General features: G+C 36.4%; 4 protein-coding genes and 2 pseudogenes across 6 annotated transcripts in view; 2 read left to right on the top strand and 4 right to left on the bottom strand.

Moving 5' to 3' along the window:
- Window positions 1–35707: 35707 nt before the first annotated feature.
- LOC143590053 (clavaminate synthase-like protein At3g21360) lies at window positions 35708–38163 on the bottom strand (annotated as a pseudogene). The gene is made up of 3 exons (XR_013145397.1): window positions 37512–38163; window positions 36379–36632; window positions 35708–36109 (listed from the first exon to the last, which is right to left on the bottom strand). The product of XR_013145397.1 is annotated as a clavaminate synthase-like protein At3g21360 (transcript).
- Window positions 38164–47301: 9138 nt separating this feature from the next.
- On the bottom strand, window positions 47302–49426 carry LOC143590054 (clavaminate synthase-like protein At3g21360). Its single transcript, XM_077070648.1, has 3 exons — window positions 48978–49426; window positions 48615–48868; window positions 47302–47751 (listed from the first exon to the last, which is right to left on the bottom strand). Exons 1-3 carry the CDS (start codon window positions 49347–49349, stop codon window positions 47388–47390), a joined length of 990 nt encoding a protein of 329 aa, XP_076926763.1. The 5' UTR covers window positions 49350–49426; the 3' UTR covers window positions 47302–47387.
- Window positions 49427–50960: 1534 nt separating this feature from the next.
- Window positions 50961–53515, bottom strand: LOC143590060 (transcription factor MYBS3-like). The gene is made up of 3 exons (XM_077070652.1): window positions 53124–53515; window positions 51767–51975; window positions 50961–51626 (listed from the first exon to the last, which is right to left on the bottom strand). Exons 1-3 carry the CDS (start codon window positions 53380–53382, stop codon window positions 51057–51059), a joined length of 1038 nt encoding a protein of 345 aa, XP_076926767.1. The 5' UTR covers window positions 53383–53515; the 3' UTR covers window positions 50961–51056.
- A 4162-nt stretch (window positions 53516–57677) lies between these two features.
- Window positions 57678–62342, top strand: LOC143590052 (uncharacterized; annotated as a pseudogene). The gene is made up of 12 exons (XR_013145396.1): window positions 57678–57695; window positions 57775–57868; window positions 58455–58530; window positions 58726–58822; window positions 58909–59011; window positions 59094–59227; window positions 59382–59559; window positions 59649–59803; window positions 59897–60106; window positions 60832–61180; window positions 61836–61962; window positions 62065–62342. The product of XR_013145396.1 is annotated as an uncharacterized LOC143590052 (transcript).
- Window positions 62343–64935: 2593 nt separating this feature from the next.
- Window positions 64936–68993, bottom strand: LOC143590050 (uncharacterized). Its single transcript, XM_077070647.1, has 16 exons — window positions 68990–68993; window positions 68013–68526; window positions 67871–67926; window positions 67319–67377; window positions 67148–67219; window positions 66968–67051; window positions 66781–66888; window positions 66626–66688; window positions 66457–66537; window positions 66301–66366; window positions 66065–66220; window positions 65807–65884; window positions 65691–65729; window positions 65489–65571; window positions 65335–65407; window positions 64936–65270 (listed from the first exon to the last, which is right to left on the bottom strand). The coding sequence occupies exons 1-16, from the start codon at window positions 68991–68993 to the stop codon at window positions 65100–65102; spliced, it is 1707 nt and encodes a 568-aa protein (XP_076926762.1). The 3' UTR covers window positions 64936–65099.
- A 1639-nt stretch (window positions 68994–70632) lies between these two features.
- Window positions 70633–72089, top strand: part of LOC143590059 (protein CHUP1, chloroplastic-like) — a 2117-nt gene continuing 660 nt past the window's right edge. The window contains exons 1-2 of the mRNA XM_077070651.1: window positions 70633–71370; window positions 71945–72089. The exon at window positions 71945–72089 is cut by the window's right edge and continues 660 nt beyond it. Coding sequence (XP_076926766.1) covers window positions 70939–71370; window positions 71945–72089 — 577 coding nt within the window. The 5' untranslated portion in view covers window positions 70633–70938. The remainder of the gene's footprint in view (window positions 71371–71944) is intronic.

The raw sequence follows: 72089 nt of genomic DNA, 5'->3' as shown, positions 1-72089 counted from the left end.
ATGCTTTTTACTGTTCCCTGTCAGCTTTATCTTGCCCCCTGCAGCTGCCATATCTTTTGATATCTTTACTTTTCAGAACTTTTTACCGTTGATATCTTTTCTTTTACTTTTTGAGATCTTTTCCCCTTTTTCTAGGGTTTATGTCTCCTAGGGTTTCTCTATAAGTAATAATAATATTTTCCTAACACTTCACACACAAAACACTTAATCTCTCTTATTATCTCTTCCTCCCTTTTTGCTCTCTGCCGTTGTCCTGCCGTCTTCCTCCTTGTTCCTCCCTGCTTTTCCGGTAATATATATATTATATATAATAATTTACTTATTAATTATGCTAACTTATAATCAAGACTTAAAACAGATCATTAAAACAATAATCTTATTTATAGGTTAACTTGTGCTTGTTTAAAGTTGGTTCTTGCTTTATCTTACACCGCATCGTTTATCAAGTGAGTTATCTCGTATCTAATCCCTTTTTATTTTAAATGCTTTGGGATGTTCATGTGTTCATACAAAACTTGAGTCTTAAACTGTTTATGAACTTTAGTCGCGCAGTATCCCATGTGTTGAGGACGTAGACTTGGCTGTTTATTTGTATGTGTGGATCATTAACCGTATTGACGGTCTATTCCGCAGTTTTCATGGTACCATTAGATGAACACGGGAGAACTATCGTTTATGATTTTCTCTTTTGTATACACATGCACAGTTAGTCTTGTTTGTGAGCTCAATTGTGAGCACTGGCAGTCTTGTCTCTTAGAGTTGGTCCCGATCAGATTACACCCTTGTTGAAAACCAGACATACACATGTTGCGCGCAGATTTATTATTATCTATGTATTGTATTAAACTTGATTTCTCACCAACACGCAAGTGTTTGACGTTTATTTTAACACATGTTCAGGTTTGCAGTAGCTGTTTTGGAGCTTGTGGACACGTAGGACGTTTTTACTTTTGGACCTAGAATTAAAATGTATCAAGACAAGTTAATGTTGTTTGAATGTTATAATTTATAATATATTGATTTATGTTTGATTTATGTTCTTTATTTTCCCCGCTGCGCGTGCGCGATAAAATGTGTATTAATAAATATTGACACCAATAGTGTCGCGAGTAATGAAGCAATATGTGGCGCCCCGATGTATAATCCGCCTTTGGTCGGGGTGTTACAGATTGGTATCAGAGCTCGTTGACTTTAGGATAGGTGGTTAGACGTAACGGCCTAGAATACCTAAGAGTCCCTTCTCGCGCATGAGAGAAATCTCATGTTTGCGCGCTTATTGTTAATTACTCGTTATTTATGAATATGCTCGCACTTGCGCAGTATATGATTTTATGTTCTATTTCGCGATATTTCGATTTTTGTTGAATTTCGATTTTTATTGATTTTTCTTACATATTCGTTTGTTGGGATTGAAAATCCGAAAAGTCATGGTGATACATGAATAGTTGATTTTCAATTTCCATTTACGATTATGTTCTGAGGTTGGAGACTTGAAAAGTCATGGTGATACATGAATTGTCAACCTCCAATACTCATTTTCTTGTATATTTTATATTGAAGATTGGAAAGTCATGGTGATACATGAATCGTCAATCTCCAATACTCGTTTACTCGTATATTTTAAATTGGGAATTCGGAAAGTCATGGTGATACATGAATTGTCGATTTCTGATTCGAATTTGTTACCTTTATTAAGTCTGCATTTTGGGTCATTTATTTTACTTTAACTTTTGATAGCATCTAACTCCGTGAAACCAAGCTTTATAAAGTTATGCTTTGCGATAAAACCAAGATATTAACTAAAATTAAAACTTTTATAGAATGCCTCCGCTATCTCGCCGATTTCAGAGAAGAGAAGCCTCGCGCATGCGTAGACAGCAACGTTCCCAGGAAATGGCCGCCGCAATAGCCCAAGCTTTGAGCCAAAACAATACCAACACCTCGAGTTATAACATTAAATCCTTTAACGCGGGTAACCCTCCAAAGTTCACAGGTCTTGAAGGAGCCACTGTGATGCTCCAGTGGCTTGAGAAAATAGAAAACACTTTCCTCCACACCCAATGCCCCTCAGACAGACGAACCCTGTATGCTTCCAGTGTCCTGGAATCCAGAGCGCTTACATGGTGGAATGGAGTAGCTCATGCGCGTGGCGCAGAGGCTGCTTCTAGCATGACATGGGAGGAATTCAAGGAAATTCTTACGCGAGAATTCTGCCCTCCCAACGAAGTTAAGCGCCTGGAGGAGGAATTTTGGAATCTTAAGCAGTACAGTGGTGAAGCGCGAGAGTACGCGACGCGCTTCCACGAACTAAGTTTGCTTGTCCCTCACCTTGTTACCCCTTCCCGCCGAGCCATAGAGAAATTCCTTGGGGGTCTCCCCATGGAAATTCAAGATTCTGTATGGGCCAGAAACCCAGTTACCCTCTCTGACGCCATCGAGTTGGCCGCTGTGCTCAGCGACAACCATGTCAGAGCAGGAACCCTGTTCCTGCGGGGATCTGAGAAGACCAAACCCACCAAAACTGCCCCTGAACCCGCAGAAACCAAACCTGAACCCTCAAACCATAACCAGAAACGTAGGCGCAGACAAGCTTACGCGCTTACCAACCCGCCCATAGTCCAGCAACCCGCTTACCAGCCTCTAGCATACGCCCCTCAACCTCTGTCAGCCTACCCAACACCTCCTATAGGCCACAACTATGCCATAACCACTCCCGCACTCCCTGCCCCGCCTCCTAAGAAACCTTACACAGGAAACCATCCCTTTTGCCCAACCTGTAGATTTCACCACCCAACCCAGACCCCGTGTCGACTTTGTACCCGATGTGGCCGCACTGGTCACCTTGTAGAAAACTGTAGAGTCCCTCTCGCCAATCCAATTGCGCCAACACCACCAGTCTACCCGCAGAACCCACAACCAACCTACCAAAGCCCACGACCCAGGTCGTGCTATAACTGCGGTGATCCCAGTCATTTCCGGAACGCGTGCCCGAGACTACAAGTTCAGATTACACAAGCGAATCCGGTAAACCAGATTTCAAACCAAGTGACGCGTGGACGAGCTTTTAACATAACCGCGCACCAAGCGCAAGCGAATAATGAAGTAGTTAATGGTACATTTTTGCTTAACGGATTTTATGCTTCTATACTTTTTGATACTGGCGCCGATCGAAGTTTTATCTCTCGCGCCTTCGAGCAGAAGCTTGCGCGACCGCGCAGCGATTTAAAAGAGGATTTTTCAGTTGAATTGGCTAACGGTGAAACTATATTAATTAACTCTGTGATTAAAGATTGCACGCTTAACCTTAACGAAAACGATTTTCTGATTGACCTCATCCCTATGCCTCTTGGAAGCTTTGATGTTATTATTGGTATGGACTGGCTTTCGAATAATCGCGCCGAAGTTATTTGCGCCAAGAAATTGATTCGCATACCTCGAGAAAATGGTGATCTTCATATTTACGGCGAAAAACCCTCCCGCAGTCTTAAACTTATGTCTTGCGCCGAAGCCCAAAGACTCATGCGGAAGAAGTGTGTTGCATTTCTAGCCCATGTGGTTAAACCTGCTGAAGAAAAGAAGCTTCGCGATATCCCTGTTGTGCGTGATTTTCCTGAAGTTTTTCCTGATGATCTTCCTGGTATCCCTCCCGCTCGTGAAGTCGAGTTTCGTGTTGATCTTGTCCCTGGTGCTTCCCCCGTAGCTAAATCTCCTTATCGTCTTGCACCCGCTGAGATGCAAGAATTGGCAAGCCAACTTCAAGAGTTGATTGCTAAAGGATTCATTCGCCCTAGCTCTTCGCCCTGGGGTGCTCCGGTGTTGTTCGTTAAAAAGAAAGATGGATCGTTTCGCATGTGTATTGATTACCGCGAGTTGAACAAACTCACCATTAAAAACCGGTATCCCTTACCGCGTATTGACGACCTTTTTGATCAACTCCAAGGTGCCTCTTGTTTCTCGAAGATCGATCTCCGTTCTGGTTATCATCAGTTGCGTATCCGCGATGAAGATGTTCCGAAGACTGCTTTCCGAACTCGTTATGGCCATTTTGAATTCTTGGTCATGTCCTTCGGTCTAACCAACGCACCCGCCGTTTTCATGGATCTAATGAATCGGGTGTGTAGGCCTTTCTTGGATAAATTCGTGATCGTGTTTATCGATGATGTTCTGGTGTATTCTAAGACCAAGGCCGAGCATGAGCAACATCTTCGGTTGGTGTTGCAGAAGCTTCGAACCGAGCAGCTCTATGCTAAACTTTCCAAGTGTGAATTCTGGTCTGATGAAGTACAGTTTCTTGGTCATGTTGTAAACAAGATGGGTATTCATGTCGACCCATCCAAGATTGAAGCAATCAAGAACTGGATTACGCCATCCTCTCCTTCTGAGATCCGTTCCTTTCTGGGCTTAGCTGGTTATTACCGGCGTTTCATTTCGAACTTCTCAAAGATCGCTTTGCCTTTAACAGCTCTTACGCACAAAGGTAAACCATATATTTGGGGCTCGAAGCAAGAAGAAGCCTTTCTGACGCTCAAGCGTTTGTTGTGTGAAGCTCCTGTTCTTGCACTACCTGAGGGTAATGATGATTTTGTCGTGTATTGCGATGCCTCCAACCAAGGTCTCGGTTGTGTTCTTATGCAACGAGTCAAGGTTATCGCTTACGCATCAAGGCAACTCAAGGTTCATGAAAAGAATTATACAACTCACGACCTCGAGCTTGGTGCAGTTGTTTTTGCCTTGAAGATCTGGAGACACTACCTTTATGGTACTAAGTGTATCCTCTACACTGACCATAAAAGCCTTCAGCATATCTTTGATCAAAAGGAACTTAACATGAGGCAACGCCGATGGAACGAACTCATCAGCGATTACGATTGTGAGATCCGGTATCATCCTGGTAAGGCTAATGTGGTAGCCGATGCGCTCAGCCGAAAACCCTGCCAACTTAACTGTATCTCGCCGCGCACCCAGCTTCACTTCGCGCCGATTCAAAGCAACCTTGAATCGCGTATTCGTGACGCGCAGCGCGCATCCATCAGTAATTGCAACCTTCGCGCCGAGTTAGCGTGTGGCGCGGAAGCACTCTTTGTCCCTAATCTGAGTGGAATTCTCTGCTATCTCAATCGCATCTGGATTCCCTTTGATGAGAATCTTCGCGCTGATATCCTGTGTGAAGCGCACAAATCTCGGTATTCTATTCATCCCGGCGCTGATAAGATGTACAAGGATTTGCGCATAACTTATTGGTGGCCCGGTATGAAAAAGGATATTGCTGTGTTCGTAGCTAAGTGCCTGACTTGTTCTAAAGTTAAAGCTGAACACCAACGCCCGTCTGGTTTGCTCGAACAACCAGAAATTCCTACGTGGAAATGGGAATGTGTAGCGATGGACTTTATTACCAAGTTACCTTTGACAGCAAGCAAACATGATAGCATTTGGGTAATAGTGGATCGATTGACTAAGTCTGCTCACTTTCTGCCCATTCGTGAAAACTACCGTGTTGAGCAGCTCGCGCAGCTTTATGTCAAGGAAATTGTCTGCCGCCATGGTACTCCTTTGAGCATCATATCCGATCGTGATGGCCGTTTTATATCTCGCTTTTGGAAATCTCTCCAATCTGCGTTAGGAACTCGCTTGGACATGAGTACGGCATATCATCCTCAGACTGACGGTCAGTCTGAGCGAACTATTCAAACTCTTGAGGATATGCTCCGATCTTGTGTTCTTGATTTTGGAGGTAATTGGGATTCACACCTGCCTTTGATCGAGTTCTCTTATAACAACAGCTATCATTCCAGTATCGGTATGGCCCCATTTGAAGCACTTTACGGTCGTAAGTGCCGCTCCCCGATCTGTTGGAGCGAAGTGGGTGAAACTCAAATCACAGGACCCGAACTTGTTCAAGAGACAACCGATAAAATCGCCAAGATCCGTGATCATCTGCTGACTGCCAGAAGCCGACAGAAGAGTTACGCAGATCGTAGGCGGAAGCCTCTCGAGTTTCAAGTTGGTGATCTTGTTCTCCTCAAAGTGTCGCCTTGGAAAGGTGTTGTCCGCTTTGGGAAGAAGGGTAAGCTTGCTCCTCGTTATGTTGGTCCATTCAAGATTCTCGCGCGTGTGGGAAAAGTTGCCTACAGACTTGACCTGCCGCCCGCGCTCAGTAATGTGCATCCAACGTTCCATGTATCCAATCTCAAGAAGTGTTTAGCTGACGAGAACCTTCACATTCCACTTGATGAAGTTCAAATTGATGAATCTATGCATTTCGTTGAGAAGCCTGTTGAGATTATGGATCGCGAGGTTAAGCAAACCAAGCGCAGTCGTATCCCTATCGTGAAGGTTCGTTGGGAGTCCAAGCGCGGAGCCGAGTTTACATGGGAAAGGGAAGATCAAATGAAGATCAAGTACCCGCACCTGTTCTCTGCGCAACCTACTTCGAGATAAATTTCGGGACGAAATTTCTTAAAGTAGGGGAGACTGTGACATCTGCCCCGATCCGACCCGACCCAGGTGCCCGTTTCTCTGACCCGATCTCTCTCTTTTATGATTTAATATTTATTTATACTTATATTTTACTTTTAATAATAAAAATATATATATTTCCTTCCCGCCTCTTTCTCTCTCTTTCTTTCCGCCGTCCCCTCCCTCTTCCTTCTCTCATTCCGCCTTCTTTTCCCTCTTGTCGCCGTCCCGCCCTTAAGCCTTGTTTCCCTCAACTCTATGCTTGTCCTTTGGTTCTTTCCGCCTAAGGATGTCTGCAGCTCCACGCGCCAGACTCCTTACATGGAAGCCTGCGTGAAGACATCTTGTTCCTGCGATGCGTGAAGAGAACTCTTCTCGCAGCGCGCTAAGAATGCATGTTCTTCCCGCAATGCGCTAAGAATGTATGTTCTTCCCGCGATGCGCTTAGAATTCTAGTTCACGCAGCACGCTAAGGATGTGATTCTTCCCGCAGTGCGCTAAGGATTGTTGTGCCAGCCTTCGCGCTCGCGCACTCAGCCTTCCCGCGCTTAACCCTTGTATCTTCTGTTTAAATCTAGCCGTTTGCTTTTGTGTTGTCTTATCTTTTGAGCCGTTGACCTAACCCATCTAATGTCTGAATAGTTACTTTCGGCGCAGCATGCGCGCCAACCCCATTGGTTGACAGATAAAGTGACTGACACAATCTTTTGAGATCTGCTTTTGCCATGCTTGACCAGTACCTTTATCTGATCCGCCCATGCTTTTTACTGTTCCCTGTCAGCTTTATCTTGCCCCCTGCAGCTGCCATATCTTTTGATATCTTTACTTTTCAGAACTTTTTACCGTTGATATCTTTTCTTTTACTTTTTGAGATCTTTTCCCCTTTTTCTAGGGTTTATGTCTCCTAGGGTTTCTCTATAAGTAATAATAATATTTTCCTAACACTTCACACACAAAACACTTAATCTCTCTTATTATCTCTTCCTCCCTTTTTGCTCTCTGCCGTTGTCCTGCCGTCTTCCTCCTTGTTCCTCCCTGCTTTTCCGGTAATATATATATTATATATAATAATTTACTTATTAATTATGCTAACTTATAATCAAGACTTAAAACAGATCATTAAAACAATAATCTTATTTATAGGTTAACTTGTGCTTGTTTAAAGTTGGTTCTTGCTTTATCTTACACCGCATCGTTTATCAAGTGAGTTATCTCGTATCTAATCCCTTTTTATTTTAAATGCTTTGGGATGTTCATGTGTTCATACAAAACTTGAGTCTTAAACTGTTTATGAACTTTAGTCGCGCAGTATCCCATGTGTTGAGGACGTAGACTTGGCTGTTTATTTGTATGTGTGGATCATTAACCGTATTGACGGTCTATTCCGCAGTTTTCATGGTACCATTAGATGAACACGGGAGAACTATCGTTTATGATTTTCTCTTTTGTATACACATGCACAGTTAGTCTTGTTTGTGAGCTCAATTGTGAGCACTGGCAGTCTTGTCTCTTAGAGTTGGTCCCGATCAGATTACACCCTTGTTGAAAACCAGACATACACATGTTGCGCGCAGATTTATTATTATCTATGTATTGTATTAAACTTGATTTCTCACCAACACGCAAGTGTTTGACGTTTATTTTAACACATGTTCAGGTTTGCAGTAGCTGTTTTGGAGCTTGTGGACACGTAGGACGTTTTTACTTTTGGACCTAGAATTAAAATGTATCAAGACAAGTTAATGTTGTTTGAATGTTATAATTTATAATATATTGATTTATGTTTGATTTATGTTCTTTATTTTCCCCGCTGCGCGTGCGCGATAAAATGTGTATTAATAAATATTGACACCAATAGTGTCGCGAGTAATGAAGCAATATGTGGCGCCCCGATGTATAATCCGCCTTTGGTCGGGGTGTTACACAGCGCCCCTAGCAGCAGGGTTCTAGCGAACTACTGCTAATTCGTTAATTCTCCTTAACAAATGGTCATAACCAATTACCGCTAATTCGGTATTTCTACGCTAACGAATTAGGGTTAGGTCAAAGAATGTCAGAATATTACCTGACATTCCCTTAACCTCGTACACACATCTCCGGCGCCGTCATCGTCGGAAAACCGGGATCTCGCTGGAAAAGCGAGATCTCGCTTGTTTCACTACTGTTTTCACCGTTTTTCGTCTCGTTCGATCCAGATCTGAGCTAGGGTGATCCCAAAGCTCATCTTTTGATCGGTTTATACCCGATTCTATCCGGATCTCGTGACTTCAACGGTTTGGGGGTGTCGGCTCGTTGTTTCGCGACTAGATCTAGAGGGTTTGGATCCATACAATATAATACTATCATTACCTCGGGTCGGAATCGAGTTTCCTTCTTGGTTTCAGTTTAGAGAAAGAGATATGAGAGAGAGAGCTTAAGTGTTTGTTTTTATGGTATATGAAATGGATGAGAATGAATGAATTAATGGTTAATTATAGTATTTATATTATGGGTCATGGGCTTAAGCCCGTGGTCTTTTCTTCCTTCCATTTTAATCCAAGTCCATAACCCATATCTATCTTACCCAACACTAGCCCGACTCATAATAACTCATATTTTATTTTATTAACCGAAACAAGAAAACAGGATGTTACATCGGTAGCCGGCCTCGCTTTAACGAAACCAGTTCTTATTGTTTAGGTTCAATGAAATTGTGTCAAGCAGAGGTGAAAATGAGAGCGACGACACAGACACCATTGATTGAATCGGAGGTGAAGGTAGGCTCGAGATCAGGTAATCGTTTTTTACCTAACTGTAAGCTTTATGTTCGATTCTATTATTGTTATACTTTTTTTGGTGTTAAACGATTGACTCAATTGTTTTTAACCTAATCTCTCTAGTTGTAACTTGTTTGTTCCTCATTCTTTCAATTTTGTAGGGTTACTGAGTCGATGAATTGAAGATTTTGGTCTGTAATCGCTTCAACTAAATGCCATCACAAAGTCAGGTGCTCCCCAACTCAATGGCAAGGTATCGAATTTCATAGGGCTTCCAATAATGCTTTGTTACACATAAGATTTGAATATATATTTATAATGTTATTTTATTTATTCATGTTATGTATGTTCAAGAACACGCTGATTTTGCTACTGGCGAACTTAAAGACGAACTTCTTTGGATCAGATTTGCATTAGATAATGGGAAATGATTAGAATTTGGAAGAAACCATACTAAAGTTTCACTGCTTCAAGAACAGGTTTGTTTTTAAATGTGTTGGGTTACCTTAGATTGTTTGCACAAGCATATATATATATATATATATATATATAAAGTTACTAGTTTGAGGCTCGTGTATTACACGGATAGTTCTTGAAAATACAATATTTAATAAATAATCGGTATACAAGAAACTATAAACCCGTTAAACACTATTAATACATTCGTTGTACAATAGTCTTTAAAACAATTTTAAAGTAAAAAATAATTATAAAAATCAAATGTTTGAAAAAATAGGAAGTAAATTTTAAATTAACAAATTTTGAAGCATAAATTTTAAAAATGATAACCATTATTTTACTATTATAAATTTATTAAAAATAATGAATTTTAATGTAGAAGTGACAAGTGACAAAACTTGTAACCTTTTATAAGAAAATATAAATAAATATGTTTCTTAAGCAATCTTCATTATCGTCAACTATCAAGAGTGCAAGTTAAAGGAGGTTGGTGTAAATGCCAAAAGTTTAGTTATTATGATTCCAACTTTAGAATTAAATATTATATATATATTAAAAACCAAAACTTTCACCACTCACCAAAGTAACCATTCATGAAACCAACAAATTTCAGCCACTCATTTTTCTATTCACCACTCACCAAAATAATTTCAGCCACTCATTTTTCTAAGAACAAGTCACCAAGTACTCAAGTAGTCTTCAACATTTTCTATACACGTGTTATCCCATTTGTGCTTTATCATCTTCAGTTGAAGGTTTCCCCTCTCCACTTTTCCACCACTGCTTACCACCTCTTTGCCGTTCATGGAATATGGTAATTACTTCCGTCCAGACGTGAGTTTGTCATATATTGACGGAGGCAGACCATCGTTTCTGTTGTTTTACTTGCGTCTTTGTTTACAGTTTCTAATATTATTTTGATTATGTGTTTTCTGAACAGAATCGGAGTTAGTCAACGCAACAACATCTTCCGTAAGTAATGTTATGTATTTGTTAATGTTTTAATTTTTAGGGCTTTATACTTCACTTAAAAGGTCTAAAGGTGTTGTTTGTGCTCATGTTTTTTAGATTTTTGCAGCTCTATCGTCTCTGTATTTTGTGGTTTTCCTTTGTCGACGGCGGGTTTTTCCGTTGCCGGCAGTCACGACACCTATTGTAGCGGGGTCGGCGGTCGTTAGATGACGCCTACGGTAGTGGCGGCTTTAGATTCACTTTATTGCATGTCTTTGTGGCCCGTGGATTCGATTATTCGATATTTTGGGATTTTCGTTATACGTTGTCCATGATTGCTACAGTTTCGTAATATGAGACTGTTACGAACAAAGATATTCGTAAGTTGTTTACCTACGGTTTCGTTTAGCATCATTTTGGAGTTTTATGGTATATTAATGGATGATGATGTGGAGTTCTCATCTGAGATGTATTGTCAAAGCTTTGTATTCTTTTAAGTCTTCATATTGTCAAACCTTTGCATAGGCTGTGATGACTGATTGTTATTTAACTTATAATCGGGTCTCGATATGAGATTCTTTGCACCTTGGCATGGCAGTCACGAGACAGCAGGTGTAAGACTAGCCTTGGTTTTGCACTTGCAATGCCCATTGCAGCCATGGCGGTTAAATAGCGTTGCTCCGACTGTAAAACATTCTGAACCTTATCAAGTGATAACTCGATTAGCATTTTCTGTTCATGTGGGTACTGTTTAATTGTCTACATCTTTATTTATGTAAAGCATAGACGGCATGTAGGAATAGTTACTGAAATGGTTGTCCAGAGGTATGCTGGTGTAAGTTTTGTGTGCATTGTTGGGTATATTTTGTGACTTAATTCATTTGTAGGCAATTAAAAAAGTTATTTCGCCATAATTGCGTATAGTTGTTTGTTGTGGTTGCAACTGCATTTTCGTGTATGCTTACTGTTATGTGTAATGTTTGATACTTTACCCTTTTAATTTAGTGTTATTTACTTATTGTTATGTAGTCTAATGCCATTTTAATATGTGATTATTGTGTTTGGTTCACTTTGTTTGGGTATATAATTCCTTTGGTGTATGCTTATGTGTGTTGACTAATGCATGCAGCTTATATTTTGAGTTTCATGATTTGTGAATGTAATTTGGGTGGAAATCCAATGGTTATGTTAGAGCATTGCCATGTGTATTAACTGTATTGTAGCTTTCCTATATTCTTTTTTGGGTTCCTTAAACTGCTATGGTCCGCATAACATTATAATACACACTCCTGAATTGATAAGTTTTTCATTAACACACTTTGTATATATACAGACACGACACAATGTACATACCAAACCACAGCTTCCATCATGCGACATTTTCTAAGACATGTATGTTTGGCCATCGTTAGTTGCGGATTTTCTTTATTTCAGAGTTGGCTGGTTGGATGTATGAGAGTATTGCAAAACTAGATACTTAACTTATTGTCAAAGACCAAAACCAGCTTGCAGTTGGATACAAGTATGTGATTGGAGCAAGGTGGGCACCATGATATTCAAAGGAAATGAATGCAAGGTTACTCTACTCTAATTAAGTCTTATTGCAAACCAACCTGAAGATGAGCTTGCCAAAATTTGCAGACACATTTTTAAAATTATAGATAGGCATCTCATACCAAACGTCAAAATGGGATGAATCATCACCTTCGTCCCCTTATTTGTCGTTTGTTTGCCGCGAAACATTATTCTTGATTTGTAGTTTGAATGCTTTTAATTAGTGACACAAATGCCCGCACGCTGCAACGCGCGGGCATAAAAGCTTGTATAACCTTTAAAAGTAAATGATCAATTGTTATGTAAATTATTTTACCTTTTTTCATTAGTCAGTTTCCAACTTTTCATACTTTATATTATATTAAACACTAGGGACAGACACTAATCAAAGTCACTGATACAAAGATGGATCTTTTGGTTCAAGTGCATTTTAACTTTCAAGTCAACGAAAGTCATGAAGTTTGGGGTCAAAATTGGTCATTAAAAAATTAGTTCAGTTCGTGTCAAAACAGAATTTAACAAAAATAGAGTGGGTTGAAAATAGTGGTTTTAGAAAAAAAATTTAATCATATGACAACTTATTAAAATCACAAGCATTAAAAGATGTGTTTTGATGAGAAGGGAAGCCATGGGCAAAATGGCCAACTTGCTAAAAAGGGAGTTAAATGATTCCAGCATTATTTTGGGTGTATTAAAAAGTATGATGATAATTCGGTTGTCTAGCCATGAAGGACCTTATTGCCGAGTTTGACTTTTTTTTGTCGAGTTTGACTTTTCTAGGATACAAATTTAAATTAGTCAGAGTTGAGTTTTTGATTGATTGACTTTTTCTTTGGTCACCATTGATGCTTGGTGGGCTGTTGTTGTTAAACCTTTGTTGTTTGTATTCTTAAGTAACCGGATTCAACATGTAAAGAGTTGCTTCCATGAATTTGAGCTTACTATTTTATAAAAATATATGTTAAATTAGTCGAAGTAGTTTGTTTTCTATCTTGGTGAACAGTTGTTACTCTTTTTCTTCACGATTCCAGTCACTGTAAGTAATTATATACTTTTAACTCCTGCCATTTCCTAAGATCACACACCAATGCATCCCTAATACTTTAATAATTAGCAACAAACTGTCACTAACTATTTGATTCAGTACCTACATTTCAAAATTTATTACTAAAGGAATTAATTATTTTGGTCATCTTCAACCAAAACTTGTTTAAAACTTGCATTAGTACATGAGATTTTAGAGTGTAAGGTATCGGCTTGGTTTGGGTCAAAACTGGCTATGTTATAATGTTATCACTTTTGCTCAAGTCATTTAAAAAGTGTATCAATTTGGTTCCGATGAAAACAATTCATATAAAATGGGCACTTTTAAAAAGGTACCTGTTTGGTTCGGGTCAAAATGAGTTGTTTTAAAAAGGTATCGGCTTGGTTGTCAAAATGGGCCATTTATTTTAAAAAGTTATATGTTGGTTCGGGTAAAAACAGGTCATTTTAAAAAGGTATCAGTTTCATTCAGGTCAAAACGGGTCATTTTATAATAACATTCCTTTTGTTCGGGTTATTTTAAAAAGGTATCAATTTGGTTCTGATAAAAACGGTTCATTTAGGTATTGATCTAGTTTGGGTCACAACATGTTATATTAAAAATGTATTGTTTTGGTTCGGGTCAAAACCGTCCATTTTAAAAAGGCATCTGTAGCAGGTTGTTGATTAAAGATAACTGGATTTTGTATGATACTTTGTTGTGTAAATATGGACATGGCGAGCCGACTGGTAATGCTGCAAGATTTTATATTTGGTTTGGTAAATTATAAAAGATGTTTGCATTGTAGATTGAAATTATCAAGGTAAGATCTAGGGCTTGATTTAGACTTTGTTGCTGCTTGGGTAAGGAGATGAGAAATGAGTTTGGCTTGAAAAACTTAACTATGGTGTATTTGTCTCGGTGTCGCCAACAGTGCATTCTTCATCGATTTGGATGGAGTTTGTTCCATATTACACATATTTCCGCTTAATCTTATGATTAAGTTTGTTATATTTAATCGGCTATTGACTCAGGTTCTGTTAACTAAACTTGAATTTAACTAAACTTGGTGTTTTCGCTTAATATTATGTTTGTTAGTAGGCGTTACAATCTGTACAAGAGAGCTCCGATGAGGTATGCCCAACTGGATGGAAACTTGTGGAAAGTTCCATGAAGCCCAACCCGAATCCCGAAGGGCAGCAGAGAGTACTTTGCAGCCATATAGTTAGATATCGGTTCTTACTTTATTTTCAAGATTTATGTGTTGTTTGTTTTTTAAGACAAAAAATGTCGGTAATCTGATTTCATGTCTGCAACTGAAGATGTGGTCTGAAGATCTACAATCTGAAAATATAATATTTTTTGTTTTAATAACAGGATATTGTCTGCATAATCTGAAAAATTAGTTACCTATTATACATATCACAGTAGATATAAGTCATTTAACGTCAGTAGACTGCTAAAATAATTGGTGGTGGTACACGAACTATGGAAGTGGGTGGTAGTGGATGAATGGTAATAGATGATTGTGTTATGCGGTGAACGGTGGGTGGTGGTGATGGACAGTTATGGTGGGTGGTGGACGGTGGTAGTGGACGGTTGTGATGGCCGTCGGTGGGTGGTGGTGGTGATGGATGGTTGACTGTAGTGGCAGCGGACAATGGATGGTGGTGGTGGACGGTGTGTGGTGGTGGTGATGGACGGTGGAGGTGGTGGGTAGTGGACAGTGGTGGTGGCGGACGGTGGGTGGTGGTAGTGGACGATGGTTGTGGCGGACGGTGGGGTGGTGGTGGTGGCGGACGATGGGTGTGGTGGTGAACGGTGGTTGTGGCCGACGGTGGGTGGTGGTGATGGACGGTGGTGGGGCTGGTGGTTGACGATGGTGGTGGCGGACGGTTGGTGGTGGCGGGTGGTGGTGGTGGCGGACGGTGGGTGGTGGATGGTGGTAGTGGATGTAACATCCCCAAAATTTCGATTCAATTTTGACAATTAATAAAGTTGAAGGATCAAAAATATACTCTTAAAGACAAGTAATGGGAAAAATATTTTCAAGATAAATAATAAGAAAATAAAATAAGGAAATAAATATATAAGGTAAGTCATCCCATATGAAGGAAATAAGAAAAGAGAATCCATCCCACATGGAAGGATGAAAGAAATTGGAAGCAGTCCACCTAGATAAAAATAAGGAAGATAAAACTCATCCCATATGGAAAGTAGGATAAATTTGGATGCTCTTTATAAGAGATGAAGTTTCCATAGTAATATTCTGTTATGCCAAGCATGCACCTAGTGTTCCTAACAGAGGGTGCGTAGCACCCGACGCGCACGGCAAGGGCTCGGACTCGGGCGAAGACTACGGCGACGGCGAAGGGCGTTGGGCGCAATGTGGAGCTTTGATGGCGTACTTTGAACTTCGCACGCTCGTATCGCCGCGAGCCGCTTGAGAGCCGCCTTATTGTTTTTGGAAAGTAGAAGCGAGACCAAGAAATAACAAGATATGAAAGTGCACGGACTTAAAATGAAAATTCTGGAAATTGAACCTCATCGCGATACGCGATGGAGGTAAGGCTAGGGATCGCGTATCGCGATCTAATTTCGGCAATGCAAGACACGTGTCGAGCCGCGTGGCAGTGTGACAGACCACGTGTCACCACGTGGCATGAACTCATAAAAGGAGGTGTCGCGATACGCGACGTAGTTAAAGTAGAACCCATTGCGTATCGCGATGGGACCCAGTTTTGCCTATAAAAGGGTGGGTCATGGCTCATTTCTCCATCACACCTTCCACTCTCTCTAAAATACTTTCTCTGTCTACATCGTTTTGCATGACAGTCTCGTAGTACGTGCCAAGCTCCGAAGTTTTTACGGTTTAAGCCTTGATATGCGATATAGAGTAGAAGTGCTGCTCGATAGGTGATAAATATCTAACTCCAAATACCCGTGTGAGGTAGAGATTCTGTCTAAGTTATTATTTTATTATTATAAATGTTTTAGACCATAGTCGTGGGTATAGCCCGAAACTTGATTACAATTAAGCATAATATAACTTTTCTTAAGTAAAGGTTATAGTCAAAATATTGTTTATTCTTGATTTAGAAACGTAACCATGTAGATACAAAGGGTATAGTCAAATTAGTATTTCTTTAAGATTAAGAAATACAATATTATGCAAAAGGTTATAGTTAAAATTAACGTTTATTCTTAAAGAAGAAACTCAGTATAGATGTTTATTCCTGAAGAATAAACGTAGCATATAATTGGTAAATAAAGAAAAGGACTAAATGTCCAAATGTTTTACATAAACAAATAATTTTATCAAGGTTAAAGCTATACAAAACAGACTAAAGGTATCAAGCTAGATCAATGATCTAGTTATTTATACAAAGGTTATTCTTGTACTACAGGTTCGAGGTAACAAATCAAGAAGCAGAATCATAAAACAGGAATCAGTATCAGAAACTGATTATAAACCGAAAAGGTGAATACGTCCTAAACCTTTACAAACGCTTTTAGAGTCACAATGTTTGCATAGGATCTACGAATCCTTAAAACTTTGTGTTACAATGATAAGAAACGGGCACCTTGATTAAAAGTATACATGTGTCTGGATCCATTCATACATGGTGACTCGGAGTTCCTCGAGGCCATGCATATCATCAACATGCCTCTGGAAGTCTACAGGACTATTTAGAGAAATGATATTGTGTATATGTTTTAATTGTACATGTGGTAATTTTATCTCAATTAAGTTGGGTGCCTAATGAGTAGTCATAAATGTATTATTGTTGGTTACACAAAGGTATTGAAAATATTTTACAACAGAGTCAGCGTCATTCACCAGATGTGTGCTGACGTATTTTATAACCATTTTACAGGAAAACAGAAAGGTTAGAACAAACAAGCAAGCCAGAATAGAAAATTGGAGATATAGTCTTTAGATGCTATCTGGTGGCTCAGATATTTATTTCAAAATATTATAAAGAATTATGTTTTCTAAAGAAAGGTATTTGAAATATCAAACGAGTATTTAAACCCGGGTTTTTAGTATAATAATATTTTATTCAAAGACTTCCGCTGAAAAGAACATATTTTCTCAAACATGTTTTGTAAACACTAATTGGGTATTTTTAACCCGGTATTTTATAAATGAACAAATTATATTAAAGACTTCCACTAAAACAAACACGCAACTTTGATATATTTACAAAACAGGTACCAACTATTGGTCACACGCCTAGGTCCTAAGTCGGGGTGTGATAGGTTGGTATTAGAGCCATTAATCTTAGCGAATTAGGTATTTAATTATACATAGGATTTGATTCAGGATAAGTTTCAAAAACTTATTATACAAATACTAGTTCAAGTAAAATTAGATACTTAGTTAAAAAGTATCAAAATTTTAGTCAAAACTTATACAGATAAGATCAAACAAATCCGGATAAGATAGGAGCGTCTTCCTACCCCTAATCTAACTTCGTACAGATGTCTGATCATCAATCTAGTCAAGGATCATTTCAACCTTTATCAGGTAAAGGAAAATGATTCATAGGGATAGCTTTACTCCCAATAGCTATATCTAGTGACGAAAATTCATACCAAACATCAATGGAGGGAGATTCATATTCGTTTGATTCTAATATCCCACTAGCACATATCATTCCAAACCAAAATACGCATGGAACTGGATCAAGTAAATCCAAGAAACCACTTATATCAAAAGAAAATAAAATAATGACCTATCCAGAAGAATATCCTTAGGGACAGGAATATTTTAATTTTTCGACGACTCAAGATCCTTACTTTGCTCACACTCAAAATAAAGATCTGCAAACATATTACAATTCCATAGTAGGAATGTATCACATTAAGGATAATTCAACTCATTATGAGATCAATGTTACCAAATTAGCAGAAACAATGCTCCAAAAGGAAATAGAGATGGAAGAAAAGGAAAAAGAAAAGGAGACCGGCAAAAACATCAAGAAAGACAACAATATTAAGAAATTAGTCATTTGTTGTAAGAAATAGATAATAAGAACTTTAAGGAATATAGTTGTAATAAATATTGTGCACTCTTGTAACTACAAATATGATGAATAAAAGATATGTTTTAAATTCCTTGAATATTGAACTTATCTTTTAAATTTTTTTATTGTAGTATGTCAAAAGAAGAAAGTGCAAACTCTCAAAACAGTTCTCCCAAGAAAACTGGAAATGAGGAAAACGTTAACAATGAAAATAATGTTAATGAAATTCCCGTCCGATATATGGATGGAATCCAAAAGATGATTAAGGAAGCTATGAATCCAGTTCTTGACGCAATCAAGGACATCTCTACAAGTCCAAGTCAACCAAAAACTAACAAGAAAATTCGAAGTAAGTCTGTTCATTCAAGAAAGGAAGAGGCTCATGATAGCTTTACATCTGATAATAATTCGAGGAATGAAAACCGAAAGAAATTAAAAGTCCAAAAAGGATGTAGTTTTAAGAACTTTAATGCCTACAATCCAAAAGAATTTTATGGAGACACGAATGATATAGCCGCCATGAGATGGCTAGAAGAACAAGAATCAATTATCATCATAAGCAAATGCACTGGTGAGGAAGCTATCCAGTATTCTTCACAAATGTTCAAGAGAGAAGCTCTTGAATGGTGGAACACCCTGATTCAAAACAAGGGTCGAGGAACAATGTTTAATCTAAGCTGGGAGACATTCAAAAGTTTCATATTAAATAAATTATGTCCAATTCATGAAATGGATCGAATTCAAACTCAATCACAAGGTTGTTGGTACAAATCTTAAGGAATATAACACTAAATTCCTAGAATACTGTAGACTGGTTCCACATCTAGTAACTCCAGAATATAATAAAGTAACTCGTTATATATATGGGTTACCAAGAGAAATAAGAGACATGGTACGATCCAATATGCCACAAACAGTTGATTCAGCTATGGAATTGGCCGAATACTTAATCTGAAGTATGATAAGAAATCAAGAAGAGGAAAAGAAGAAAGACAAAGAAACCTAAAGATTACGAGAAGTTAGAAAAAGAAGAAAATACTCCCAATTCAGCCTGTAAGACTTGTGGAAGAAAACATATTGGAAAATGTCGATTAGAAAATACAAATAATTGTGCATACTGCAAGAGAGCAGGACGCACAATAGAAGAATGCCGTAAAAAGTTAGGAGTATGTTTTACATGTGGAGAAACGAGCCACTTTAAGACTGAATGCCCGAAAATAAAAGCTAGTCAAGACTAATAAGTGACAGGATCATATCAAAGAAATGTCAGATAGATTAGTTAACTTTTGTACATTAATTATAACTCGTTATCAAACGAGAAGTTTTGTAAATTAAAGAAGGGTATTTAACTCCCTATGTTATAAAAGCATATAGATCGTGTTAATACAAAGTAATGCTTATATTCATTGCCTCTAAAGGATAATTAGAGGTTCAAACATTGAAAAGTTTTTCCGAGACTTAGAATAAAAAACACAAACCTTATCATCTAGAAGGATGATACATCAAACATCAGAAAATGTCAAATATATAAGGACATTATATTATCAAAAGGAATTTCTGATCAACCACAAGACATTCAAAGAATACAACTGATAGAATATCATATTATCTACCAACTAGGGTTGATCAAAAAGTCAAAGAAACAGGGTTCGAGAATGTTCAAGAAATACAGTTGTTAAGTATAGCAAATGTGATTAAGCCAAAGTACAAAGGTACTGTCAGAATAAAAAAGAACATTAATGAGCAGGATCAAAGATGGAATAGATTCGATAGACTGAATCCAAACAACAATTTAGTTAACATCAGTAAATGTTTAGAATACAAAATGGTAATGTCAATAGTTAAAAACAACTGATAACTGTGTTTATCAATTTGTAATTACTAACGATATTCTAAATATTAACTGGATACATCATTTAAGGATGTAAGTTAACAACAAAACAAAAACCTCAGTCACTCTGCATACAGTTGTAACAACAGGAATCCGATTAGATAGAATCTAATCATCAATCAAAGGGAATAACAACCACTTACACTTAAGACAACGAATCTCGAGGACAAGATTCATTTCAAGGTGGGGAGGATTTAACATCCCCAAAATTTCGATTAAATTGTGACAATTAATAAAGGTGAAGGATCAAAAATATACTCTTAAAGACAAGTAATGGGACAAATATTTTCAAGATAAATAATAAGAAAATAAGATAAGGAAATAAATATATAAGGTAAGTCATCCCATATGAAGGAAATACGAAAAGAGAATCCATCCCACATGGAAGGATGAAAGAAAGTGGAATCATTCCACCTAGATATAAATAAGGAAGATAAAGCTTATCCCACATGGAAAGTAGGACAAATTTGGAAGCTATTTATAAGAGATGGAGTTTCCATATTAATATTTTTTTATGCCAAGCATGCACCTATTGGTCCTAGCGGAGGGTGCAGAGCACCCGACGCGCACGCGCACTGGCTTGGGCAAAGGGGACAACGACGACGACGGGCGCAATGTGGTGCTTTGATGGCACACTTTCCGCCTTATTATTTTTGGAAAGTAGAAGCGAGACTAAGAAATAACTAGATATGAAAGTGCAGGGACTTAAAATTGTAACATCCTATTTTCGGTTATAATAATAAATGAAATTTCGCGTATACAAATAATGTGTCGTGCATCGGTTTAGATAATAAACTATAAGAGGGCAGGCATGGACCGTAGAAGATGGAATAAGAGATAGAATGGGCCTTTGGTCCATGGGCTTAAAGGAGTATAAATACCCCTTAAACCCTAAACCTTTCCATTTTTATCCATCTCTACACTATAGCCTACACCTTGAAAAACACACACAAACACCCTCCTATATCCCGAGCCGAGATCCAAAGTTGAAAACCCGAGCTTGTTGGTGCTAGAACGTGGTGATGAACCAAACCTATATCAATACTAGATCGTGTTCGTAGATCGACTCGTTAAATGTACGTTTTATAGAGAAACACGTGTTCGTCTTGTTTAGAATCCAAAGATCTGTAGATATGATAAAAACTAATCAAACGAAACGACTCCCAGTAAAGTCCGTTAAAGTTTGATAGATTAATCGGGGGTAAATGAGCCGTATGTATATATATGTTCAAATCGCGCAGTGCAGAACGCAATATTGGGTGATAATGGATTGGGGTTTGTAGGCAAGGTGAATACGAGTTCAAGGATACCAAAATCATGTTGTTTCGTCATGATTTGAGGGATTAATCGCATATCTAATAGGGTTGACTGCGTCTGTTCTTACCAATTTTGACCTTGACCCCTTAGTCAAAGTTTGGATAAGAACATATGCTAATTCGTTATTATGAATGGATCAAGATAACGAATCGGGTAATTCGTTACTCGCCCATTCGTTACGTCAAGATAACGAATTAGCTCATCCAGTTCGTTATGTTAAGACAATGAATCAAGTGATTCGCTACTTACCCAATTCGCTATGTTAAGATAACGAATCGGAATAACGAATCAGAATGACGAATCAGGATAACGAATCAGATCATAGGCAGATAACCAATTAGGCTGTGTTCAAATAACGAATTAGGCTTTATTCGTTATAACGAATGAGTTAGAGAATAATATAATAATTTAAAAATCCGAATGGAAAATGGTTAAGACAATTAATATAATAATTTAAAAATAATTAAAAATCCTAATTTAAAAATCCAGCCAGGGGCTCTGCCCCTTGGACCCCTCTAGGGGTTGCGGCCCCTAAAACCCCGCTGCCAGGGGCGCCGCCCCCGGACCCCCTGTTCGTTGAGGGTTATAAATAAGCTAGAAATACGATATGGATAGTGATAGTAATTAATACACGTGATTGTTATACAGTTAGTCGCGCACAGCTAAGGAAAGGAATAACCATTAACGGTGAACGTAACCGAGTTCAGGTGAGTTTCTAGCCCCATTTCCTTGTTATGTTTTCGGGTTGTGTGCATACTCGATGTGATAGTTAATACACTTACCTTGTATGGTAAGTGTATGCCATGTATGATTTATATGTTAACTATGTGTATCTTGGATGTGAATGAAAGCTTGTCGGTACGTGAATGATCTTCGGATATTGCACGTATTGACAAGGGAGGTATGTATATTAAAGATAAATGTGTATGATAGATAGATGTACAACATATGAATATGTATAAATGATTAAAGAAAATATATGTATGTTACGGGTATGTAAAGACAGTACGTACGAAGATGAAGAAATAAGGGATCAAATCCTAATAATATCTGAGATAGAGAAGAAAGGGATCAGAACCTAATAATATCTGAATATAGAGGAGAAAAAAAGGATCAAAACCTAATAATATCTGAAATAGACAAGAAAGGGATCAGAACCTAATAATATCTGAGATAGACAAGGAAAAAGGGATCAAACCCTAATAATATCTGATATAGACAAGAAAGGGATCAGACCCTAATAATATTTGAGATAGACAAGGACAGAGGGATCAGACCCTTATAATATCTGAGATAGAATGGACAGTACTTATATTGTCCACTCTGCCCACGAAGAGCTCACGGATTTGTTTTTGGTTGCCCAGATGGAGACTTCCCAGGAGGTCACCCATCCTATTACTACTTCCATCTAAGCACGCTTAACCGTGGAGTTTTCATGTGCTCCACAACTAACTAAGCCCAAAACGCGTTGGTGATTGAAGAGGCAGGACATTTTCTTATGAACCAAGGATCTCTCTTGTCCACGACAGATATGGGATTTGCCAAAGAGTGGGATGATGTTGTGTTTGGCAAGGGTGTTACAATGAAACTATTAAATTATGAGCGTACGTATGAAGTTATATAATAAAAGTAAATTAGTAAAGTAATTATTATGTATCTTCGGATGCATGATTGAAAGTAAGTGTACGTATTGTATGATGTATGATTAATTAGAAATCGCTCAGCGTAGCTGACTTTTAGTATGCACGCAGGTAAGTAGGATGAGACAACTGGCTTGAGAGGAGACACGTGGCAGAAGAATAAGAGTCTAGCATCTGAAGATGAATGATGTTTTATATTTAAAGGTTTTTAATTTTGAAAGACAATAATGTTTTAAGACAAGTTATGAATTAATATGTATTGTTTTATGAAAGTTTAAATATTCCGCGAAAGTTTTATTTAACTCTGATGATTAGAACTGTGTTTTTGAGTAAATCCAATGTCCGATGTGAGGCACCGGTAACGGGGCCTTACAAAAATGAAATTTCTTGAAATGGAACCTCATCGCGATAAGCGGTGGAGGTAAGGCTAGGGATCCCGTATCGCGATCTAATGTCAGCAATGCAAAACACGTGTCAAGCCGCGTGGCAGTGTGACCGACCACATGTCACCACGTGGCATGACCTCATAAATGGAGGCGTCGCGATACGCGACATAGTTAAAGTAAAGCCCATCGCGTATCGCGATGGGACCCAGTTTTGCCTATAAAAGGGAGGGTCACGACTCATTTCTCCCTCACACCTCCCACACACTCTCTCTAAAATACTTTCTCTCTATAATCATTTTTCGTGCCAGTCTCGTAGTACATGCCAAGCTATGAAGTTCTGACGATTTAAGCCCCGATGCGCGATATAGAGTAGAAGTGTTGCTCGATAGGTGATAGATATCTAACTTCGAATACCCGTGTGAGGTATGGATTTTGTCTAAGTTATTATTTTATTATTATAAATGGTTTAGACCATAGTCGGAGGTATAGCACGAACCTTGATTACAATTAAGCATAATATAACTTTTTTTAAGCAAAGGTTATAGTCAAAATATTGTTTATTCTTGATTAAGAAACGTAACCATGTACATACAAGGGGTATGGTCAAATTAGTATTTCTTTATGATTAAGAAATATTATACAAAAGGTTATAGTTAAAATTAATGTTTCTTCTTAAAGAAGAAACTCAATATAGATGTTTCTTCCTGAAGAATAAACGTAGCATATAATCTATACTATATATAATATACCATTGATGGGCAAATTAAGACACTCTTTTTAAGTAATTTACAACATGTAATGCATGAGGTACAACATGAACTAAAGGCAAAAATGTCATTGTAACATTAAATCTCACGTGCATTTGCAATTTTTCAAAATAGTTACAAGTTTCATCCCCTAAAATTACAACACTGGTCCTTAGTCTTTTACTTATATATTATTTTATTTTCACTTTTAACCCAACTACCCTCACAATTTTTAAACAGTCATAACTTTTTCGTACATTAATATTTTTTAAAATAAATGGCATCATAAAAATGAGCATTTTATTATCTTTAATTTGAGTATCATATTGCTAAAGTTATCGAAGTAAAAAAAGTTATGCAAAAGTGTTTGCGGTTTGCTTTTGATGATTTTTTAAATTAAACCATGAACCAACTTTACACGTTTTTTTTTGTCGTCAAAAACGAAACTAAACTGTTTCCAATTAAAATCCAACTAAACCGAACCATTACCAACGATTAGGTTTCGGTATAGTTTGTACTTCGATAAAAAAAATTGAGTTTAAAATCTTAAATAAGAATTATTAATCTACATATACCTTCACTTCAAACTAAACATCAACTAATATGTTATTAAGAGAATCATACTATGAACAAAGATGACTTTGGTCACATAAATAATAAACCTTATTAGAATAAATAGAATGCGAAATCATAACAAGAACAAAGATTATAAAAAACCATACTAGAAATTTGGTTAAATTAAAGTTGTAATAGACGAGTTTGCTCGTATTAAATAAAACATTGGTTAACAATATTTTAACTATGTCTAATATATATTATATCTCATACTAAATAAGTAAATAATTAGCATTTCAATATGTACGCCCATCTTCGGTTTCAACCGTGAAACCAAACTGGTGAAGTGAATGGTCTCACAGTTTCAAACAGATTAATTAACACCCAAAACTTTGATACATGATAATCAAAGTATGTGTTTCCAGTTTCCCGCTGCATCGCGCGGGCACTCTTCTAGTTGGTAAATAAAGAAAAGGACTAAATGTCCAAATGTTTTACATAAACAAATAATTTTATCAAGGTTAAAGCTATACAAAACAGACTAAAGGTCTGAAACATTAATGATCTAGTTATTTATACAAAGGTTATTCTCGTTCTATAGGTCCGAGGTAACATATCAAGAAGCAGAATCAGAAAACAGGAATCAGTATCAGAAACTGATTATAAACAGAAAAGGTGAATATGATCTAAACATTTACAAACTCTTTTAGAGTTAGAATGTTTGCATAAGATCTACGAATCCTTAAAACTTTGTGTTACAATAATAAGAAACTGACACTCTGATTAAAAGTATACATGTGTCTAGATCCATTCATACGTGGTGACTCGGAGTTCCCTGGGGCCATGCATATCATCAACATGTCTCTAGAAGTCTACGGGACTGTTTAGAGAAATGATATTGTGTATATGTTTTAATTGTACATGTACTTAGTGTAATTTTATCCCAATTAAGTTGGGTGCCTAATGAGTAGTCATAAAGGTATTATTGTTGGTTACACAAAGGTATTGAAAAGATCTTACAACAAAGTCAGCGTCATTCACCAACTGTGTGCTGACGTATTTTCTAACCATTTTACAGGAAAACAGAAATGTTAGAACAAACAAGCAAGCCATAATAGAATATTGGAGATATAGTCATTAGATGCTATCTGGTGGTTCAGATATTTATTTCAAAATATTATACATAATTATGTTTTCTAAATAAATGTATTTGAAATATCAAACGAGTATTTAAACCTAGGTTTTTAATATAATAATATTTTATTCAAAGACTTCCGCTGAAAAAAACATATTTTCTCAAACATGCTTTGTAAACATTGATTGTTTATTTTAACCCGGTATTTTATAAATGAACAAATTATATTAAAGACTTCCACTAAAACAAACCCGCAACTCTGATATATTTACAAAACATGTACCAACTATTGGTCACAAGCCTAGGCCCTAAGTCGGGGTGTGACATTGGGTTGTGGTGGTGGCGTACGGTGAGTGGTAATAGTGGTGGTGGTGGTGGCGGACAATGGGTGGTGATGGTGGTGGTGGCGCACGGTGGGTGGTGGTGGTGGTGTTGGACATTGGATGTTGGTAACATGTTTTGAAGTGTGAAAATGTGTGAAAATGTTGGATATTAGCTTACGTTTTAAGACCATAAAAACAGTTTTAAGATCTTCTATTTTTTTAAACAAACTGTCTTTAGAGGCTTATGTCTGCGCGCCCGCAGACATAAGCCTTTTGCAGACTTTTGAAGCAAAAACAAACACAACCTTAGTATCTTATTATATATCTAATCTCTTCTCAACAAACCTTAATGTTTTCTCGATACATTTTGTTAAATTGGGTATAATTGAATGTCTAAAATATCCTTTCCATGTAAGATGACCTTGTGTCAAATTCAGGGGCGGATCCAGTGTTTGACCAGGGGGAGCGTTTGCACTCACTGAAATCTATAGTTTTTTTTTAATATATAATATATTAGTTCCAAAAACCCAAGTGACCCATCCAAAAAAAATTTAGTGACCCATTCATGATTTTTTCAGTGCCCCAAACTTAACTTTTTAAATTTTAAGCCCAAATATAATTTTGTTATGAATAATAAGAATTAAGCTCATATTAGTTTAATTACTCAACCACTTTAATTGAAAATTTGGAATTAGTGGGAGACGAACAAATTAGGTTGATGACGGCTTCACATGTGGCATCTCAGGTTAGATTTATTTTTATAAATTGTGATTCCAAATTCTTGATTTTATTCTAATATAAAACAAACATTCATGGTTCATCACTTGTTAATTTATTTCTTTCGTATTTGAATCCTACAACTACAAGGCGGTAATCGGTTTCGATCTTTTGTTTAAAAAAAATAATGCCCTTTTCTTGAAATTCAAAAGACGAACAGATTAGGGTGATCTTTGTTGTCTTATGGTGAATGATTATTTGGTTTCTTGCTTTCTAATTTATGGTATGAGTGTACCGTTTATTATTATTGTTATTTTTTTACTGTTCTAAACTATTTAACTTTGTAATCCATTTTATTTGTACAGTAAGAACTTTTAGCTATGACAACTATGAAAAGGTTTTTGTTATTGGAACGACAAACACCATCTGCCGTACCCAGTTTAGTTGATCTAGATAATCTTCCTTGGGATCATGTCGATAGAAAAAGAATTTTAGATTGCCACCCTAATCAAAGAGATGAGATACATAGAAAGTATTGGCTTAATGGACCTTGCCAACCAGGTGGACATGGTAATGTCTTTCCATATAGAATGATAGGGTCTACAGAACGACATTTCAGCACGGGTTGGTATGATAAATACGGTAATTGGATAGAGTATAGTGTAATTTGTAGTGTTGGAAAAGAAGCACTTTTAAGTATTACGAATGAAGCTGTAATTGATCGTTTTTCATAAATTGAAATCACGTAGAGGTCAATTGTAATATGTATTTTGTTTATCATTAATGAATTTTGTTTATATTTCTATACGTAGTTTGTTTAATGTAATTTTTTACTCGACCCGTTTCGGTTTGACCCGGCCCATTTTGGTTTGACTTGTTTTAGTTTGAATTGACGAGTTCTAGGTTGAATTTTTTTTGCATCCACTGGCTAAATTTTCTGAATCCGCCACTGGTCAAATTCCCAAGATAAAAAAACATCGATATGAGCACGCACGGATTCACGAGAGATGGCATACCAATGTAGAAGAAAATGTGACAAGGATCGATGTTGTGGAGACCTTTCTTAACAAAAAGTTAGTACTAACCAAATCTATTTCAGCTAAAAGATTTCTGTTAATTTCTTTAAAAAAATATTTGAAGAAATTATTGAAAAGTTTGATGAATTTCAATATTTAGTATTTGCAAGGTGATTGCAAACATTGATGTAAAACTTGATCTTTTTCCCCGCAACAATTATTCTTTGTTTTCAGGCCTGCCTGGCTACAAGCTTTATAAAAACATGTACATCTTAGTTACCTCAAAAGTCAAAACAGAAGGCATGCACACAAGTCATGCATTTGACTTATTTTGGTAAAATGTGTTATTTCCAAGAGAAATCTGCATTTTGTCTCCCTGGTTTATATCAACGTTCGACGGGTTAACCACTGAAAAAGATTTTGCGAAATATGGACCACTGTGATATTTGGGTGGGTCAGTCTGTGCCCATCCGTTTAATATTTTCGTTAAAGGCTGTTGAGTTGAAGGGTATTTTAGACTTTTTACAAATATAAATTTGGCCGGTCACATCTGTGCCCCTCTGTTAGTTATATTTTTTAAAAGCTTGAAAAACCAGCTTGGCGGGAAAAATGACAGTCCGACCACCGGGTATTATCTTCTTCCTCCTTCCTCCATACTCTTCCCCCTTCTCCACATCTCCTTCCTCCCTCTTTGCTTCCTTCGTTTCTTACCCAAATCAATCACCTACATTTTCCCCACAATTTCCCCACTATCTATATATATACACCACACCATCACCATCACCGACGCCGCCATACACCGCCGTACAATGGGTTTTGTGTTCATTATTCGGTTCACATGTTTAATCGGAGTCCCACTTGCATTGAGTCTCTGAATCCGGTTTCGGATTCGGAGAATTTCCGTCCGGATTGTTGTTAATGTCGCCGGTCAAGTTCGTTTGGCGTTCCGTAGAACGTGGAATCTCGACTCCCTTCTCCTACCGTAGTGTTCGGGATCGCGGTCGGCGCGTAAAATCCCGAAGATTATAATTCGGGTGTTTTGATATATGTGTTTATGTATTGTGTTTATGTTTTGTGTATGTGTTTATGTGTTTATGTATTGTATAATATATATAAAAGAATGGTTGTGTTCATTGTGTGTTCGGGGTCGGGTTTGGGGATAACTAAAAAACGAGTCGGTTCGGTGTTTTCGGGCGTATAGTTTACTAGAAAACGATCCGTTTTGTCGTTTTTGAGCTAAAATTACAATAAAAAATGACCCGTTACGTCGATTTTGAGATAAAATTACAATAAAAAACGACCCATTTCGTCGTTTTTAAACGAAAAGTTTACTAAAAAACGAGCGGTTTCGTCGTTTTTTAGTGAAAAGTTTACTAAAAAACGAGTCGTGTCGTCGTTTTATAGTGAAAAGTTTACTAAAAAACGAGCCGTTTCGTCGTTTTTTAGTGAAAAGTTTACTAAAAAACTAGTCGTTTCGTCGTTTTTGAACGAAAAGTTTACTAAAAAACAGCCCGTTTCGTCGTTTTTTAGTGAAAAGTTTACTAAAAAACGAGTTGTTTCTCGTTTTTTAGTGAAAAGTTTACTAAAAAACTAGTCGTTTCGTCGTTTTTGAACGAAATGTTTACTAAAACACGGCCCGTTACGGCGTTTTTGAACCAAAAGTTTACTAAAAAAACGAGCCGTTTCGTCGTTTTTGAACGAAAAGTTTACTAAAAAAGGAGCCGTTTCGTCGTTTTATAGTGAAAAGTTTACTAAAAAACGGTCCGTTTCGGCGTTTTTAAACGAAAAGTTTACTAAAAAAACGGCCCGTTTCGTTGTTTTCGGACGAAAATTTTACTAAAAAACGAGCCGTTTCGTCGTTTTTTAGTGAAAAGTTTATTAAAAAACATGCGGTTTCGTCGTTTTTAGTGAAAAGTGTACTATAAAACGAGCCGTTTCGTCGTTTTTTAGTGAAAAGTTTACTAAAAACGGCCCGTTTCGTCGTTTTTGAACGAAAAGTTTACTAAAAAACGGCCCGTTTCTTCGTTTTCGGACGAAGAGTTTACTAAAAAACGAGCCGTTTCGTCATTTTTGAACGAAAAGTTTACTAAAAAACGAGCCGTGTCGTCGTTTAAAATAACGTTCATATATATATATATATACATACAGACTATATGTATACAAAATATATATATACAGAATATATATATATACAGTGGCGGATCCAAAAATTTTCGTTAGGACGGACACAAAATAATTGGGTAAAAAAATGGGTATGGTTAAAGGCAACAAGGTTAGCCAAATTACTATGAAGGTCCAAAGCAAAAAAGAACTATCAGGCCCTTTCATGACTTTCCTTTAGAATATTTTATATTTTTTATTACACTAAGATAAAAGTTTTACTTTTACAAAATTGTTAAGATTTCATAGATGAAAACTAAATATGTTTTCACACAAACAAAACAATCAACCCAATTATGTAAAAGAATAACCAATAATCACTTTTGTTTGTTTTTGTTAATACTTGAAAAGTATTTTAAAGAATACTTTTACTTAATGATAAATGCTTTTTGTTAGATAAGATTTAAGTTTGATAAAAATTTTAAAAAAAGCAATAGTATATATAAAAATGATAAATAAAACTGTTAATTAAATGCAACAAAATTTAAACAATATATAAAATTTAATTCGCATATAATTTTTGAAACTTAAATTTATATAATAGTAATAGTTTTTTTTTTTGAACGACCAACTAAGTAACGTCGGGTACTTCGTACGCGGCCCCCCATTAGCTAAAGGTAGCTCGAGCCGGCCACTAGTCCGGACGGACGGAGCCCCTAGCCCACCTATTGAGGGATTCACCGGATAAAACCCGACCTCCACGCCCGCCAAATGGCACGACAGCGAGGAGCCGGTAAAACTAGGTGAGATCAGGACTCGAACCCTGGCAAGCCAGGGTCATCCCTTATATCTCCCATATAAATTGGTGATAGTGAGGTGTGAACCCTCTACCTCTCATTAATAAAGTGAGTGTTCTTCCATTGAGGCGCATCCAATTTATATAATAGTAATAGTTAATGAATTAAAATTTTAATAAATAAAGTAACCTATTACTTTATTAAAATGAATAATTTTTGAAAAATAATGTCTTGGAAGTTGGAAAGAGTAAAAAGAAAAAAAAATTAATTGAATATAAAATAGTACTCATCACAGCCCCTCCTTTTTCTTCATCTTCTACACATCTTCTTCTTCTCTCTCTTTTTTTCTTTTTTTCCCCTTGTATATAGCTCTTTGTTACACATTCATGTTTAATGAGAGAATAAAGTTTTAGGTTCAAGAGAGTTATGCCGTAGCATATTCCAGTTAACATAAAATCCGACGATCAGAGGGTGGGCACTTGAGCTTAAACAAGAAAATCGGACTATCAACTACACTAAGAACATGGGTTGAACACGGGTCGGACGGTGGGCCTTTGCCCACCGTCATTTGGCATTGAATCCGCCCCTGTATATATACAAGAAACATGCATATATATAGTTTCAATTCAAATGCTTAATATATATTACATATTGTGTAGTCTTTGTTAGTTCAGTTTAATTGGTTGGTGTTGTGTGCTATTAAACAAGGGGTCGGGGGTTCGAACCCCACCCTTTACACGAATTCTTGGTATTTAGTTTTAGGATTATTATAGGCTTAGGGGTAAAACGGTAAAATTCAACGTTTTTTGGTTAGTCAACTCACAGTCAACTGACGGCAAGGGGACAGACTGACCCGCCCAAATATCACAATGGTCCAAAGTTCGCAAAATCTTTTTCAGTGGTTAACCCGTCGAACGTCGATATAAACCAGAGAGACAAAATGCAGATTTCTCTATTTCTAAGCCAAAAATGAATTATATACACAAAAGAACATGTATTGGTTTTGTATTAAAAGAATCTGGTTTAACATACAATGTCAAAATACAATCTCCAAGAAAAATATAAATTTTGGTATATTAAATGTTGGTATAATAACGAACTAAACCGCTGTCAACCAAAATTTCCGTTGCGTTAGTAATGTGCGGGCTCTCCTACTAGTTAATAATTAAAACAAATTTTATAGTAAAAAATAAGCAGATCATGGGTCTTACCAAACCTAAATAACTTTTAAATCGGGTTATATAACATCTAATTTATTTATGAAACTATTTCAATAAATAAAATTAAAATCCAAAAAATTATATTATTAACTTCTTTACAATAAATAAAATTGTAATTTAAATCTTAAGTATGTTATTAACTTCCTCACAATAAATAAAATTAAAAACCAAAAAATATATAAATATTAAAAACGAATAATATAAAACAACTCCGTAATATTAGGAAAAAAACCTAGTCAAATGTATTTAACCAGAGGGGCTTGCCCCAATGGCCAGGAACATGATGAATGTCCCGGGTTCGAATCCTGATTCCCCCCGGATTTTACCAGAGCATTAAAACCTGTCGTGCCTTCGGGCGGGGTGAACCAACTGGGTTTTACCGGGAACGTCAAGTCAAACTCGGATACCAGTGTGGATCCCGATCATGTCAACATAGTTGGCCTGAGTGGGGTGACGGGGCACGACGTGTTCACTTAGTGACATAACTTAATTGTGAAAGTCACTGTTCAATAAAAAAAACACACTAATCTAGTATGAGAGCTTGAAGAGAACAAGTAAACCAAACCAAATAGATAAATAAATACCAGCAGCCACACCCCTCAATTTTCAACTTTTAGCCACATCAAATCAAAATACTCATCAGTAAATAAATACCAGCAACCACATTAATACCACCGCCACCCTTGTTACACCCAACCCTACATGTTGGATTAATTATTTAATTGATTCAACGACCAATAATTTTAATTGATTCAACGACCAATAATTTGAAACAGTTGGAGCCTGGTTAGAGCATTGCTGGCTCATTCTCTATCATATATCCATATATACATGGAAAATTCTCAGAATAAGCGTTTATAAAAATATTTTTTAGGTTTTAGGTGTCATTTGCAAGAAATTCCCAAAATAGGTATTATAAACTAGTTGTGACAAGTAGTTTATGATTAAACACGAGTAGTTTGTAGAACCAGTTAAAACTTGCCACATGCCCTTAAACTAACAGTAACGAGAATATTCAATAATCATTTGCTTGTCATGACTAAATAAGTTACATGCCTCGTAATCAACACCAACGAGTAATTCATAAGTCATTTAGATGCGACGACTAGTTTACCTGGTTTACATTCCCTACACAAGTAGTTTATTAGTATTTAACTCGTCGCGACTAGTTTAACCTTACAATTTACTCGTCGTGACTAAAGAACTTACGAATTACTCGTGGACGTTGATTATTAGGCATAAAACTTATTTAGTCGTGACGAGTAAATGGTTAGTAAATCTGTCGTTATGGTTAGTTTAAAGACATGTGTCAAATTTTAATTGGTTATACAAACAACTCGTCACGACTAGATTATAATACCTATTTTGGGAATTTTGTTGCGAATGACACCTAAAACCTGAAAAACGTTTTCATAAACGCTTATTTTGAGAATTTTACCTCATATATATATAGATAAAATATCCAATACAATAATCCCTAATCATACATTATGTACGCGAGTTCCTACACTGTTGATTTCAAAATCACGCGATGACAATATTGTAAATTTCATCAACTATGATCCATTGCTCCCATCGATTCCGTCCGCCTTCACTATCACCGTTCATCAATTTGTTAGCGTCCAACTATTGTATTCACCGTTGCGACCATCGACGTTACCGTCGTGAACACCATCTTTCTCCGTCACGAGTTGTTCACAGGTTAGTTTATCAAATTGATCAATTGAAATTGAAATTGATGAACTAATTGATCAATTAAACTTTGAAATTGATCCAATTAATCATCAATTTGAAGTTTCAGTTATCAATTTTGAGTTTGAGTTCTGGGTTTTAACATTGAACGTATTAACATTAACCTAAAACGTATAAACAAAACGTATAAACTTTTTGTACTGAACTTTTAAAGTTTAATTGATTTTTGTTCTGAATCTTTAAACAGGACGTATAAAGTTTTTGTATAGAACTTCTAAAGTTTTTTGTATAGAACTTCTAAACCTTTTGTTAGAACTTCTAAAGTTTTGGTACAGAACATCTAAACTTGAACGTTTAAAGGTGTTCGTTTTGGTCAGAACGTTTAAATTTGTAGTTTTGATCAGAACGTATTAGTTAAACGTTTAAACTTTTTGTTCATTTTTTGTCAGAACGTTTAAACTTTTTCTTCATTTTGGTCTAAACTTTTTACTTTAGAAGTTCTAGACAAAAAATTTAGAAGTTCTGTACAAAAAGTCCAGAACGTTTAAAGTTTTTGTGCAGAACGTTTAAACATGAACCCTAATCATAGCTCAATTAAGTGTATTATTATGTAATTTCATAATCGATTGATGATTCTAAAGCCTCATACACATCAATTCTATTGATTAAATCATCAATTTTTGATCAATTTGAAGATTTTTAATGTTCAGTGACGTTCTTTTCAATTTGGGTTTTGACTTTTGAGATTTCATACTGTAAGTTGTGATTAGAGTTTAGAAATTGGATGTGATAGATTAAGGAGTTATGAATTTGGATCGGAATCAATTTTAAATCGATGAATTTGATCGCGAACTACTGTTTGGGTTATTTACCAAATTGCCACCGCGTGAAATTGAAATCGATGACCAGCAGTGTCGCATACGTAATGTACGATAAGTCATTATTCTACAATAACTCGCCCCTATATATATATATATCATATAATTACATTAAAATCATTGTATTTTCTCTCTCATGTTTAATTAAATAATACATTTTGTACATTTATCATTATATTCTCTCTCTCTTCTACTCACAACAACTTTCAAAAAATATTAAAATATTATACGGTATGTACGGTGAATTCCCAAATTTAACTTTCCCATATCACATTTTCTCTCTCATATAATCACAACCACTGATAACCATACTATGTAATTTACAAATCTCCCTCATATTATTTTAGGAAACGGGTTGAGAATGCTCTTAGACCATGTATAATGGATCGAACCTTTTTTTGAACGTTGTACGACATGTGACGCCACGTTAACATAGAGGTTTTATGGCTAAAATGACTGCAGTGGATGAAACATTTGAAACTCATTCAAATCATTACCCTATTATTATTATTATTATTATTATCAAAATAAACAAAAAATAAACCCACCAATCATATTAACCATTCCCCCCATCCGGCGCTGTGTAAGAAGCTCCTCCCCCCCCCCCCCCCCCTCTCCCAAAGCGCCTCGGGGCTGTGTTCCCGGCGCTTTAGGGGCTTCTTGGATGAGAAAGCGTCCCACTATAAATGGTCTTATACCCGATCAAAATTCAGAAAAAATCCTTGAACGGGAAAAGTAAGAACCTAGTAACGTTTTCTTCAAAACCAACTTCTATACCTAAACAGATTATCGCAATACTCAGTTTTGACCTTCTTGATCATATCCAAAACTGGTTTTGTGCACCTCGTCTCCCATATGTTTAGTGCTATATTTGTAGTTGTGTGCGGAAAATAGATTATGCTTGGGTATCGCCCCCTTACCGAAAAAAGTAATCCTATAATTCAAAATTTCAAAGTTTTAAATAAGTATCCAACATCACAACATACAAAATACATTAATACCCAAAGTTTTACAAAGTTGTATGGCATATGTTACGCAACAAAAAATAGAAGTAAAATAAGAAAAGACGAATAAAAAAGACACGTATCGTCTTTTTTGAATCACTTGCACAGAGAGACCAGTATACGACGGGGAGGCTTAACCAGTGGTCGTCGGCTATGAAGAACCATCAAATTATTAACCAACAAAACATCGCCTTTCTTCCAAGTCATTGCAACACATTCTTCTTTCATGACTTTCAAAAGGTCGTTCATAACATCATCACCCACAAGATCGCCGTTACCCACCTCCACTGATGTGTTGTGATTGCCAGTTTTTCCAGTCGCTGGCCCACAATAAGCAGATGCAAGACTATTGAACCATGTTTTCCGGCCACTCTCCTCCTCAATCCTGATCGCCGGTAACAGACTTGAATAATTTTTACACTATTCTCCATCCATTCCAACTTTGTCCCTTGCTTCGCTGCCCTATCAATCCCCAAAACATAAATTTTATTATAAAGGCACATCGAATATTTTCTGTGCATTGAATTATTTAAAGGAATTACAATAAAAGAAAATAATAAAATGAACCGACTAATGACAAGCTAACCATTTAGTGATAATAATACTAACAATAAAACATGCATAATAACTATTCTAATATTCAAACTAGAGATTAATAATGACAAAAAAAAAACAATGGTAAATAAAAAATAATAAATCTAGTTGACAATAGACTCAGCTAACATGCATACCTTTCTTCTGCAATATTCTTGTCATCCGTCTCGTATGCCAACTTCCAACTACTTCCAGTATGGGATGATGAATCACTATTATCACCTGGTATTTTCGTATAAGTCAATCCATGCTCCTCTATTTTCGCAACAAAATCCGGGTGTTTGTCTTTCATCTTTTCTTAAATGATATGACTTAAAACTATTGGAGTTTCTCCCCCGATTGTTGGTTCTTCTTCGCAAAAGAAAAATAACTTGGTAGGAGGATCTGGAAGCTGTTACATGCTAGATTAATTACAAATAAACTAGTAACTAAAACAAACACAGGGGAAGCCTTGAGGGTGGACAATGTGGACGCCCGACATGGGCACGTGTTTCTCGGGGGCACAGTATCAATAAGTCCAATATTATATTTATATTCAGAATACTTGAACCTTTATAATCCCACTATTTTATATACTCAAACACTTTTATAGTCTATTTGTGTAGGTGTAGGGTACGTCAAACCCGGTACGATCCTTTATTTATTACATTATGCCTTATGTATATTACATTATTATTATTGTCTACTAATTAGGCCAATTGGGCTGGGGGTTTGTGGAGGTAATCCCTAACCGGGCCTGGCCCAATAAAGGTTAGGGTTCATGATGGTAGTCATGGAGTCTCTATATAAGGAGCCTTTATCATTCATTGAAAGGACCTTCTCTTGGACCCTTGGCTCCCACATATTTTTGTGTCTGTAAACAAGAGATCATTCTCTTAACAGTCACCTCCACTCCCCCACTTTTCTATGGCAGATCTGAGTAACCGGAGAAGAAGACCAAAGCGGTGGTTCGTTCATATTGAAGACCGGGGAACTTGGACTCGGATCCGACCCGGATCCATTCCATGTTTCTTCAATTTGGTATGTCATAAACTCACTCTAATATCATGATTTTGCTAATTGTTACATTATATTACTATAACTTTATTTGTCGTTTAAGAAAATAGTTTACATTGTTTAATACGCACTAAGGCTTAAAGGAAATATTTTTTTCCCGGCTCGGCCGGGGTACGTGAATTCTCAGAGTCTGCCCTGAACAAACATATCCAGTAAAATTTATAAAAACCAATCTTAACAAAGCTATATATTGGTATAGAATCAAGGAACTTACATAAGCCATCTCGTGATGGAAAGGAATTTCCTTATCGAGGCGACTTTCGTTTGCCGTGTAAACCCGACCAACGACTTGGGTTCGAGGGGCTGCACCGCCTACGTAACTCAATTCTGGGAAGTCGAAAGCTTCAACCACGCAGTTGAAGTCAGAAGGAGATATAACCGGGAAACCACGAAAGAGAACAGCACCACTTTTGAGGAGAAGAGACTCCAACCATGGCTTATGAGCTTTGATCGCATCTTCAAAAGCAGTGAGTTCTGTTGCAATAGAATCGGTGTTTGGCGATAACACTGCCGGGAAAACAACGCCGTCGTCCTGAGGTTTTTGCTCAGGAAACTCTACTTCTTGGAAGGGTATTCCGGTCGTCATTTGGATTGTTGTTTATCAACTTGTGTCCAAATTACTAAAGATGATAATTTGACTTTTGATTTGTGATATAGCATAAAGACATTTGAAGTTTAAATAATGGTCAGCCTTACTACTGGTCCGTTACTAAAAGAATAATTTAAGCCTCATGCCTCACGCTTATTAGTAATTTAGTGACTAAAAATATATTGTTCAGATCAAACGTAACTATCATTAAGAGATTTTGGGTATGAGTTTGATTTTTTTACAATAAATATAAAATGGGTTTTTGTATAATAAGTGTAAAGCGTGATTACAGCCAAATGTGTTATCTATCTGGTACACCCATTACTATTGGGCCATCTCAGACCAGTTGATTGAAATTTATATGTCAAATTTACGTATACACCAAATTATATATATATATATATATATTCATCGATTTTGTGCAAATATCAATTAGTTGATGACGAGTTGGTGGGGTACCGACTATTGATTAATCGGCGTTTAGGTGCAATTTTTTCAACCATGATGTTAAGCGAGTGTTGACAACCAAATTTTTTCAACCATGATGTTAATCGACTTTTTCATATTTTAGAATCGATGGTGAGTTTAACTAGAGATGTTTGTTCGGCACTACACAGGTTACTCGAATCATACATATGTGTCACCGCTCATTTGGTTGATCCGGTGTCTTGGCAATTGATGAAACGCACCACCGCTTTTTAAAATTTCTCGTACCCACATACCGACGAAAAATTGTTTGAATTGGTTGATGAGGTTATAACGACTTATAACTTGAAACATAAAATATTTTCAATGTCGTTTGACAAAGCATCAAACAATACAAAGGTGGCCGAAAAAATTTATCATAAAATATTCACCACCTTGTTACGGGAATTTTTTTCATGTTCGATGTGTTGCGCATATTATCAATTTGGTTGTTCAACAAGGTCTCGGCAATGAAAACATGGGTGTCGATTTGACTTGCTTTAGACTTATGTTACAAGATGTTTTCAAAAGTGGTAAAAGAAGACATCTTGAATATAAGAACTATTGCAAATCGGTTGAAAGAAAATATTTGGGGCCGAATTGAGACGTTCCAACACGTTGAAACTCAACTTGTCATATGATCAAGTGTGCTTTTGCCCAACGCCAAACATTACAAAGTTTTCATAACAATCTTGTTGATCAATGCGAGGCCGATTTGCTTCCCGACCTTATTTGGGTGGATGTCGGTTATTTGTTGGAGTATCTTGATGTGTTCAAAACCGCAACAACTAAGTTATCGGGAGTTTATTATCCTACTAATTGTTGGGTTTTGCAAGAATTGTACAAAATGTCTTTGAATTTTAGAGAGTTTGAGGAGAAGAACAAACTCTTCAATGATATTGTTGCGGTAATGAAGGAAAAGTTCTTAAAATATTATGAAGACATACCGCCGGTGTTTACTTGTGCCGCCGCATTAACCTCGTATTGGAATGTTAACAGGGTTTAGTGTAAGGCCCCGAACCCGGTAGCCTTACTTTAGCGTCGGATTTACTCATAAACACAGTTCTTACAAATCAGAGTTCATTAAAACTTTCGCGGAATATAAAAACTTTCATGAAACGTTACAACAATCCAAAACTTTCCTTAATTAAACATTCTTGTCTTTCAAAATAAACGTCAATTACATTAAAACATCTTGAGTCTTCAAATGCCAGTCTCCTATTCGCCCACCATGTGCCCGCTCAAGCTAGCTGTCTCATTCTACTCACCTGGGTGCATACTAAAAGTCAGCTACGCTGAGTGAGTTCTAGTTAATCATTCACTATACAATACACATAAACTTATATTCTTTCATTCATACTTTCATACTTTCTTTTGTATTAACTTACTTTCATATCTTACGTTATAAAGAGCATTACGCCCTACATTCCTCGAGTATTATTAGGGCTCGGTACCCTCCTTCCTCGAGTATTATTAGGGCTCGGTACCCTCCTTCCTCGAGTATTATTAGGGCTCGGTACCCTCCTTCCTCGAGTATTATTAGGGCTCGGTACCCTCTTTCCTCGAGTATTATTAGGGCTCGGTACCCTCTTTCCTCGAATATTAGTAGGGTTCGGTTCCCTAGTTCTCGAATATTAGTAGGGTTCGATTCCCTCTTCGTTACCATACAACCATACATCATACCTCGAGTATTATTAGGGCTCGGTACCCTTTTCATAACCATACAACCATACAACCATCATTTCCTTCTTTTATTAACTTTATTACGTTCATACACATAAGCATACATATCATACTTACCTTATACATAGCGTTACAACCTGACAGTACGTGCAATATCCGAAGATCGTTCACGTACCATCAAGCAATCATTCATACATTTCACATTATCCACATAAGGCATACACTTATCTCTTAGGATAAGCGTATTAACAAACATATTGAGTATGCACACAGCCCCGAAAACATAACACATAAATGGGGCTAGAAACTCACCTGAACTCTGCTTCTTCCTTCGATAGTTGTAAATCCCTTCTTTAACTGAGCTCGGCTGACTGTATAAGTTACACGTATCAATACTCGCCTGATTTAATCTGGTGGCCTAATATTAGCTTACTTTTACTTATCGTTTTTAATTTATTTTCTAATTGAACTTGACTTTAGGCGAAGTTAAACCTTAGGCGAACTTAGCTTTAGGCGAAGTTAAACCTTAGGCGAACTTAGCTTTGCAGGCGAAGTTGTCATCAGGCGAACTTAGCTTTGCAGCGAAGTTGTCATCAGGCGAACTTAGCTTTGCAGGCGAAGTTATCATAAGGCGAACTTAGCTTTGCAAGCGAAGTTCATCAGGCGAACTTAGCTTTGCAGGCGAAGTTGTCATCAGGCGAACTTAGCTTTGCAGCGAAGTTGTCATCAGGCGAACTTAGCTTTGCAGGCGAAGTTCATCAGGCGAACTTAGCTTGCAGGCGAAGTTGTCCAGCTGCAGGTACTGTTCGTCCTTAAATCCCTTAATCATCTTCGTTTCTTAACCAAATAACTCGATTTAGGTATATAGGTTTAAAGGGTGCGATTTAGGTCTGACCAGCGCCTACAAACCCCAACCATCAAATCGACCTAACATCGATGTTTAAAGGGTGCGATTTAGGCATATAGGTTACGGGTTCTTTTATCAATCGATTAACCCATCAAATCATATCCATTTTCAGTAAGTTTAGCTTTGTTGGATTCGTTTTTACCATACAAACACAGATCTATCATTTCTATACTAATCCAAACCTAAACGAACAAGTTCTCGATATAAACGTACCGTAAATGAGTCGAACTACGAACACGAGCTGGTCTTGTTGCTTTGGTTCGTCACGACGATTTAGCACCAACGAGCTCGGGTCCTCGCCTTTGGATCTTGGTTCGGGTTGTGTGTGTTTTGGAGTGTGTAGAGATTAGGATGGATAAATGGATGGAATGGAAAGGATTGGGGTTTAAGGGGGTATTTATATTCCCTTATGGCAACTGCCCAAATCCGACCCGACCCAGGTACCCGTTTTCGGATCCGATTTTAAGATTTAAAATTTGATTATAATCTTTTTAAATTTATAATATATATATATATATATTACTAATAATGATAATAATAATAATAATTCCCTTCCGCCGTCCCGCCCCTTTTTCTCTTAACTCTTTGCTTGTCCTTTGGTTCTTCCCGCCTAAGGATGTCTGCGCAGCTCCACGCGCCAGACTCCTTACAAGGAAGCCTGCGTGAAGACCATCTGTTCCTGCGATACGCGAGACGAACTGTTCCCGCGGCGCGCAAAGGATTGTAGTTCTTCCCGCGGCGCGCTAAGGATTGTAGTTCTTCCCGTGGCGCGCTAAGGATTGTAGTTCTTCCCGCGGCGCGCTAAGGATTGTAGTTCTTCCCGCGGCGCGCTAAGGATTGTAGTTCTTCCCGCGGCGCGCTAAGGATTGTAGTTCTTCCCGCGGCGCGCTAAGGATTGTTCTGTCTGCCTTCGCCCTCGCGCACTCAGCCTTCTCGCGCTAGACACTTAAGTCTTTTCTCCAGTTTAAGCCAGCCTGTATGCTTTTGAAATATCTTATCTTCTGTGCTATACCTGCCAAGGTATGGGCACAGTAGGCCAGATCTGACATCTGTCCGAAAAGTCACTTTCGGCGCAGCTTGCTTACCAACCCTCTTGGTTGTTAGAAAAAGTAACTGGCATAATCTTTTAAAATCTTCTTTTCCATGTCTTGAACAGTACTTTGACTGACCCCTCCTATGCTATGAACAGTAACCTGTCAGCCTTCCCCATCCCCTGCAGCTGCCACCATATCTCTTGCTTTTGATATCTTTTGCTTTGATTTGATAAGATCTTTTTCCCCAATTCAAGGGATGTGTTCCCTAGGGTTTTCCTATAAATAAAACTAATTTCTTGGATAATTAAACACTACACTCAAACACTTAAACACTCCCCAAAATCTTTCTCCCTTACTCTCAGCCGAAGATCCTCAGCGACGCCTCCACTCCCCTCTTTGCAATCCGTCTTCTCTTCTTTTCTGCCCAGAAATCTCGGTAAATATATAATATATAATTTTTTTTTAAATAATTTGTTTAAGTGACTTGCATATATTCAAGACATAAAAACCAATCGTTAAACCAATAACCTCTTATTTATAGGTTAACTTTCGCTTGTTTAAAAGTTGATTCTTACGTTATCTTTCAACACACCTCTTACAAGTGAGTAATCTCGTACCTAATCCCCTTTTATTTTTAACGTTTTGGGATGTTCATGTGTTCGTACAACTTGAGTCTTAAACTTGTTTATGAAATTATGTGCGCAAAACCCATGTGTTATGGACGTTTACTAGTGTTGTATATTTGTATGTGTTGATCATTAACCGCTTTGATCGGCCTATTCCGAAGTTTTCATGGATCCATTAGATAAACACGGGAGACCTATTGTTACGATTTTTCTTGGTTTGTTTGCACATACACGAATGATTATTTGTTTTTGCTCGATTTGGAGCACGCTATGAACTATGAGCTATGATCTATTTAGGCTTGATCACAATCTGTTTACACACTATGTTGAACACCAGTTATACACATGTTGCGCGCAGTGCTTTGTTATTATCTATTTATATCTATTAAACTTGATTTCTCACCGACACACAAGTGTTGACGTTTTATTTTAACACCTGTTCAGGTTTGCTGTAGCTGCTTTTGGAAACTCGAGGACACGTAGGATGTTTTCCTTTACTTTGGACCTAGTTTAAAATATAACAAGACAAATTTATGTATTTGAATATTATGAGTTATGATATGTGATTTATGTTACTTTATGGTGTGTTATGCGCATGCGCAATGAAATGTATTTATCAAATATTGACACCCAAATAGTGTCACGAGTAATGAAACAATTCCTAGCGCCCCGATGTATAATCCGCCATCGGTCGGGGTGTTACACCTTAAGCTCATGGACCGAAGGCCCATATTTCCTTTTGGTCCATATCTAATCCCATCTAATTATCCTACTAAGTCTTCATATTTTGCTATTATTATTATCGTTCCACTAACTCGTTTATTTCACCCGACAAAATAATATAATAAATATTACTTTAGAAATTTCGGGATGTTACATTGAGACATTGATCGATGATATATTTGACAACATGGGCATGCACGAGATCGACCCGAAGTTGTCGACGGAAGCGAAGGAAAAGTTTAACAAAAACCTTCAAGAACTTTATGACCATTATTTTCAACTTTATGGTCCAAGCGCAATGTCATCTTTTGTGAGGCAAACAACGAAAAGTAAGCCGTACAAGGACAAACTTATAAATTTGATGAATGCAGTACGTGAATTGGCAGCTAAGAGGCAAAGAGGAAACACACCAACTAACGAACTTGGTCGATATAGTGGAGCAAACTATGTTGAGGGCTCAACGATCGAAGAAATTCACGACATCGATATTTTGGCTTGGTGGAAAGAAAAACAAAACGAATTTCTTATTCTATCCGCCATGGCTCGTGACTTGCTTAGCGTCCAAGCCTCAACGGTTGCTTCCGAATCGGTTTTTTCTCTTAGTGGGAGGGTTTTATCAATGCGAAGAACAAAGCTAACTCCCGAGTCTCTAGAGGTTTACATTTGCCTAAAGGATCATTTGGATGCGGTGGATCGTTTACAACACAAGGCAAACTTTGTAGACGAAATACCAATAGAGCGTCCTATTCATGAAGAGGAGTGTAAAGCCCTATTATCAGTGCCCTACATTGGACGTTGGATTTACTCATAAACGCTTTTTAAATATCAGAGTTAATTAAAACCTTCGCGGAATAATATAAACCATCAACCATTCGTTACAAATATCCATACTTTTGTCTTTTAAACATAACATAAAATATAACATTCAAAACATCATGACAATCTTCATATGCCAGCCTCTTCAATCCTGCCATGTGTCCATCTCAAACCAGCTGTCTCAATCTGTTAACCTGCGTGCATACTAAAAGTCAGCTACGCTGAGTGAGTTCTAGATAATCACATAACTTACTTTACATACACATATACGTTCCCGAAGGTACGCATTACATACATAACCTGTACTTCATTCACCATACACATTTATAGCTAACCTTACGTTGTAAAGGGCATTTCACTCTACATACCTCGGATATTATTAGGTCCGGTACCCTCCATCCTCGGATATTATTAGGGTCCGGTTTCCCTTCATCCTCGGATATTATTAGGGTCCGGTCTCCCTTCATCCTCGGATATTATTAGGGTCTGGTACCCTCCATCCTCGGATATTATTAGGGTTCGGTCACCCTTTTTTCCATACCTTCATACCATACCTTTCTATATACATAATTGTAAGTTTCATACATACATACATCATTCATTCTTCATATACAACAATTTCATCATCAAACCTTTACCTGGCAGTACATGCAATATCCGAAGAACGTTCATGTACCGACAAGCAGTCAATCATACCTTTCACATAAATCATATATGGCATACACTTATCACTTAGGATAAGTGTATTAACTAATCACATAAAGTATGCACACAGCCCCGAAAACATAACAAGGAATATGGCTAAAACTCACCTGAACTCGATTACGTTCACCGTTAATCGTTATTCCCTTCTTGAGTTGTGCACGACTAACTGTATAACAATTATACGTATCAATAAACTATCACTACCCATATCGTCTTTCTAGTTTAATTATTACCCTCAACGAACGGGGTCCGGGGGCAGCGCCCTTGGCAGCGGGGTTCTAGGGGCGGCAGCCCCTAGCGGGGTCCAAGGGGCAGAGCCCCTGGCTGGGGTCGAGCTGTCTTAACACATTTTCCATTAGAATTTTAAATCATTAATTAATTTACTAACTTAAAAGTTCAAGGGCTTCTTTGTATATCATTCTTTTTCTAAGTCCAGGGACTGTTCTATCATTATGTTAAACTTCTAGTTCGTTACTTATTCTTAACGAATTGACTCATCATAACGAACTGGTTCCTGTAACAAATTGAACCCTTTAATGAATTGGTTATTAAACGAATTGGACCTTTCTAACAAGCTAGTCATTTTGACGAATCAGTCTATATAACGAATCAGTCTGCATAACGAATTGGTCCTTCTAATTCGTTATCTCCTTTAACGAACTGACTATAACGAATCAAGAGTGATTCGTTATCTTTTCCCCTTAACGAATTGAACAAGAACCAAAGCTAGTTCGTTATGCTCCCTTAGACGAATCAGCTAGCGAATCACCTCTAGTTCGTTAACTTCCCGTTAACGAACTAGAGTTAGGTCAGAGAATGTCAGAACATTATCTGACATTCCCTTATTCTCGTACCCTTTCCGGCGCCATCGCCTGAAAAACTCGGTTTCGCCGGAAAAACGAGTTTTGACTCGTTTCTTCACCGTTTTTCACCCCGTTCGATCCAGATCTGAGCTAGGGTGATCCCTAAGCTCATCTTAGGTTCGGTTTATACCCGATTTCACCCGGATCTCGTGATTTAAACGGTTTAACGGTGTCGGCTCGTCGTTTTGTGACCATATCTAACGAGTTTAAGCTCATACAACATCATACTATCATTACCTTGTATCGGGATCGGTTTTCCTTGGTGATTTTGGCTAGAGAGAGAGCAAGATGAGAGAGAGCTAAGTGTGTGTTTTGGTGGTGTATGGAATATGTGTGAAATGAAATTAAATGGGTGATTAAAGGTTTATATATTTATGGATCATGGGCTTAAGCCCATGGTCTTTCCTTCCTTCCTTCCTTCATAACCCAAGTCTATAACCCATATCCATTTAACCCAACACTAGCCCGACTTATAATAACTCATATTTTCTTTTATTAACCGAAACCCGAAAAACGGGCTGTTACAAGGAGGTGGAGGAAAGGCTTTCTTCCGGGAATTCGGGTGGTGAAGAAGACGAGGATGAAGACTAAGAAGACTTGTAATTTTTATTTGTTTTAGTAAAATAATTTGTAACACTATCAAATTTCAAGTAATATCTATTTTTGCTTTGTTTATTAACTAGTTTTGCTTTGTTTATTACTAGTAACTATTAGTCTTTTTTATTTGTTGATACTTTTTCAATTGATTACAATAACGACGAACATTTTATTATAAAAAACAACACATACTACAAATATTATTAAAACATGACGATACTAAACAAAACAAGTTAAAATAAAAAACAAGGTCCGTCATTATAATCCAACATTCTACAACGATTAAGCGTTGTTACCAGCGGCGGTAGGTGCTTGAGTTGTAAAGCCGGACGACTCTCCCGCTTCTGCCTTCTTGGCATCAAAACTTTTTTTTCTCACGAAAATACTTATTGGTATGTTTGCGAAGGGTGGAGTTCGACCCCGCTTTCAGAAACTTGGAACAGTACTTGCACCGGGCCATCTCTTGTGAGTCGGTCATGACACACAAATCGTAATGAACCTAAACCTCGGGGAATCGTGTTGTTTCGATGAACATAACAACATCGTCCTTACTTGCCATTGTTTGTCGGTTTAAGCTTAATTGTGATTTAGAGTGTGTTTTAGTGTTTTGAAAGTGGTTTAACAACTTATACACAACACCTTGCTATTTATAGTATGTTTGTAACTTGATTATAGTTAAAAAACCGGTTTCAACGGTCAAAAACGGCTATATAGTTGTTGGAATCGGTTTCTAACGGTCAAATGGTTTAAATTTAAAAAAAACCGGTGTCCCGGTTATTACGTAAAACCCGGGTCCGGTTCCTACCCTACCCAGTTCCATTGGGTTCCCATATTTCTCCACTGGGTCGGGTCCGGTTCCTACCCGGTTCCTGACCGGAACCGGTTCCATTCTGTACCCGAATACAAAAAAACGGTTGCTACCCGGTTCCGGGTTAAAAAAAAACGATAATGTGCACCTCTAATGCTTAATACTTCAACAAGAGTATCCAAATCACAACATACAAAACACATTAATACCTCAAGTACTACAAAATATATAGAGTATATGTCACCAAAAAAAACAACGTATCTTCTTTTTCGAATCACTTGCACAATGAAGCCAATATACGACGGGGTGGCTTAATAAGAGGTCGTCGGCTATGAAGAACCGTCAAATTATTAATCAACAAAACATCACCTTTCTTCCAAGGTATTGCAACACATTCTTCTTCCATGATTTTCAAAAGGTCTTTCACAACATTGTCATCCACAGGCTCACCATTACCCAACTCCACTGATGTATTCCGATTGCCAATTTTATCAGTCGCCGGCCCATTGTAAGTAACTATAAGACTATTAAACCATGTTTTCTGGCCACTCTCCTCAACCCCGATTGCCGGTAACGGACTTGAAATCATTTTAGCACCATTTCCTCTCCATTCCAACTTTATCCCCTGCTTCGCAGCCCTATCAATCCCCAAACATAAATCGATGATTGGCTTATTATAAATATACATCATATATTTACTATATATTTACTGTGTATTGAATAATTGAAAGAGATTACAATATAAATTATAACAAATGAACCAACTAATGAAGGTAACCATTTAGTGATAAAAATAAACCGCGAATAACTACTATTATTTATAGATAAAATAATAGCTAAATATAAATGATAAACAATATAAGAGCATCTATAACGACAAACTTTCACAAACCGTCACATCAGCTTCACGTTAGATTTCAAATTTTTCTCAATAACCTCCATTTATTCCACAACAACAAACCTCCAACAAAACCCCATTAAAATAATATATGTCTATATAATATATCTATATGTGTATTTGAGATAGAGAGAGAATATATTGTCCACATCACTAGTTTGTCACTGGTTTGAGGAATAAACTTTGCTCCACAACAAGGAAGTTTGTAATCATCTCATCCGTTGTACGCCACGTAGATGTTCTAATAGTAACTATAGTGTGCTGAGTTATGTAGGCTTCGGCTCACTGTGGGCCAAGCCGGTCAGACGAAGGAGCCGTAGGGTTTGGCCGACCCTAGCTCTAATAGGGATAGTTAGTTAACTTGTAGCTTAAGTTTCCTAGGGTTAGCCCTAAATAGGTTTTACCTATATATATAGATCCCATTCTTTACTTTGTAATGTATCACATTATCACTTAATAAAAGAACCCTAGTTGTCGCTCGTAGATGTAGGACAAACCTAGATTGAACCACGTACGTTATATCTCTTGTGTTCGTTTACTTGTTTTCATTTGTGTTTGTTCGTAGCATAGTGGATAATCATCTCAGCAAACATGCATGCATACCTTTCTTCTGCAATATTCTTGTCATCAGTCTTGTATGCTGACTTCCAACTACTGCCAGTATAGGATGATGGATCATCATCATCACCTGCTATTTTCATATACGTCAAACCATGCTCCTCCATTTTCGCAACGAAATCCGGGTGTTTGTCTTTCATCTTTTCATAAATGATATGACTTAAAACTATTGGAGTTTCACCCCCGATTCTTGGTTCTTCTTCGCAAAAGAAAAATAACTTGGTAGGGGGATTTGGAAGCTGTTATACGCAAGATTTATTACAAATAAACCAGTTATAACAAACAAACGTACCTAGTAAATTAAATCCAATTATAACAAAGCTATTGGTATAGACTCAAGTAACTTACATAAGCCATCTCATGATGGAAAGGAATTTCCTTATCAAGAGGACTTTCATTTGCCGTGTAGACCCGGTCAACAACTTGGGTTCGAGGGGCTGCGCCACCCGCGTAGCTCAATTCAGGGAAGCCGAAAGCTTTGACAACGCTGTTGAAGTCAGAAGGAGATATAACCGGGAAACCACGAAAGAGAATAGCACCACTTTTGAGGAGAAGAGACTCCAACCATGGCTTATGATCTCTGATCGCATCTTCAAAAGCAGTGAGTTGTATTGTAGTAGAATCGGTGTTTGGCAATAACACCACCGGGAAAAGAACGCCGTCGTCCTGGGGTTTATGCTCAGGCAACTCTACCACTTGGAAGGGTTTTCCTGTGGTCATTCGGATTGTTTATCAACTTGTGTCCAAATTACTAACGGTGATATTTTCCTCCAAGTATAAATAATGGTAGACGTTTGACTTGTTATCTAGTATAAAGACATTTAAAGTATAAAAAATGGTAAGACTTATAATTCGTCTGTTACTATAAAAACAATTTAAGCGTCATGCATTACATCTATTAGTGATTAGTGATTCAACATATAATCAGAAAAATATATAGTTATTGGTTAGATCAAATGTAACTATCATTAAGAGATTTTGGACATGAATTTGGATTTTTTTAAAAGCGATGATAAAATAAGAAATGATTTTTTTTTTGTCTAAAGCGTGAAAACTGTGGTTAAAGACTTAAATCCAAAAAAAAAATAAAAAAATAAAAAATCTTTTTTTTAAACTGAAAATTATTGTTGGTTTCAGTTATGTCTTGTTTCAAAATGAACTGCACCAAACCTGTGAACCTAGCCGCAATGAATTGTACCGAATTCGTTAAAAAGTGGAAATTAAAAATTTTAGCTCAAAGGTACAGATTCAAATTCATTATTGAGCAAAATGTGAAGTACAAACATATACAGTAACATTGGCGTTATCTGTAGTAAAATCTTAGGTAATATTTTTGAGTGACGATAACTATTTATCAAATCAAAACAACTTCCTAACATAATCATTGTACCCTAATATATCAAGATACAAAATACAATCGGAAGTAGAAAAGAGCAAATAGTACCGGGTGGCCAGTACCGAAACGTGCAACGAGCATTTAGGAAAGAGCAAATAGTACCGGGTGGCCAGTACCGAAACGTGCAACGAGCATTTTGGTATCGGTACCAAGCAATAATGTCAACTCATGTTAAACAAATGCAATTATTAATAAACACCTTTATATTATTTTTCCTATCAGCCCGTTTAATACAAAAGAATCAAACATATTTATGAAAAAAAAAAAATAGAACACACTCAGGGGCGGACCCACATAGGTCCGATCGGGGTCCCGGGACACCGATGTTTTTTAAAAATTACTTAGAGACGGTATATTAAATTTTGTAAGGACCCCATAAAAATTAATACTTGGAACCCATACTATTAAGATTGAACTGGTACAGTGGAAAGTCCCTTGTTTTACTTGTGAGAGGTTGTAGGTTCAAGCCTCACCATACTCCTTTTTTGTTGTTTTTTTAATATCCTAGTCTTAGTTATTCAATTAGGGTATTTGTGCTTTTTGTTAGTTTCTCTCATATAGTCATTATCACCATGCAACATATATAATGTTAACATGGATTTTGCATATTCTTTTATTATTTACCTTGTGTATGTATATTATAATTAATCATTTATTTGTGTTAGAGTTATTTTTTCATGTTTTGGTCAATTATGTAAGACCATATATATAGATTATGTTCATGTTTTTCGGGTATGAATTAAAAGTGTATGTTTCATCTAGTTTGTAATTTAGATTCTTTCTACTTACTCGTTTCCAATGACACCATAGTTCCGTGTTTTATTGTGTTCCTCGCCTTGACCCGACCCGAATAACGACCGACCCGAAAAATTTTGTAAACCGGAAAAATTGGGACCCCATTGACAAAAAATCCTGGGTCCGCCACTGCACACACTAATCTAACATGAGCAAGCTCGAAGAGAACAAGTAAACCAAACCATGTAGATAAATAAATAAATAAATATCACCTCAATTTTCAACTTTTAACCACATCAAATCAAACCATCACCACCAACATCATCAGCACCACCACCCTTGTTTACACCGGAGCTACCAACCACCGGGACACTAGCATGAAACGCCGACTGCCTCGAGGGTTCGGCCAGTAACTTCAACGACAATGGTGACGGCTCCATATGCTTCATATCGGGCCCTGTACTGTTATCTTTTAAGCTTAGCTGTTTCGACATCCCGACTAATTCGTCTAAATTCATCGGTTCTTTCAAGAGGACAGGAATGGGTTTCACGACCCGATGCTTCACGTCGGGCCCCGCATTGTTAGTTGGTTCGTCGAATTGGGCCATAACCGATGGCCAAACCGGGAATGGAATCGGTATATAAGCCGGATAAAAAGTGGGTATTATCGGCGGAAGATTGTTTCCGGGCTTTAAAGTTTCTTCTTTAGTGTTTTCTTTTATTACTTCACTTGGAGAAGCCTCCATTAATTGGTCAGAGTCGGGTTTTAGAGAAAGTTTTAATGAACAGTTGGAGGTCTCCAGATGATCTGCACCCGCCACGGGTGGTGGGAGCATAAAATGATCTTCCGGTGGTGCTTCTAACGCCTGTTAAACATTACACACATATTTCATCAATCATTTAATTTTGTAACGATAAGAAACTCGATATCCATGAATTGAAAACGTTATAATAATCAGATATTCAGTTACATAACCGAATGTCAAACATAAGAAGCGAAACAAACCGTGTCTGGGGCCATGTCAAAAAGGCTGGACCGCCTTTTTCTTCTAGAAGCGCTGCATTGTCTTATGAAGTATTTTTGGGCATGACTAGCAACCTGCGTGGGTGTTCTGGACAAGACATAAGTGTGTGCTATGCCACGCCAGTCTCCTTTCCCCAGCTTTTGAAGACCGAGCAGGAACAGCCTATGTTCCTCCTCGGTCCAAGGTGTACCTGCAATAAATCAAATTGCAAATATTTAATGCATTATATATCATATGTCAAGACTATGATCTTATTATTAGCAACATCAAGGTTATAACTGTCTACAGCTAGACAATCATATCAATAGAAATCCCTCAGCAAAAAATTAATGGTATCAGGTATCCCATTAATTTGTTAAAAAGATTTCAAATATACTTTTTTTCTTTCCATTCTAATTCTTATATAGCTTGTATGTTTTTAACAACTACAATGAATTAAAATAGAATGAATTAGGTACGTATCATTGCCACCATAACATGTTTGAATATCTGATATTCGTAAATTTCACTATGAGATAAATCTCAAAAGATAATTTTGTACCTTGTAGCATACAAATATAAATAACATCATCAAAATACATATCTTTCTACGTAACAAAACTATTAGACGGAAACATTACTGGCCAACGCTTGATGGAAACTAAAAATAAAAATAAAACTTTTCAGGCATATAATCATGTATGATATCACCTAATCCCATACCGACGAAATATTTTCTTTTTCCAATCCCACACCGGAATCCCCGTCGGGCTCAGGTATATTTGCCATCCCTATTGACAGACCAAAGTGCCACTCTTCAACAGGAGCTACCACTGACAATCCGTTACAACTTCAATTTGCATACAACTTTCATCAATCATGGAAATCTGAAGCAACTTTCAGTGGTGTTACAATAAAGCCCCCAGAGTTCTTTGATATGAACAAGCAAGCGTGCACTCAACACCTTCAAACCCGTAACAATATTTATTCTTATTTCCCAGTTGTATCAAAAGGACGAATTTGTAAACAATCCATCAGAATAATATAAATAATAATACATAAGACAAATTGTTACAAGGGTAGAGTGTAATCACAAACACTTTCATATACTCTGAGAGAAACCCAAAAGGAGAAATAAATAATAGGTGAGATCACATGAGAGTGACATAATAATTAAAACAACACCAAAGGTGATAAAGATAAAGGCAAATTAAGTTATCCATCCACTCAAAAGCACCAACCACGTTTATATTATCATTATAACAATACTTCCGTATGAATACTGTAACTAAACGTATAATCATCCAATCAAATTAGGTTTACAATAATTAAAAACAAGATTTAATTTAATAATATAACCTTTTTTGCGATCGGCTCGGCGTTTAGCGGAACACGAGGCGTGAGCCGGATCATCGGAAAGGTAACCGTCAATGATAGGGTCGGAGGTAGCAGGGGAGCTAGGGTTGGATGATTGATATAGATTGCCCATGCTGGCACTCTTCTTCATGATTGAGCCGCCGTCGGTGAGTCTGACGCCGAAGAGCTTGACACCGGCACGAGTGGGACAGGTGCGTGAGTTGTGGCCGTTGTTGCTGCAATGAGAGCATCGCCGAGTCATTGTTGTTGGTGACTCGGACGGCCCGGAGGGATTGAGCGGTGATTAAAAGATCACACGAGTGATTGGTTGATTGCATGCGGCAAGTGAGAGAAGAAGAATAAGAAGATGAATGAAATTGGGGATGATGGGATTTCGATTTATTATTATTATTATTATTATTATTATTATTATTATTATTATTATTATTGTTTTATTGTATTTTATTTATTATTCGTGTGTGGCACAATTAGATAACGTCGTGCCTTCCTTTGCTTTCGTGTTACCACTTGTACAACTTGTTTTGATATATGTTTTTTATGCTTATACAAACATTTCACTTTTTTTTTAGTTTGTTTTTCAAAAGATTAAATTTATAACGAAGAAACCTGCACTATAAGCGTATTAGAAACAAATTATCTATATGTTCAACCTATGTTTTTTTTAATCGAAGATTATAAAATAGAATAATGAATGAAATAGTTACACGGGTCTTGAACTTCTCGTGGAGTGTCCATGAAACATCTTGAAGTTCTTGAAAAGGTGAGCTTATAAAGATTTTGAAAAATGAATTATTGTGTGATACGAGTTTTGAAACCAAGACCTCATATTTGAAACCAACTCCATTAAATATGTAATTGTGTTAGATTTTTTTTATTTAACACATATAAATGCAATTCCCTTAAAGTATAAAATTGAAGAAATACGGATCTGATCCTCTTAACGAGTCCTGATCCAATGAGTCCACAGGGTAGGATACGATAACAACCAACACAATATGAGTATAACTTCCCAAAGTCTAGTGACCGGAACTTGCCAAAGAAACACCGTGAGTCTCGTCACGGGAAGGACAAGAGGGGGGGGGGGTCTTCCCGTAACCACCCTCCGGCGTGAGAATAACTACAGTTCTTTAGAGAAAGTACTAAAGTATTAGAGTAAGTACGGTGAGAGTGAAAGAATACCTCATGGGAGATTGAGAGAGTATTTATAGCCGAATGATGTGGAAATTCTGATTAGGCCAGCTGTCCCTTTCTAGAAGATCTTAATAACCGTCTGGACGTGTGTCCCTTTGTGATAGGTTGAGCTATACGTCCCATGTGTATGGGTATAACAACTTGGACACACGTCCCTTCACGATAGGACAAATCAAACCCTGGCCATGTGCACGGTTATAACAACTTAGCCAGATGTCCTTCATTCATTGGTTGACGAGTCAAGTATTCTCCAAGTAACAATCGTGGTTATTTTTCTAGAAGGTAGTTAGTTATTTGCAGTTGTCCTGTTGGCATTGTCTCCTGGTCATCTAAGTGGACAGATGTCTTGTCATGCGGATGACGTCTGAGGGTGCCAGGATGTTTCCGCGTGTGGTGTAAGGATGTTCTTCCTCCACCATGTTGTGCGGGTGATCCATATGTTCCGCGGGTGGTATATGAGGGGTTCTTCTCCGACCCGCGGGTAATACTTAAGGGTATCCGGGTCTTTTTGGTACCCCACCTCTATAAAAATCAAAATTATATTTAACTGTTAACATTTTCATAATTCTCAATATCACATTGTCTTCTCATATATATTTAACACAACTATTTAAGATTGTTCATCATTTTTCATTTTATTTTAAAATATCATATATTTTTATTTATTTTATTTTACAACTAAACATTAGTCTTTGTAAATTTAGTTTTTAAATATGTGAAAACATTTTATTATAAATATCATTTTAACACACACAATATTTAATATAACAATCAGTATAAATTTTTTATTTTAAATAAATCAAACACCAACGTTTGTTTTTTATCTTAAAATTATAGTGCATAATATATCAAAAACCTATTAAAAAGTCGTAAATAAAAATTATTATAGGAAATAACTGAATTTAAGTATTACATATAATAATTTTTTATTTTTATTATTTTTTCCAACTGTGTGGAACATCGACTCTAACCTGGTATAGAAAATAACGGTAGTGTGTCTGAAAACATGAGAATGAATACTGGTACCGATATATATGTGTTCGGTTGGTATGGGTTTGGTATCGATACTCGGTAAAATAATGTTTGATGTTCATCTATAGCTACACTTTAATTTTATAAAGCAAGTATTATTAAAATTTAAAGAAAAGACCCACTTATAAGGGTAGATTGAGTAGTTCGGAAACACCAGCACAGTTGAATCCAATTGTGAAACTGGATACAATTTCGGGTTTGTGAATTCGAAGACTTTGTTCTAGAAGAACAGTGAAAAAAGAATTGGAAATTAAATTGAGTAGTTTGGAAACACCGTCGTAATTGAATTAGATGCCTTTGTGTTCATTATAAAAATGAGGCGGGTTTGAGTTAATTTGGGGAGTGTCCCCTTCATAACAAGGCTAGGGCACGCAGCTAGGACAAAAGGATATATGTGAGACATTAATCTTTGGCTCGTTTATTAAATGAACTTGTTATAAGGCTTAAGGTTGTTTAAGTTCAACTAAATGTAAACTTTTTAACGAGCAGATTTAATCTAAAATCATGATTACCCCCATTGAGTTGTAAATGGTGAAAAATAAAATATTAGGAAAGCTCACAAATTAGCAAGAAAAATGGAATATTGACTAGAAACAACACATGACTCGATATGGACATGACTATCACAAACAACCATTGAACATTACCCCAGTGGCTCGGCATGCATAATATAAAAATAAAAACAATGGATGCATTTATTAGGATTCATGTATTTAACTAATAATGAAATATGGGAACTTGGATAAAAAAAATCCCCAAAACACAAAAAGATTACTTTATCACTACTAAATTATACTTCTTTTGTGTGATTCTGTAACTCCACGTCGTCATCCTCTTTATTACCCTCGGATGAACCATGTTTGCCAGACGACCCAATAATTAATGGGTTTTTCACTTTATTTTATTGATTAGAAAAACAAGAATACCCTATTTTGAAGTACTACTAACCTCGTGTCTAGATTGATACTTAATTACTCATGATCACATTAAGGAAAATACAAATATAAAGCATGTTGATATACATGGATCAATGTAGGAACATGTTGGCTTGCTATTAGTACTTGATGATGTGCAAGAACATGCCGATACACATGTTCATTTCAAATGTACTTTATCTCCACATGCTTGCTTTCAAATGTAGGACGTGTTTTCTAATCACCAGGCTTATTCTCTAGGACCCCACTTACTACATCCTAGGACCTTTGCAACATTTTGGTAAGTATCGAGAACAGACAAGTCGTATATGATGAGATGAAAATTGTTGGAATCAAAGGGACATATCATGACAAAAGAAGATGGTATTAAAATGAAAAAAAAATTTTCTTTTTTTTAATGATTTATAAGTCCCTGTGTTTTTCTTTAAGGTAGTTTTATGGGTTAATTTGTATTGATGTATCGTCTTATTTATTTATGTACTAAATAGGTCATTATAATAAAGTTGCCATACTTTTAATAGCAAGCATATCGAAACAACTCTACACATGTAAAGATTTTCCAAAATTTCAAAAATAGAATTAAACACACACACGAAAGCAATAAACGAACACGAGAATTTAACGTGGTTCGGTCTAAACTGACCTACGTCCACGGGTGGCAACTAGGTATTTCTTTATTGAGTGACAACGATTACAAGTACATAACGTTAAATATATACAGAGATACGACTAGGGTTTGTATCTTATTAAACAAGAAATCAAAACCGGGCCAGGCTTCGGTCTGGCCATCCTACACCCATCTACCCTTTGGACTTCATATAATAAACCGGGCCAACAAGGCCTACAAACACAACAGGGTGTATGCAAGTCGATCGTGAAGTGCGAGAGAGAAAGGTTATTCTTTTAAATTTACTCATTGTACCAGTGGATCTCAAATGATGAGTAATTTGAAATAAAATTTCAAATATAAATAAACATTTTATTTGTTTTCAGATAAGCTTAAGCTTATTTTAGTGTTATCTTTTCATCGCTTTTAAAACGTTAATATAATGAAAGAAAATGACGAATGAGATGATTTCGTGTACTTTAATTGATGAGAGAGAGAGAGAGAGAGGAGGTAATTATTTTCTCATTATTGGCCAGTTTATTTGGTTGATTTAAAATGAATAACTCAACAGCATGACTCTATATACACCTATACAAACACACTAACTCTTAACTAGCAGAAATGCAGAATAGAGCTGGTTAAATCTATGACTAACAATCAAAGTCAACCGTAACAAACTTAAAAGTCAACTGTATAATAATAATTACATTTTGCAATCAGCCGTACATCTCCGCCAAAAACCTTTCACTTCCGGCTAACTAATTCTCACCTCTCAGAAACTCTCACCAGGTTCGTTCGTAACTCTTACGCTTTTAATTATTTAATAATAATTACATTTTGCAACTCACAGTTCGTTTATTGAATCCAGCTTGTAACCTATCCATTTCGATTGAATTGTTACCGTAACAAAGCCACGACTGAATCTTCTGAAACCATCTCTGCCTCTACAGATTCTCTAAGCGGTATTGAACATTAATTTTGATTCAATTAGTGCATGAAATTAGTTTACATGTTATGAAATTGAACGTTTACTTTGAAATTAGTGAAACTGGATAACTGACGGCTTCTCTTCGTTTTTATGTTTTTTGTAAAAACCGAATCGAACATGTAATAAAAACCAAAAAAAAAAAAAACTGAATTTTCATTTTTCAATGTTTTATTTAAAGTAACTTATAAGAATTTAATAAATATGTAATGTAATTCAGATATTTAAGCTTTAAAGCATAATAATCAATTAGTCAATAATTAACAAAATGATTTAGGTGATTAGGTCCAATTTCATTTTTGTTTGACCAAGCGTTTTTAGCTCAATATTTTGAGCTCAAATGGCAAAACCGAAAAAACCGAGCCCAACTCAAACTGAAAATACATTAAATTTTCAAAAATCACAGTTTTGGTTTTAACCCAAAACTGACTCAAACCGAACCGGGCGCACCCGTAAGAAAGTACTATTAGGCCAACTAGTTGGACTTCATAGTCAATCATACTTATCATCTTTATACCTAACTCATTTTGATTGCCATCTTACTTATGGTAACTCATTTTCAGCAAGTAAGCAGGCCTTAATTTCGTTGTCAGACAAAAAAGATTTGGATCTTCTTGCTGCTGGACTTCAAGAATTAGGGTAAAGCACTACTCATTCTTTTATAGAAGTTGTTTTCGTCCATTCACGTTGCATTTAAGCTCTAGATTTAAGATATTTGATATAGATTTGGCTGCTTAACTGTAAGCTATTTTATTAAGTCAAACTTGTTGACTCAAATATATGAAGTCAAGTTTTTTAAGTCAAAATTGTGAAGTCTTTAACCTGAACCTGCAGATATACAATTGTGTCGACTGGAGGAACAGCGTCCGCGTTGGAAAAAGCTGGAATTGCCGTTACAAAAGTAGAAGAACTTACCAAGTTTCCTGAAATGGTAAAAATCTCTAAAGCATAAAAAATGCATATTTCATATGGTTACATGTGAGTTCTAAAGTTAGTTCCTTTTACCATCTTTTGCAGCTTGATGGTCGTGTAAAGACTTTACATCCTAATCTGCACGGAGGTATTCTTGCCAGAAGAGACCAAAGCCATCACATGGAAGCACTAGAAAAACACAGCATTAGTAAGCTACATAATTGATATTCCTGTTGAATGGTTTAAATTGAATGTACATACATTTAATCAACTTTTAAGCGTTAATAAAGGTACATTTGAACTGGTGGTGGTGAATTTATATCCCTTTTTTGAAAAAGTTACCTCTGCAAATGGAATTTCATTTGATGATGGGATTGAGAACATTGATATCGGTGGCCCTACAATGATAAGAGCTGCAGCAAAGGTTATTGTTCTAACTAAAGTTTGTTAGTTTACAATTTTAAAATAAATTATGTACTAAGTATATAATGTTTAATAAGAAATGCAATGACTTCTTAATAAATGATTTTCTTGCTTCTTAATAAATGTTTTTCTTGTATTTAAACTATTTTGAACAGAATCACAAGGATGTGTTGGTAGTTGTTGATTCCCAAGACTACCCTCTACTCCTAGAATTCCTTAAAGGAAACAAAGATGACCAACATTTTAGAAGGAAACTTGCATGGAAAGCTTTCCAACATGTCGCAGCGTATGATTCTGCAGTATCTGAGTGGTTGTGGAAGCAAACTGAAGGAGGTACTTCATAAAAAATTATTAATTTAACAAGTTTTCGATTATCTTTATTAGTACAAGAAAACTTACTGTTATCTTAATATTGTTGGAAGATAAATTTCCACCTAGCTTCACAGTGCCACTTTCACTTAAAAGTTCACTTTGGTATGGAGAAAACCCACATCAGCAGGCTGCATTTTACACTGACAGCAGCTTGTCAGAAGTTAATGGTGGTGGTATTGCAACAGCTATTCAACACCATGGGAAAGTGAGTTTATAGCATTCCGTTTTATTAGTTCAAATATTGACCATAATATTGATGTTATTAAAGATTAATGTAATAAAACCTTTCTTTGTGCAGGAAATGTCATATAATAACTATTTAGATGCTGATGCAGCTTGGAATTGTGTTTGTGAGTTTGAGAACCCAACTTGTGTTGTTGTAAAGCACACAAACCCGTGCGGGGTTGCTTCTCGTGCTGATCTAATTGAAGCTTATAGATTAGCTGTAAAAGCTGATCCTGTAAGTGCGTTTGGTGGTATAGGTGCCTTCAACAGAGAAGTTGATGAGGTTAGTTGAAATATATCAATGCTATAATATCTTGAATATGCCATGTCATCAACTTATTTAGTAACTTGTACTTTTTTGTCATTGTGTCTAAAAATTATGGTTCATTTTTTGTTTTTTACAATTGCACGCAACTTGCAAGTAACCTTGGTAGGCTTGTAAATGAACCCAACGAGCACGAACGGAGCATGTTCGTTTGTTTAACTTTAACCGACCGATCGAACACGAACAATTAAACGAACAAGGTTTTCTTGTCCGTGCTCTTTTATATTTGTTCGTTAATGATATAAACGAACGTAAAGAAAAGAACATAAATGAACGCGGATAAACAAACATAACTGAGCTAACACCAACTAAAAGTAAATGTAACAATGTGTTGGATCTAAAAAGTTAATAAATCTAGACTTGTTTGTAATGGGTAATATTTTAGTTTCTAAAGCTAGACTAAATTGTAATGAACAACTTTAATATTAACGAACGTAAACGAACAAACTTAAACGGATGTAAGCTAACAAACATAACGAACGTAAACAAACTTCTCGCTAAACAGTCCACAAACTGTTCACTAAACGTTTGGTTCATTTACAGGCCTAGTAACTTTTACCTTTTTAGTCTTTATATCTCAAAATGGTTCTTTCTTGTCATTTCCTACAATCATATGCAAGTAACCTTAGTAAAAGTTGCATTTAAATGTAACTAACTCTTGTAAATATGATTTTGTAACAAAGGCACTTGCTAAGGATATTCGTGAATTTAGAAGCCCGACAGATGGTGAAACCCGTATGTTTTATGAGATTGTTGTTGCTCTCGGTTATAGTCAAAAGGGTCTTGAAATCCTACGTGGAAAGTCAAAGACTTTGAGGATTCTTGAAGCAAAGAAAAATAGTAGAGGGAAGTTATCACTTAGACAAGTGGGCGGGGGTTGGCTAGCTCAGGATTCAGATGATTTAACACCAGAAGAAATTTAAATTTGATTTAGTTTCTGAAAAATCACCAGAAGAAAAGGAGCTTAGTGATGCAAAATTTGCATGGTTGTGTGTGAAACACGTTAAAAGCACCGCCATTGTAATCGCGAAGGTTAGTATCATTGCAATTGTCTTAGTATTTTTTTGGACTTTGTGTGTACTGTGGGCCACTCTAGTAGGCATGTGTCAGTTTGGGTTAGTTTTGGGCTCAAACTGAACAGAATTTTTGGGTTCTTTCAAAACAGTTCGGTTTCATGCTTTTTACAATGGATTCAGTTTGGTTTTTGCCATTTGGGTTGGAAAAGAGGCCCGAAATGATGTATTTGGGCCTGAGTTTCACTGTTAAATGATAATTATGTGTTCAGTTTGGTTATGAAAGTTGGTTTGGTTTTTACGGTCTTTTTTGGTTTCGGTACTTTCACAAACTGAAACCGAACCAGGAATTTGATTTTTGACAAACATAAAACCAAACCATTGATTTTGGGTTGGGTTCGGTTACAAGTCGGTGATTTCGGTTACTGTCAATTATCTTGGTTTCATGCACACCTCTACACCAAGTTGGTATCATTTTTCGTTTAATAATAAATCCGCCCAAAAAACATGTTGTAAAAAGACCAAAAAACACCCTAGTTTTTTTTAACACTCAATGATGGGTAAAAGGGTATTTTTGTCTTCCTCAAAAATATCAAGTGCATTTACGTTGGTATGCTTGAATTTGGGTGAATGTCATTAAGGGCATTGCTGTAATTATGGTTATCTTGTGGCAGAATAACTGTATGTTAGGAATGGGAAGTGGACAACCGAATCGTGTGGATAGTTTAAGAATAGCTATAAGGAAAGCCGGAGACGAGGTCAAAGGAGCTGCTTTGGCTAGTGATGCATTTTTCCCCTTCGGTAATTAACTAACTAATTAGCTACCCAACCAATCTCATTTTATTATTCAGCTTAATAGCATGATTTTATATATTTTAAATTGGTGAATGATATGTCAAACAGCATGGAAAGATGCAGTTGAGGAAGCATGTGAAAGTGGGATTGGTGTGATTGCTGAGCCAGGTGGCAGCATAAGAGACAAAGACGCGATCGATTGTTGTAATAAATATAACGTTTCGCTTTTGTTTACCAGCGTGAGGCATTTCCGACACTAAGTCAAGTTTTTCTTCTGTTTTGTTTTGGGGTTTTTTTGAAACTCGGTGTTATGTATAAGAGTTGTTCTGAACTCCATCTTTGATGAACCTTGATAAGGAAGATGTATCATCATAATCAGTTTTGTATGATTTATGTTATATTTAGAACAAAAATATAACATAGGTATGCTTTGTGTTATATTTAGTTATTAAACATGTGTTTTAGTTCACTTTTTATTCTACTTTGTTTGAAATCAAAAGCCATTGTTTTTTCCCTTGTGAGTTAACTAGATGATATCTGGTTTGACGGTTTTAAATAATTAAAACGTTTTAATCGTTAGATTGCATTATAATTTAACTAGTACAACCGCGTGTTATGCATTAAAACACAACACGTGAATCAAAACATGCGTAGGGGCGTTGTTGTGGAAACACAGCCCAGTCAACATTCGGTGATTTCATCAAAGAACTTAAAACAAATTAAATACGCATTAAGACACGTGTGTCAAAACATGTGTATCCGGTGCATTAGAATGTCTTCGAAACTATATTAAAAAAGTATGTGTTGCGTTATGCAATTATAAATAAGCAAAACCATTCCGTGTATGTAATAGTATGAATTAGTATTGGCCAATGAGTGATTGTTTAGATTATTAAACTTCAAGTTTCCTAAAATTACATAAATAATGATTGATAGGTAATATGAGTGACTCATTGATAAATAATATGGTTGAAGAGTCATCTATAAACTAAACGCGAGCAACATGATTACAGAGTGGATAGAGGAGAGTAGACGTGCACAAAAAAACCGGTTCCGGAACCTAACTGGTGGAACCGAACCGGAACCGGTTCCAGTTCCAACCCGGTTGGAACAATACCCGGTTTGGGTATTTTTGTACCCGAAAATCGTACCCGGTTCTCCTATTTTATGTCAGTACCAGTTCCAACCCGGTTCCTACCCGGTTCTTAATTGGAACCGGTTCGGTTCGTACCCGGAAAAACCGGTTCCGACGGGTTTTTTTTGAAGGGTCAAACAAAAGTCAAACTAGCCGTTGGAACCGGTTCCAACGGTAATATAGCCGTTGGAACCGGTTTTTTAGACACCAATTAGCCGTTGGAACCGGTTCCAACGGTAATATAGCCGTTGGAACCGGTTTTTGAGACAATAGATCCGTTGGAACCGGTTCCAACGGTAATATAGCCGTTGGAACCGGTTTTTGATGCCCAAACCTATATATAACTTGTTTCCATTAAAAACTAACTATTACAAACCTATATATAACTTGTTTCCTATATTTAAAAACTAACTATTACAAACATTATTAAAACATAAACGATACTAAACATAACAACTAAAACATAAAAAACAAAGTCCGTCGTTTAATCCGGGAATACTTATTTTTGGGTTGTAGAGCCGGACGACTCTCCCACTTCCGTTTTTTTAGCTTCCAATCTTCTTTTCTCTCGACAATACTTATTCGTATGTTTTCGTAATGTAGAGTTGGACCCTGCTTTAAGAAACTTCGAGCAATATTTGCAACGTGCCAACTCATGTGAGTCGGTCATGAGACACAAATCGTAATGAACCCAAACATCGGGGCATCTTGTTGTTTCGATCACCATAACAACGTCATCATTGGTTGCCATTTGTTGTCGGTTTAAGGTTAATTGTGGTTTGGAGTGTGTTTTATAGTTTTGGAAGTGGTTTAACAAGTAAACAAACAAACCTTGCTATTTATAGTAAGAAAATAACCTATTTATAGTTAAAAAACCGGTTCCAACGGTCAAAAACGGTTATATAGCCGTTGGAACCGGTTCCTAACGGCTCTAATATTTAAATTTCAAAAAAAACCGGTGGAACCGGTTTTTACGTAAAAACCGGTTCCGGTTCATACCCTACCCGGTTCTTAAAAGTTCGCATATCTGGGCATCAGTTCGGGTCAGGAACCGAACCGGTTCTTGATTGGAACCGGTGCCATTTACAACCCGGTGTGAAAAAACCGGTTTGGAACCGGTTCGGGTTTTCCATTTGAACCCGATTTGTGCACCTCTAGAGGAGAGTATTAGGCAATTGGATCTAAAGGGTTATAGATGATGCATAGAAACTTGCACTTTTGATGAATAGTGTTTTTACACTCACATTGCAAAGTTTTTTAATGTATACACATATAGATAGTTTGGATCAAATAAAAATGAAATTAACGTGTTAATTGTGATAATCAAGTACAGTAATTATATATATACATGTAGAGTAATTGCATAATTACTCTATGATCTAATTACATAATTACTCTACTTGATTCTCATTTATCCGTTAACTTTCCCATATATATATATATATATATATATATATATATAAAAGAGGTTAAAGTGATTATTGATTATACATATAATCTAAAAATGAAAATAATAATAATGTATTGTAAGTTTTATAAGGTTAATATTTTTATTGATTATATATAATCCAAAAATGAAATGAGACTCTTCAATTTAAGAAGTTCGGTGACTTAAATACATGTACCTAAACACAAAAGAAGGTGACCATTCAAAAAAGAAAAAATAATAAAAAAATAACTATATGTATAAAGTTTGTAACCATTTGAATCTCAAACTCACCAATTTGTTTTGGATCTAACCGGTTTATTAACAACCTAAAAACTGAGTTTTAACACTTGAAATAAAACAATGAGTATACTATTAATAACTAAATGGGAAGTAAAACAAACAAATATGAAACACTAAATACGTTTGTTACAAGATGCAATTTCTCATAAAAACCGGATTGTTTACATCCCAAAAACATCAACCATTTGTCTCCTTAAAGATAGTACAACTTTTCTTAAAGAAGTGTTCAAATGGCACTCTGTACAAATATGATGCAAAAAAAAACATCATCTGAAGCTCTCAACTTCTTACAAACACACTGTTTATAACATCTTTTAAATCTTTGCACCCCAAAACCTCCATTTCTCCAAAATCTAACCCTTTCAACAGCTTCACAGCCGGCACCGGCACAACACACATTTTATAGCCAAGTTTTGCCACTGTACTCACCCTCTTCTCCATTTTTGGTACCTATAACTACCAACGTCAGTACACGTGTTTATTTCACCAAATAAAAAATTAATCAATATCTTACCATACGAAGCTCGCCACCAAGCCCGAGTTCTCCAATAAATGCCACATTGCTTGGGATAGGAAACTCAAGAAAACTGGGGCCCACAGACACAATGAGTTTAAAACACATCATATTTCATACTGAATTTATAACAATATGAAACTATACAGAATACCTGCTACATATTGCCACTGCAACTGCCAAATCACCAGCAGTTTCGGTTAGAGAAGCCCCGCTAACAACATTTAAGAAGATCGACTGTGATTTACAACCAATATTTAGCTAACATAATAATTATAATAGTAGTAGTAATAATAAAAATAAGAAAAACTATGAACCATTTTTCTTGAAGCAAATTATAAGAAACGGCAACTTACATTTGATTGGAGCTTGAGACCGGCTTGCTTCATAAGAACCTACATAAAAAAAAAGAAATAAAATAGTAATAAATTTTCATTAAATTTGTAAAAGAGTACTTTTAATGATCACTTACAGCAATAATCATATCAGCTCGACCTGCTTGAACCCCATTCACTTGCCTAGAGAGAGAGGCCCCAGCTGCATATAAATTCTTCAAAACTTAAGTTAAATGATTACTTTTTGTAGGATGACCTTTTTAATTAAACGGGTTGTGTTTGTTTTGACCAGTTTAATCAAAAAAGATCATGTTTGGGAGCAATTCAACCAACCAACCCACAACCTGACACGATCGACATTTGAAACAGAATTCAAGAAATTAAACAAAAAGCACCTGAATTTCAACGACAAACGTGCGGGACCCATCCATAACTACAGCAATTGCCAGACCTGCCAAGAATTCCGAATCCGAACGTTCCTCACTCAAGAAAATCTCACTCGGATTCTTGACAGCTTGTAGTCCACATGGCGTCATTTCAAACACACCGAGCTGAAAAATAAAATAAAACATAGCCACTTCTCAACTACCCAAATATACTTGATTTGATACCAAGAATAAAAGAAAAATACCTCGTCAGTGGATCCAAAACGGTTCTTGAATGCACGAAGAAGACGATGAGAGGAATACTGCTCCCCCTGTATAATCATAAAATATCTATAACAAAAGTCTTAACATATTATTTTTATAAATACTTCATAAAAATTGTAAAGCAAAAGGGTACCAACTTCCATATATAATACTGCATCAACAATATGCTCCAACACGCGCGGTCCAGCTATGTCTCCCGACTTTGTTACGTGCCCAATCTGAACAAAATCCAAATAGATTTTTCAATCCAAAATAACAAATTAATAATCAATAAACGAGCATAAAAGGCTCGCTTCTTATACTCACCAAAAATACGGGTACGTCTGTTTTCTTGGCAAATCGAAGCAATGCAGCAGTACATTCTTTAACCTGTAAACGTTTAAAATCCACATCATATCTAACAAAATGAATTTCAAATTTTATTTAATAAAATAAAAATCAAACAAAACAAAAACACTAACCTGGTAGATACCTCCCGCGCTACCAGTAACTCCAGCTAGATGAACCGTTTGAATAGAATCAATTATTAGAGCACGTGGCGAGAGCTCCTGCGCTTTTACCAAAATATCCTGAAATCATAATTAGTTATAAGTTATAAAATATGTTCATTACCATCTAATTTATAAAACTACGAAACAAAACAAGCACCTCTATGTCAGTACTTGAATATAAGAACAACTCTTCTGCGTTGATTTCCATACGATCTGCTCGGTTCCCGATTTGTTCTACACTCTGTATTAAAAGAATTTTAAAAATGTTATAAATCTAAGTGTGTAATGAATATAAATTTTAATATTAACAATGAAAGTGGATTAACTATTGTTATACCTCTTCACCTGATACATAAAGCACCGGGGCCGGTTTACCGAGTTCTTGTCCTTCAGCTATAAGTGCTGCAACCTATCATGTTTAAATAATAATATTACAAAGAGTTATATTCATAGACAACAAATGATAAGTTTTGTGCAGATTAAGTAAAGGTCATGATATCCAAAATACCTGCAACATTAGTGTACTCTTTCCGACACCCGGATCACCACCAACCAAAACCAAAGAGCCTGCAAAATGACAAAAATACCCCCGCAATATACGAGTGTAAAATAGCTTACTGTGTAAATTATTGTTTCTGCGGGTTAGCAAGTCAACCCCACACAGACCCGAAAATTTGACCCGTGTCAAACGTATGAAGCCAAACACGGCACATATATTCGCAATTTGACACAAACACAACCCATTTTCCCCGAACTTTTTTTTCATATTATTACTTCAAAATTAAAAAATTTACAACAAAATACACTAATGTATATCAAAATATTACATATTAATAATAAAATCTTATGTTAATATCTTTTTAAGTTTTGACATAAATTACCCAACCAGGTTAATTTATAACAATATTCGCATTAAAAAAACTAATGGGTCAAACGGGCCAACCAATGAACCTGCCGAGTTGAAACGAGCATGACCCGCTTAGCTAAATGGGTTTGACACGAATCCGTTTATACTAAACCCAAACTCTCAAAACAGAAATCGACACCCCTAATCGTGTACCTGGTACTAAACCACCACCAAGAACCCTAGAAACTTCATCTCCAAACAATCCAGTTCTAAACATTAAAAAAACACATATACACACTTAAAGTCTTAAAAACAATGAAAACCTAGTACAAAACAACCAAACTAACTAACTTACAAGGGAAACCGCCAATCGGAATGATTAACCCCACGGTTAACATCCGTTAACCTCAACGGACCCGCCTCACCGCCCTCTTTCGGCAACCACGAGCGCGTAACCTTCTCGGAGACCTGAAACCCGCTCGTCTTGCCACCGTCATCAAACTCCTTCATGGTATTATAATGATTACACTCCCTGCATTTCCCCCACCACTTTCCATCAGAGTACCCGCACTCAGAACAAACCCAAATACTCTTGCTTTTACTCTTACTACTACTACTCTTCTTAATAATATTATTATTGGTTCCGTATCCTGTTTTTAATACAGACCCGTATGACCTGTCGTCTTTGAGGGCGTTGGTGTAGTCAGAACTGGGTTGTCTGTTGTCGGGTAGTGCTTGGGTTACGAGACGGCCGGAAAGCGGGTCGTAGACGGTGGAGAGAGTGGAGTGGAAGGTTTTGTAAAGGTTGGGGATTTGGAAGGGTTTGATGAGGGTGGTTAAGGTGCGAGTGTAAAGGGACCCATGGGTCACTCAACAAAGGGGTTCTCTTTAGGGTTTATGAGACTAGGAGGATGAAGGGTTTTAGGGAAGAAGAAGAAGAAGAAGAAGACGTGAATGTAGTTAAACATAGCTAGTTTGATATCATCCTTCGACTTTGCGGGGAGCACATATCACTTATGAAAACTAACTTATTCATGGCTTTCCAAATTGAATAGAATATCTTGTAGCTAAGAGCAAAACTTAGCAACTTATCTTGAATTGCTTTTTTGGCTCTGAAGCACTCGCAAAAAGAGGAACATGTCTACTCTCTCTTACTCTTATGATTGACTGTGTGGCTTAGGCATTTGGAAACTCTCGAGGGAGTCAAATTATGGAATCATAATTTTACTTATTTTTTACTTTTAGAAAAAACTGATTCGTACTTTCGGTTTCAATTTCATATGAGCGTAATAGCATATGTTGGTTCGGGTTATGTTTGTCACTTGTAATAACCCATTACTTTCATTGTTCTTTGTCTTATCGTTGTTAAATATAATTATAATAATAATAAGTCGGGCTTAAAATAAGCTGAAAAAGGACATACTTCTAATATGTATTGAAAAATATTAAAAATGGGGAAAATTCTTATAATAACTCAAATGGGGAGAGTGATTTCAAAAATTACACCATTTTGAAATTTTACAAGGAAGACCTGTCCTAATACATATTAGATTAAGTTTAATTTTATCGTGACGATGAGATTTGAAGCCACATGACGGTTCTTCATTTGACGTTGAATCTCATTGTGAATTTAGGATTGAAACTGGCCATTTTGGCCATTTCTAAAAGAGTGAGTCGCTTTTTAAATCTCTCTCCCCAGTTCCCACTTATATTATTTTGGAAATTTTCCCTTAAAAATGTTATAAATAATACTCACACTTCACCAAATCCTTAAGTTTATGAAAATGTATTAAGCACTCAAGGATAAAAGATAGCATGCTTCAACGTGAAGTAATTCCCTTCTAATATAATATTTCCTTTTTATTTAAAAGTCAGACAACAAGTGAATTAAGTTTAAATTGTTAAAAAATATATAACTATACGAGTGGTAGGTCAGATCATATAAAATAAAATTATGAAAAAATATATAACTAACATAGCCAAACTCATTTAAATGCCGTTCTCTTCACCATACGTTTAAAACCTAACTTAGGCATCTGATTCTTCAAGAACAAACTCATCCAAAAGAATAAAAAAAAAAGCACAACATCTACTACATGAAACATAACACCAAATATAATCCACATGTTCAAACGTATGCCGTTTCTACATTAAATAATTACTTTGGAGTTTCGTTTAAATATTAAAAATGCCATTTCATATATCAACCGTTATCGGTCTGTCCAATTTGAAGAAGGAACTGATTCTTCACCAGAATATCAATCTCTTCAAGAATCAGCTCTCCCTCTGTAAGCTTTCTTCAATTTTGTATCATCAAATTAACATCATACATGCAAAACCAATCAAGGGTTTTGCTAATTCATTGTTTTTATAAAATGGGTCATGCTTATAACTTGTTAATTTTCTGGATGAATAGATAAAAGATGATGATGATTATCAAGAACATGCCTTAATGGTGAAATTTTATTTATTTTAAAAAATGGGGAATGAAAACCGAGATATTACTCCGGTGATATTTAAATTTGGGGTGGCTATAGCGTTGTCTTTTGGTGGAGTTCTTTATTCTTTGATCATAAACAAAAGATTGAAGGCTTCTAAATCCCCGGATGATACTCGGACACGTTCAGGTTCGTGTTGTTTTATTGTTTATTGAATTAGAAAAACACATGTTCATGTTATTATTATGGATTTGTGTTCAGATTGCAACGAACAAATGAATTCGCGAAGCAATCATCTCCGTTTTGATCCTCTTGCAAAGGATAAACATGTAAGAATCTATCCTCAAAATGGATTTGTCACAAGGTTAATATGTTTAGATCATACAAGATTCTTGATATAATTAAATACAATCCTTAAGAAGAAACTCAACATTTTAAAGATCATTAAATATTAATGCAATGTTTGTTATGGAAATTAAGGGTAAAGGATATCTTTTTGTGGCATGAATTCATACATGACATGTTATTGCATGCAAATTGAGCAATTCTTTCCTTCTTCCACAAGGAATCTTTGTCATCCTGTTTGACATGTAATCTTAACTCTTGTTTTTAGAGAATTTTGATTTTGATATGGTGTAGGAGGAATTGCATAACTCAAACAATACCGAATTTGTAAGAGCGAATAATGAATCACCAAAAGAATATTCGTGTGCAAAAAAAGACACCCATGAACAAGAGCTCAAGAGTTTAAGAAACACAGTAAAAAACCTTAAAGAGAGAGAAAGTACTTTGGAGATCAAGTTACTCGAATACTATGGTCTAAAAGAGCAAGAAACTGTAGTCATGGAGCTTCAAAACCGTCTAAAATTGAATAACATGGAAGCTAAACTTTTTGAACTAAAGATCGAGTCATTACAAGCAGATAACAAGAGGCTAGAGGCACAAATGGCTGATTATAAGAAACTGGTAACAGATTTTGACGACGCACGAGCCAAAATAAAGATGTTGAAAAAGAAGCTTAAATCAGAAGGCGAAGAAAATAAGAAACAAATATTGGAATTCCATCAACGGGTTCAAAAGATGCAAGAAGATGAAAATAAATATGTCAGGATTGATCCACAGATCGAATTAGAGCTGCAAAAAATAAAGGGTTTAGAAGCTGAAGTTGCAGAATTAAGAAAATCAAACCATGATTTGCAATTAGAAAAGGAGGATTTGGATCATAGGTTAGATTGTGTTCAAATCATGGCTACATCCGTGTTAGAAGATGCCGAAGTAAGCATATTTTTCTTTTATTTGGCACGTTCTTTTGGTTTGGCTAAACATGCGTCACCTTCTAAAATTTTCTCATGCCCATGAAAACATCAAATCAAAGATATTTTTTGGGTTGGTTAAGATTACAAGACCGTATGACTTTTTCTCACGTCAATCAGTTTCTAGTAAAGTTATACGGCCTACAAATCGACACACCAATGTGTCAATCACATCATATAGGTCGTACAAGAATATAAGTCATGTATGACTTTTGATTTTTGAAGACTAACTGTATGAGGTTATACTGATCGTATAAGTGTATAACTTCTACACAACAAATCACTATCACATCTATTAGTTTCAACAAAGTTATATGGTCGTATAAAAGCTCATATATAACCTTATTAACATATCATACAAGATTACAAGCCAAATAACCTTATACACTTGTCCTTTTTTTTAAGTACGAAAAAAAGAGTATTAATATCATGTGACAAGCAAGCAAAATGAGGAACTTGGGTCCTCAATATATGTTTAGCACAATCCATTATTCACTAATCATTTCTCACGGCTTTTGTATTGATTAAACCCACAGGGCGAGAAACTAAAAGAAGAAAGTGAAAACTTAAAGAAACAAAACGAAAATTTATCAAAAGAAATCGAGCGACTTCAAGTAGACAGATGCGCTGATGTTGAAGAACTCGTTTACCTCAGATGGATCAACGCATGTTTACGATACG

This window comes from Bidens hawaiensis, unplaced genomic scaffold (genome assembly GCF_021521415.1).
Source record: "Bidens hawaiensis isolate Kalapana, Puna unplaced genomic scaffold, B.hawaiensis_p1.1 tig00038129_1, whole genome shotgun sequence".
In the NCBI taxonomy this organism is placed as follows: Eukaryota; Viridiplantae; Streptophyta; class Magnoliopsida; order Asterales; family Asteraceae; genus Bidens; species Bidens hawaiensis.
This window is presented reverse-complemented; position numbering and strand designations above follow the sequence as displayed.

Excerpts from the sequence above, each read along its gene's own strand:
- LOC143590060 (XM_077070652.1), bottom strand. The coding sequence starts at position 53,382 with ATGACTCGGCGATGCTCTCATTGCAGCAACAACGGCCACAACTCACGC. Across the intron at positions 51,976-53,123 it reads CCGAGCCGATCGCAAAAAAG|GTACACCTTGGACCGAGGAG; the intron begins GTTATATTATTA and ends GATTTATTGCAG. Across the intron at positions 51,627-51,766 it reads TTGACATGGCCCCAGACACG|GCGTTAGAAGCACCACCGGA; the intron begins GTTTGTTTCGCT and ends AATGTTTAACAG.
- LOC143590054 (XM_077070648.1), bottom strand. The coding sequence starts at position 49,349 with ATGACCACAGGAAAACCCTTCCAAGTGGTAGAGTTGCCTGAGCATAAA. Across the intron at positions 48,869-48,977 it reads TCCATCATGAGATGGCTTAT|CTTCCAAATCCCCCTACCAA; the intron begins GTAAGTTACTTG and ends TGCGTATAACAG. Across the intron at positions 47,752-48,614 it reads AAGAATATTGCAGAAGAAAG|GGCTGCGAAGCAGGGGATAA; the intron begins GTATGCATGCAT and ends GGGGATTGATAG.
- LOC143590050 (XM_077070647.1), bottom strand. Across the intron at positions 66,538-66,625 it reads CAGACGTACCCGTATTTTTG|ATTGGGCACGTAACAAAGTC; the intron begins GTGAGTATAAGA and ends GATTTTGTTCAG. Across the intron at positions 65,730-65,806 it reads GAGCTGATATGATTATTGCT|GTTCTTATGAAGCAAGCCGG; the intron begins GTAAGTGATCAT and ends TTTTTTATGTAG.